The 72,089-nt window shown below is 42.8% G+C and overlaps 1 protein-coding gene across 1 annotated transcript; it reads left to right on the plus strand.

The window, feature by feature from the left end:
* Positions 1 to 6,369: 6,369 nt before the first annotated feature.
* Positions 6,370 to 50,972, plus strand: LOC117365453 (thioredoxin-like). The gene is made up of 5 exons (XM_033955954.1): positions 6,370 to 6,565; positions 28,293 to 28,397; positions 37,336 to 37,395; positions 45,750 to 45,815; positions 50,304 to 50,972. The coding sequence occupies exons 1-5, from the start codon at positions 6,542 to 6,544 to the stop codon at positions 50,367 to 50,369; spliced, it is 321 nt and encodes a 106-aa protein (XP_033811845.1). The 5' UTR covers positions 6,370 to 6,541; the 3' UTR covers positions 50,370 to 50,972.
* The last annotated feature ends 21,117 nt before the right edge of the window (positions 50,973 to 72,089 follow it).

The raw sequence follows: 72,089 nt of genomic DNA on the forward strand, positions 1-72,089 counted from the left end.
TATTCTTTACTCAGAGAGTGGTAGAAATCTGGAACACTCTTCCGGAGGCTGTTATAGGGGAAAACACCCTCCAGGGATTCAAGACAAAATTAGACAAGTTCCTGCTGAACCAGAACATACGCAGATAAGGCTAGACTCAATTAGGGCACTTGTCTTTGGCCTAAGGGCCGCCATGGGAGCGGACTGCTGGGCACAATGGACCACTGGTCTGACCCAGCAGCAGCAATTCTTATGTTCTAATGGGAAGAGAAGGAAGTTTGAGATTGCAGGTCTCTCATCCTCTCTTCCCTCACCAAGGTCTAACTTTGCTCCCCCCTTTCTTCCCTCCAATACTCTGCATCTCTCTGCCCTCCCTCTGAATCCTACGACCCCCCCCCCCCCAGGCCCACTGAGGTACCTGGTGGTACAGCAGGGGTCTTCATGGCAGGAGCGTGGCCCTCTCACTGCTGTCTCCACGTGGCTGCCTTCTAAAATGTCTGCCGTGACCTTTTGCAGCTGCTCGCAGTATTTCCTGTAGTTAATCTTTATATGTTGGTGGTTACTGATTCTCCTCTTCCATTGTTCATCTCTAATCTCTGAGATTATCTTTTGTTAACTGGTCCGAGTCCCTTCGGGGAATGATCTGATATATAAGATCAAGGATTAGATTAGATTAGGTCGTGGCAGCCATTTTAGAAGGCAGCCATGAGAAGGCAGGAGCGAGAGGGCCATGCTCCTGACATGAAGACCCCCGCTGGACCAGAAGCTACTTCGGTAGGCCTGGGTGAGGGACTTGTAGGGTTGGGAGGGAAATTAAAGGGTTGGGGCCTGGAGAGCAGTAGCCACATGGCAGAAGAACGACATGTGGCTTGCAAGCTGCAGGTTGCTGACACCTGTCCTAGGGAAAACTAAGTTATAATTATCATTAAAACATCCATTATCTGAATTTAAAGCCCATTTTAGAGTTCTGAACTGAGCCTTAGTACTGGGCTATCAACCTCAGGACCATTCTTGCGATGATCAGTGGAACAAGATCTATTAAAATCAGGCAAAATTCATATACAGTTGCCATAGAAAAGCTTATGATGCCAGAATCCTAGCACTGGTTTTTGCTGAAAGAAAAGTAGAAAGTGGATCCCACTGCAAGCTTTCTCTATCCCTTGGAAAAAAAATGGCAAGCCATACTATATTCTGCAAGTTTATGGTATTTTATGGGACATGCATAGCAGATGCCACTGTAAGAACAGCTTGCAACATAACACTCAAGAAAGGATCTTGAAGTGTTGCTACAATAATACCAGGTATGAAATTGCTGTTTGCATAGAATGGACCAGGGATTCAGGGAAAGATATTTTTCTAGGGCTAACTATATCTCACACTTACTCTGTGACTACCTATCCTCCCCCTACCCATATAAACAAGGGGTTTGGGGATATGAAGGACTATTATGGTGGAGCAAACTGTTGGGAGATAAAGAAAAGGGCTATCTATTACTGAAAGCTGGAATAAACTGCCAGCACAGGAGAACAGAAGATGTAAGCTGTAATCTGATAAAATTCAGTGGGTAAATAAGTAGGTGATTGCTGCACCCATGTCAGAGAGGACAACAGGGGTGTAGCATGCAAATTGGCAACATTCACTGCTGTGAGAAGAAGTACATGTCACTATTGTTTACACACATCATAACCTTCAGCAAAGAAGGGTAATATGTATTGAAAGAAACATATAGAGCCAGATGCACTAAAGCAGTGGTCTCAAACTCAAACCCTTAGTGGGGCCACATTTTGGATTTGTAGGTACTTGGAGGGCCTCAGAAAAAATAGTTAATGTCTTATTAAAGAAATAACTTTGCATGAGGTAAAACTCTTTATAGTTTATAAATCTTTCCTTTAACAGTTAAAGGAAAGATTTATAAACTATAAAGAGTTTTATCTTATGAGAAATTGTCATTAACTATTTTTTCTGCAGCCCTCCGAGTACCCTATATTTTCTGCAGACTTAACATTTTAAAGTTTAATAACATCTTTTCTTTCTCAAAACTGACACATTCCAATCACTATATTGAAAATAAAATCATTTTCTCTACCTTTGTTGTCTGGTGACTTTATTTTTCTGTGCATTTAACTATATTTCCAGGGCCTTCTTGTCCTTTGACTGTTTTTCTCTCCGTCTTCACTTTCTGCCTTGCATCCATCTTTGGCATTAACTTAATATTCAATTTTTATGCTTTCTTTTCAAAATCTACGTTTCCATGTCTTATCTTCCCTTCTATCTCTCTCTTCTTCCATCCCTATTTCCATGGTCTGATATCTCTTTCTTTCCTTTCTCTCCCTCCCTCCTTCCTTCCCCCTGGTCTGGCATCTGTCTCCTTCCCTCCCCCAACTTTTTATTTCTTTCACCCTGACCCCTTCTTTCTCTCTCCATGCCTCCTTTCTATATGTCTGTCTTTCTCCATGCCCCCTTTCTTTTTTTCTTTCTTTCTCCATGTCCTTCCTTTCTTTCTGTCTTTCTCTCTCCATGCCCCTTTCTGTCTGTGTCCCGTTTCCCTTCTTTCTGTCTCCCTATCCCCCCCTTTCTTTCTTTCTCTCTCCCCTCTCCCAAGCCACCGCCGCAATGGAAAACAGGCCAGCACCGAGGTCTTAGCTCTCCCTGCTTATCTTCCCCAGTGCGGGGCTGACCAATTCTCGCCACCCGACGTCAATTCTAACGTCGGGGAGGAAGTTCCGGGCCAGCCAGGCAGTGATTGACTAGCCCGGAACGTCCTTCCCGACGTTAGAATTGACGCCCCCTTGGAATTTAGGTGAACAGCATAGAAAATCCTCTGGAAGATAGGTTTCAAAAATGGCAGTTTGTAGTTAGAATTTTTGAATTGTCTTAAGTGCCTTTTTTGGATGTTTATCTGTTTTGAAAATGAGCCCTAAAGCCACTTAGGAGCTAAGATCAAATTAAATAAATGTATTCTACCCCATAAGTGGGTAGACCTGCCACATAGCCAGTTTCAACCTTGTGTCTTCTAATAATCAGGAAATGTTATGATATAGCTCGGCCAATTTTTGATCTATAAATATTCCCAAATATCATAGTACATCCTGTTCCCATGTAAGAGGAAACAATCTTACCCAGGATGTACGAACACAAGGAAACAGTAGGAGTGTGTTAGGTTTAGCAATATTTAAAGTAAAACCTGAAATGTACCATAATGAGTAATCAAGTTCCGCCAATTTCCTAAAGACTCGTGAAGATTTGTTAAAAGTACAGTGTCTGCCAGTGCCTTAATTTGATGGCCTAGGAGTTGTACTTCCGGAATTTCAGGAGTCACATTCAGAATGTTAAGTAAGGACTTCAAAGAAAGAATAAAAAGAAGTGGGGATAGTAGGCACCTTTCCTTGTCCCTCAATGGATATAAAAAGGAGTCTTCTCCCCATTCATGACAATAAGCAGGAAACTATCCGCACATGCCAAACCCCTCCAAAACTTCAAATAAAAATGCCCAATTAAATTTATCAAAAGCTTTTTCAGCATCTAAACTGGTCGTCAATGAGGTCACATCCAGGGTTTGACAGTGCAACACAGCTAAGACCGCTTTCTAAATATTTGACATGAATTGCCAGGTTTTCACAAATCCCACACGGGAGTCCCCCACTGACATCAGTAAGTTGCCAACTGAGTTTATCTCAAACAAAATTTGGATGTTGATATTAATTACACAAATGGGCTGATTTTGATTCTGTACGTTTTCTATCTTTACTCTCTTGTTAATTTGATAGTTTATATGTGTGACAACAAATGAAAAGTACTGATATGTTTAGGGCTACCAGACGTCTAGATTTCCCGGGGCATGTCCTCCTTTTTAGGACATGTCTGGGAGTCCGGATGGCTTTTCAAAACCTGGCATTTGTTCAGGTTTTGAAACGTTTCTGATGTCAGGACGGCATCCACAAATGTGCGGAAGCAATGCAGTGACCACGCGTGATGTCATCACATCACATCGGCACATGCGCTGATGTCATCTCGACACATGAATAGATTAAGGGGGTAGGGCTGGGAGCGGGATGTGGGCAGAACTGGGAAGCCATGGGTCTGGATTTTCCTTTGGGAAAATCTGGTAACTTTAGATATGTTTATATGTATTTTTGTAGGGCCTGATATTCAAAGCAATTTAAGTAAATAGGACAGGGGTAGGGAACTCGGTCCTCGAGAGCCGTATTCCAGTCGGGTTTTCAGGATTTCCCCAATGAATATGCATGAGATCTATTTGCATGCACTGCTTTCATTGAATATTCATTGGGGAAATCCTGAAAACCTGACTGGAATACGGCTCTCGAGGACCAGAGTTCCCTACCCCTGATATAGGAGAATAAGCTCTTGTTATTGTCTACTGCAACTTATTTGTTGTCATGACTAGGCTGTCTTCAAACAATTGTGAATGTGAATTTGTAACCCGTTCTGAGCTTCTGGAAGAACGTAATAGAAATTTAAATAAATAAATAGCATGACTATGAGACTATCGTGAATGCAAAAAGGATTACATGTTGTTTAACAGTGGACACGACTCTGCTGCTGTGCTTAGAAGAAACAGCAGTTGCTGGTTTGTGTTACACTTCTTTTGATTGAATGACACAGGGACAAATTTTTCTCATCCCTATGGGATATATCTATCCCTGTTCTATTCCCACGAGGTTTTGTCCCTGCCCCTGCCCCATTGCTGCAAGCTCTGCCCTCATGTGCTCAAGCCTCAAACGCTTTAAAATCACAAGTGTTTGAGGCTTTTGCGGTTAAGGTGGAGCTTGCATAAATGGGACAGGGAAATTGAGATCCTGCGGGGATGGGGACAGATTTGTCTCCATGTCATCTAGATAGAGATCCTCATTGAATCCTGTTGGTTGTTGATTTGCAAAATACAGTCCAATAGAAAATGTCTTACTTCTTTTCTCCCTTTGTATATAGCTATTGAGTGGAATAATTCCAAATGCAACAGCCCAGTGCTATTTCAGCTCCAATTTAATTTTTCTAGTTTATTATTCAGTTTGATCATCTAGCCCAGGGGTAGGGAACTCCGGTCCTCGAGAGCCGTATTCCAGTCGGGTTTTCAGGATTCCCCCAATGAATATGCATCGCTTATTCTATTCCTTCAAATTTTGAATGTAATTCTTGTTTTAGTTTAGATGTAATCCGCCTTGAACCGCAAGGTAATGGCAGAATGGAAATCACTAATGTAATATAATGTAATCTATTTGCATGCACTGCTTTCAATGCATATTCATTGGGGAAATCCTGAAAACCCAACAGGAATACGGCTCTCGAGGACCGGAGTTCCCTACCCCTGATCTAGACTCTGGTGCCATCATCTTCAAAATGGCTGCACTCTGCCTCAAGCAGTGTATCCTGGGATACATTGGGTAAGGCCAGTTTACCATATAAGGATGTACTGTGAGCGGGAATCACTCCTGCCTTTAGGTATGGGGGTTTCTAGTGTGCTTGAAATGGGGATTGCAGTAGAGGTGCCACTAGACACCTGAGAGATTTATTTTCCGGTCCGGAGCTTATAGGTTGAGATGGGGGAAAAGGAGAGAACTCGTTAGATCCCCAGGGTTTTTTGTGTTTACTGATATTGAGGGAGGGGTGCAGACTGGGGAGAGGGAGGAAGGCTGGCTAATCCAAAAAGTAATCCAGAGCAGGGTATTGGGGTTGAAGTGAGAGAGGGGGCACCGCTAGACACTTCTACAGCTACCCTGGCCCTGGCACCAATTCTCTCATGCATGACACAAGAAAACCATCCCCTGCATGGCTGTGTGTTAGTTAACCAGTGTATTAACATACATTTGAATGTGTTCTATGGTAAGGGTTTCCATGCGAGTTAACACCTACACTGAAACGCTTTCTGCATTGTTATGTGGTAAAACTTTGCTAAACCTACCTAACTGTGCCGGAAGTGTTCTGTATCGGCTCCAAAATGCCTCTACTGAAGCTACTGACAGCTCCGGAGAGACCTGCTGGAAAACAGGGTAAGAGGTGGGCGTTCCTGGCTGGGTATTATAAGGAGTGCTCGTTTTAATACTTATGAGCTCTTTGTAATTCATTTGCATAGGTTTCTCAGTGGCTGCCACAAGGGTTTTTTTTTTTTTTGTGCATCAGAGGCTGAGTTACCTTGCAATAAAGCGGGCTGCAACCAGTCTTACTTGCACAACAAACTTTTGAGCAACGGGAAGACTGTTTTAGGTGTATCAACATTTAGCTAAAAGTAAGGGGAGAAACTCTTAGAAGGAACTTGCTGCACTTCCTAGTTGCTACATCTCTTCCTTGAAAGAAAATCGTGCGCAGGTAGTAAAATCCCCTTGTGGTTGCTGAATCATTCCAATTGCAAAGAAACTGCTCTTGAGTGGGAATAGGGAGGGCTGGGCGTGTAGCAGAGTGGGAGGACTGGGTGTGAATGTGATGAGCCTGATTCTTGCTTATATCAGGGTGGCAGGGCTGATCGGAGCTAGAAGGAGCTCTTGCATTGCCTCACTGTGATCCTCAAGGAGTCTTCGCCCTTGTTAACTTAAGGAAACAAACTTTCGAGATGGTGAAGGAAATCCAGTCAAAGGTAAGGATTCTTTCTCTGGAAAGGTTGTTGAGATTTAGTTTCATTCATTTGCCTGATCCCTAAGTGCATACTTCAGAGTGTACAAGGATGAAAGAAGAATTCAGTCTCCCAAACCAGGTTTGTTAATAATGTTTATTTCAAATTGTTACATCATTCTTCTTCATAACTAGTTATCAAAGCGATTTACAATCTGATCAATGTAAAAAGAAGAACGCCACTTAATTATTTCAGGAATGCAGCTAGTCACTGGTTACTAATTTCCTTGCTTAAAAAACAATCTGTGCTTATCTTATCATGTATATCAGCAGCCAGAGATTGTCAAATATTTCAGAACTGGAAACAAAAAAGTAACATCATGGGGGGAATGTCGCCAAAGACCTGCTTTGCCTGAATGTAACTTGCCTTGAGCTACAGTTAGTTGAAAAGAAGGTATGAGCTAAATGCAGAATCCATTCATTCCCTCCAGCCTTGGTTAAGGAGCACCAGATGTTATAATTCAAGTGACAGAAAACTGGAATCTCTTGTATTAACTTGTTTCTGGCAGAGTTTCTGTTTTCCTTGAGACTCCAACCCAATTCATTTCTTCAGTGTCAAGATTTTAAGAGAAAGAAGAGCTAAAAACATTTAGTTAGAGGAGAGCCAAGCCAAATCCTGTAAAGCAGATACTACAACCTATTCAAATGTTAGACTATGGCAATAAGATTACCGTGTTAGCTTGAAAGTGCAAAAATGAAGGTTATTACAAAATGAAAAAGATTAGGGAAAAAGATATACCATAAGAACATAAGAACCAGAGGTCCATCTCGCCCAGCGGTCCGCTCTCACGGCGGCCCATCAGGCCCACTGCCTGAACAGTGGTCTCTGACTAATTTTACAATTTACCTCTAATCCTATCCCTATAACCTTACCTCTACTCTTATACCCTTATATTTTTTGACAATGTGAATTTATCAATCACCTCAGGAGAGTTTTCATTTTCATTTTTAGGATCGAATGGAATATATGTATCGTATATGTGTGTGCATATGTGCTCTATCTGTTTAAATGTGTGTAGAGTGATAAAGTATCTATTATCTATCTCTATCTATTTCTCAAACATGCACACACACTCTGAACACAAGTAAATTTTTTCTTTATTATTATTTTTTTAATAAACATCACATGATTACATAATATTCAACATATAAATAGCCTTCCTGGGTTGGACTAATCTAGCCCAGAACCCAACAGTGGCCAATCCAGGTCACAAGTATAGCAAGTATAGCTGTTGAACAAACTTGAAGGGCTGAAGTTAGGACCCAAAGTGGTGAACTGGGTCGGAAACTGGCTGTCGGACAGACGCCAGAGGGTGGTGGTTAATGGAAGTCGCTCGAAGGAAGGAAAGGTGTCTAGTGGAGTCCCTCAGGGTTCGGTGCTGGGGCCAATCCTGTTCAATATGTATGTAAGTGACATTGCTGAAGGGTTAGAAGGAAAAGTGTGCCTTTTTGCAGATGATACCAAGATTTGTAACAGAGTAGACACCGAAGAGGGAGTGGAAAATATGAAAAAGGATCTGCAAAAGTTAGAGGAATGGTCTAATGCCTGGCAACTAAAATTCAATGCAAAGAAATGCAGAGTAATGCATTTGGGGATTAATAATAGGAAGGAACCGTATATGCTGGGAGGAGAGAAGCTGATATGCACGGATGGGGAGAGGGACCTTGGGGTGATAGTGTCCGAAGATCTAAAGGCGAAAAAACAGTGTGACAAGGCAGTGGCTGCTGCCAGAAGGATTCTGGGCTGTATAAAGAGAGGCATAGTCAGTAGAAGGAAGAAGGTGTACAGGTCATTGGTGAGGCCCCACTTGGAGTATTGTGTTCAGTTTTGGAGACCGTATCTGGCGAAAGACGTAAGAAGACTTGAGGCGGTCCAGAGGAGGGCGACGAAAATGATAGGAGGCTTGTGCCAGAAGACGTATGAGGAGAGACTGGAAGCCCTGAATATGTATACCCTAGAGGAAAGGAGAGACAGGGGAGATATGATTCAGACGTTCAAATACTTAAAGGGTATTAACGTAGAACAAAATCTTTTCCAGAGAAAGGAAAATGGTAAAACCAGAGGACATAATTTGAGGTTGAGGGGTGGTAGATTCAGGGGCAATGTTAGGAAATTCTACTTTACGGAGAGGGTGGTGGATGCCTGGAATGCGCTCCCGAGAGAGGTGGTGGAGAGTAAAACTGTGACTGAGTTCAAAGAAGCGTGGGATGAACACAGAAGATTTAGAATCAGAAAATAATATTAAAGATTGAACTAGGCCAGTTACTGGGCAGACTTGTACGGTCTGCGTCTATGTATGGCCGTTTGGAGGAGGATGGGCAGGGGAGGGCTTCAATGGCTGGGAGGGTGTAGATGGGCTGGAGTAAGTCTTAACAGAGATTTTGGCAGTTGGAACCCAAGCACAGTACCGGGTAAAGCTTTGGATTCTCGCCCAGAAATAGCTAAGAAGAAAAAAAAAAAAATTAAATTGAATCAGGTTGGGCAGACTGGATGGACCATTCGGGTCTTTATCTGCCGTCATCTACTATGTTACTATGTTACTAAGATTCCCTGCTATCCATGTCTGTCTTAATAGCAGACTGGATTTTTCCTCTAGGGACTTGTCTAAACCTTTTTTAAATGCTAACTGCTGTTACTTATAATTCTATATTTAAATCTTTTTATTAAAGCATATTTGGGACAATATTATGTACATTTGTTATTTATAAATCACAAATAGAGCCTTTCAATCTGGTTTTAGTACAACTTTCCTATAGATTCATTCCATTGCCTATATTTTTACATCATCTGGGAAGATAATTGGATTGTCTTTTAGACATGAGTGTAGAAGAGAACCAACACTGTGTAGTAGATGAGCAGGAAAATAAGTGTCTATTAATTGTTTGAAATGCTCCTTGATGCCAGCAACAATGGATGAATCTGTTGCAGTAAAGCATGAGCAACTGGACACACGATGGAAGGACTGCAGATGAAAGGAGTCTGATCAGCAGACAAAACTCTTGTTGCACATCAAAAATAAACAAGACGTAAATGATGTCAAAGTGCTTTATTTAAATCCAAAAGCAACTTCTGGGTTTTTTTGTAATCATTGAAATCAGTTGCCCATTATCTAAGATGTGTTAAGTTTTTACATATTGATACTAGCATTTTATAAATGCCGTTCACCTAGTTTAAGTCTAGTCCTAAGTTTTTAAAGAATGACAAGGGGACAAAGTTTATCCTGCCTCACCCTACAGACTCTGTCCCTGTCCCTGTGTCATGCTCTACATTCAGAGCTTAACTATTGGTTGAGTGAAAAAAAATTATATTTATTTTAAAAAGTATTATCATGTAACTTGTAGTGCAACAGACACTCCATTCCTGAACCTCTTCTCATGAGAACTCTTGTAAGGAGCTTCATTTGCATTGTTTTGCTCCAGTTCCCCATCTTTGTGTGCTGTCCTTCGATTCCTCAGTTGTCTTCCTACATGCGAGACAGTAGGAACTTGTTTTTATTTCTGTTCATGTTTTTCATTTTTAAATTCAGTCTTTTTGCTAACTGCAAGGCTTTTCGGTGCTGCAGAGGATCCCTTTTGTGAGATGGCTCTGGCTACAGGAGAGCACAGACTCTGAGGTTGAGAGTCTGCTTCCAAGGGGCAGACTACCTGGCAGTGCATCCATTGGACAGGCTGCACTACCAGTTTGAGGGCTCAGGGACTATTCTCTTGGGAGCACAGCTCGCCCCAGGTTTGTCCACAATGAGCTTGAACTCCATGGTAGGTTTTGTCCAGAATCAAGGCCAACTTCTTTCCCCCACCCCCATTTGGCTTGCACAGATCTGATGGGCATTGAGCTCTCAACCTGGTACGTTGGGTCTGAGAGGCAGTCAGAAAACATAAGCAGTCCAGATCCCAAGCTCCTTGAGGTAGAGGTTCTCCTTCTAAACTGTTTGCAGCTTCCACACTTGCAGCTCCCAGCACACAGCATGGAACAGTGAGTTACAGGCTGACAACCTGGTAAACCAAATCAGGGTGGGGGGGTCCTTTAAAATTGGATTTTCTTCACTTCTGTGGTTAGAGTTAGGTTCCCTCACCTCTAAAATCACTATTTTTTTATTTTCCAGTATAGCTACCTGAGACATTTTTGGTGCTAAAATTGCCTTGGCAGCCATCTTAGATTTCCCAATTTGAAAACAAAAATCTCTTGTCTCCAAAGCACCTTGATTTTCCTTAAAAATAGGTGTGATTAACTTAGGCCAGGATACCTTGGATTCATGCCAAATTTGTGGTGGATGGCCATTTGAGAGCATCCATGTTCCATGTGCCCCACAACATGGGGGTGGGATGCTAGTTTAGCCTCCTCTGGTCCCTTAGGGGATGTCAGTGCCCATTCGGTTCAAGGAACAGGAAAAAAGTCAAGGAACAGAGCAAGTGGGTCTGCGGTGAAACTCAGCTGTGATGTGGCTGGAAACTCCCAGAAAAGGCCAGACAGCATCTGCAGGGACCATCCTGGTCAAGTTCCCCCCTGAATTAATTAATATGATGTTTGAAACTTACATGATTAACCAGAATTGCATGGAACCCTCAGGAATTGTGGCCCTGATCTCATCAGGGGTTCCCAAGAGCGCAGTTCCCTAGCAGCAGTGCTATGCACAAGTCAGGGAAGTTCAATTGGAGGACAATGGGAATGAAAATGACTATTTCTATGCCTTTAGTGCCCCTGTGAGGGTCCTCTCTAGCAGGAGGTGAGGCTTCATCTCTGGGGGAGCCAGATCTGGTGGAGGCCTCTGATCTTGGTGAGTACCCAACTGTGTGCAGATTGTTTAAGCCATCAGCAATTTTGGGGGTGATCATAGAATCCCTCCAGGAATTAAAGCTAAAGGCTTCTCCATCTTCTGCCACACAGTGCTCACATATCAGCAGCACTAAGGCACAGACCTCCTATTTTCCCTCTCATCAACACATTACTAAAATGCTTACATATCTTTGGGAGGTACTGGAGAGGCCACTTCGGGTGGCCAAAGCTCTATCCAAAGGTTGCTGAATTTAATCAGCTTTTTATTCCTCTGAAAGCTTTTATTCCTATTTAATCAGCTTTTTATTCCTCTGGTGCAGATTATAAAATGTTCCTCCCTTCCCAGTGAAGGCGGCGTGGTATTGAAGGATACCCCAGGACTCCAGTTTCTAATGTCTGGAGTGGATTATGTGGCTGATGCTCTGTATGACCTTTTCCGTGTTGTGAGCAAGATGTCAGCTTGTTCTATTTCTGCCAGCAGGATTCTATGGATCAGGCAGTGGGTGGGGGATTCCTCCTCTTTGAGTAAACTCCCATTTAAGGGACATTTACTCTTTGGGAAAGGCTTGGGTGATATGGCCATATGATAGGATCATAAGCAGAAATCCTTACCGGACAGCAGAACTTGAGCCCCTAGGGGACCAGGTCACGGTAATTTCCAGATGATACTGCCAGTTCTTGGGAGGATCTTCGGGCCAGAAATCATTTCAAAACTTGAGGCAAAGATTGAAAGGGGAGGGGGAGGTCAGGCACCCTTAGTCTTCAGGATCCCCCTCCTTCACAACTCTAAAGAAGAAGTTATAACTGCAAGCTGTCAGCCAAGCCTCCACGCATCCTATTGGGGGGCGAGGGCGGAGATCACCACAGATCACTGGGTGCTAGGCATTATATGGGAGGGGTACAAGCTAGAATTCTTTCATCCCCTCTTGGACCTTTTTCTAGACTCTCCGTAGGGAAGCTGGAAAAAGCAGCCAGAGTCAGAGAAACAGTGCAAAGATTGCTAGATCTGGAAACCATAGAGCCTCTACCAAAGGAAGGCTTGGGCTCTGGCAGATATTCAATATACTTAATTGCACCCAAGAGAGGCTGGCACCCAAGATTTGGTCTGATGACATCAGCTAACAACAAGAAAGCGGTTCGATTCTTCAATTGAAGACACAAGCTGGGAAGAAAAGGCCTGGACACCCTGTTCCACCCCTAGCCATAGGCAGGTCTTCTATATGTCTTCCCTCCGTGGTCCATGAGAGGCCAACTTCTGCGCAGGATCATGGAGCACCAGGAGATGGTGATTGTAGTAATACCAGACTGGCCAAGATGACTGAGGTTTGCAGACCTGGTTCATCTGCAAAGGAATCATAGTCTCAAACTTCCCTGTGATCTCTGGCGACTCGCACAGGGTCCAATTGCCCTGCAGGATCCAGAATGCTTTAGTCTTACGGCAATGTCTCTTGAGTCCATGCTGCTAGCACGTAAAGGTTATACAGATGGAGTGTTCTCCAACATTCTAAGATGCAGAAAAAGTCGACTGTAGCAGCATACGTGAATGCCTGGAAATGTTTCTAAACTTAGTATGCTCAGAGAAACGAAGACCCGAGCTTGGCTCTGATTTCAGTGATAGTCACTTTCCTCCAGGAAGGTCTAGAAAAAAGCCTAGCGGTTAGCCTTCTTCAGCCTATATTGGAAGTGAAAAATGTATGCCTGCATCCATGAAGGTGTATTTGACAAGAAGCGTTGTTTCCTCATGGGTGGAATCTTCAGCGGTGTCCCCAGAAGAAACCTGTAGAGCCACCACTTAGTCTTCTCTGCATAGGTTCACAAAGTTTTGCAGAGTAGACATGGCATTTGGATTTTTGGTTCTGACGGCAGGCTCATCCATCCCTCCCTATGCTTGAGGGACTGCTCTGTTGCATCCTATCTGTACAGAAATGGAGAGTGTTGCACCAGAAGGAAAGATCAGGTTTGTACCTTGTTAATCTTCTTTCTGATAGACACTCTATTCCTGAAGCCCAGCTGTGAGTTTGCCTGCTTACTGCTTCAATAGAGCCTGGCAATTTGGACATCTTGTTTCTTTCTTTGTCCAGACTTGACAAGAAAAGAGACCACAAGTGCCACGTTGAAGAATCTAGGGGGTATCTGTAAAATCTTCCACACTCTTAGTGCAGGTTGCGGTCACCTTTTTATGAGTAGAACAGACATGTTTCTCGGGGAATGTCCCCATATCCCTCCCTACTCTATTTCCTCTCCAGGGCTGGCCATCTGCTTTGATATGAACTGAGGAGTTGAAGGACAGCCTAGGTAGGGTTAGCAGATGTCCGGGAAAACCTAAACATGTCCTCTTTTAGAAGACTGTCTGGGTCCTGGGTCCCAGAAGTTTGTCCAGGTTTTGAAAGACCCACCTCGTTTGGAGGGTCTCTTAGCATGCACAGATGATGCCATATGCATCAGTGTATGCTCTGAGACTCTCCAGACGTGGCAGAAGAGATGAGGCTGTCTGGGGGCAGGGCGGGGGGTTGGAGGCAGAACATGTCAGGGCTGGTGGTGGAATGGGGATGGGGTATCCATGATTTTATAGCTTTAGATATGGTAACATGAAGCTCAGGGGGATGGGGAGGCAAAGCATAAGAATGCAAATGAAGCTCTCTACAAGAGTTCTTGCGAGAAGAGGTTGAGTACCCATCTGTTCAGGAATGGAGTGTCTGTCTACCAGAAAGAAGATTAACAAGGTAAGAACCTAATCTTTTCTTCATGGAGTGTCCCCTAGTCTTTGTACATTTTGAAAGAAGAAACAGTTGATTCACATTTACTTGTTCTACTCCGCACAGGATTTCATAGACCTCTTTCCAAGCTAAAAGCCCTAACCTCTTTTAACCTTTCCAATTAGGAGAGGCGTTCCATCCCCTTAATCATATTGTTCGTATTCCTATGAACCTTTTCTAATTCCACTATATCTTTTTTTGCCATATCGAGACCAGCATTGCACACAGTATTCAAATGTGAGGTCATACCATGGAGCTATACAAAGACTTTTTTTATTCTTCATCTTATTTTTTTCATTTTTGTAATAATTCCTAGTGTTTTGGTTTTATACTATTTTTTAATTTTTTTTTTTAAATCATTGAATTCAGTTGAAATCATTGTAAAGCTGCCAGTGCGGTGGAGGAGAGAGGGTGGTTAAATTATAGATTCTTCTATTATTTTGGCTTCCACCACCACACACTTCGCATTAGCTTTCAATGTGTTGTCCAAGATGACCTCTAGATCTTTTTTCTTGGGTAATGACTCCTGCAAGACAGATTGGCACTTGCTTCCCACTAAAGCAAACTGCATATAAGCTGCTTTTACTATATTACTTGACCTAAGAGCTAGTTCCAGGATTTTGGAGCATGCTGATCCAGTCCTGGTTTGTATGCATGTGTGCACTTGCAGCCTTGTTTTTGAATATAACAGAAAAATTGAAACTATAATATCTATGCCTGCGCTGGGATAAAGCCAGGACTAAGTCAACCTGTCCTGAAAATCTGAAGCACACTGACAACCTTACTTGTTCAGCCAGTTTCAGTAAGCCATTCATAGGAGCTATCTTGCCATGTGACAAAACCTCAGGGGATAGAAACAAACACAGTCCCACTAGACTATTTATTTTGACAACCTTGTTGCTCAATGTCTTGCCTGGCCATCCCTATGACAGTGAGGTATACTGAGTGACCCATATAGCATGGAAAGAAGGATAAAAAACTAAGTCATAAAGCTGCCAAGGAAACAGAAAGGTAATTGCAAGTAATCTCTATATCTTTAGAGCCCAACCCAATCCTCTAAAATGATTTTCTCCTACAATGAATCCCTTTCTTTCAATACAACAGTTTTGTATCTTTTATTATTTGCTGGTTTGGAATTTTCTCACGCATTTACAATAATAACGCCCAGTAAATTGTATTTAGATATAATAGGTATTTTCCTGTCCTTTCGGAGCTCACAGTCACAATCTAATTTTGTCCCTGAGCCAATGAAGGGTTAAGTATAGGGTTGCCAGATTTCCTCTTTAAAACAAACAAAAAAAAAGAACACCTGGCCCCACCCCCCATTCTGCCTCCAGCTCTGCCCTATTTTCTCTCAGCTGAACCTTCTGTAGCCTTCCTTGAGGTCTGGAGGGACTCTGCATGTGTGGACATTGAGGCGATGATGTCACGCACCTGCGACATCATCGTGTCAACTTCCGCACATGTGCAGAGGGCCTACAGGCATAGTCCAGAGCTCAGGGACTTCCAAAACCCAAAACACAGGTAAAGCTTCACAAAACACAAGAGGACTCTTGTTACAGGATTCAGGAAGCTTTATTGAACTGAAAAAGAAACCAACATCGGCCTATGTTTCTGCTACATGGCCTTCAGCACAGCAGGAAACTGAGCAATCCTTAAGTGTATCAAACTCATTGAAGTGGGTCCTTACAGACAACTCATAAAACTGGTTTTGAGGTCCTGCAGTGACAGACTTCCTGGTGACACCAGTTTATCTCACAGTTTTAATTCAGAATTTAATTGGCTGTTTTGTATGTTCTGTATCAAAGTTGGCTGTGATTCTTGGGTTCTTCTGTGTTGATAAAGTGAAAATGCAGCAAACTGGGAAGTGTATATCTGCAGATCACAGAAACTGGAACAGTTGAAAGAGATGTCAGATTAAATCAGCGGTATTATGAAAGGCTACCAGTGCTGTGGAGGAGGAGGTTGGGGAGAGGGTGGTTGCATTTTGGTTAGAAACATATGGCAGGATGGTTTATCTGTGAAATATTGCATCATTATAGCCTGGATGATTCAAGAACCAGACTATCGCTTAATACCCTATATGGGCAGCACAGTGTCACCATCATCACAGCAGCCATCTTTTGAATTTGTCTGGTCTTGCGTGTGCCCATGATCACTCCCTGCCCATCCCATGGAACAGCAGACTCCAGCTCAAACCAGCTGCAGCCCGGTCCAGGCCACAAAACTGCCATTCAAAGCAGTGCCAGCATGAAGTTATTTGTGTGTAGTGATTTTATTTAGATGATGGAAATAAAGCGCTCAATTCAGTCTGTCCTTGGATCACTTTAAAGGTACTGTATTACTAGACATCCCCCCTTTCCTCCTTTCTGCAACAGCTTCTGATGGGGCGCTGTAGCTGTGGCATTGCCAGAGGGCAGGGAAATTCCAGGAAGAGGTGAGAGTATGTTGGGGGTTGGGACAGAGCACTTGAAGAACAGGATCTGCTCTCATTTTTGTAGAAGTGTAGTTACATGTGAGAAGAGATTTCTTTTTTGAAAAGGGAATGACAAGGAGAGAAAGCAGCAAGCTATGATAGTGCTAACAGACATACACTGTGCTGCAGGAGCGTAACCAGACTTCTATTTTTGAGTAGACCTAGGGTTGGACTAAGCGCATGGCCCACCCATTTCCTTGCTATCCCCTTTCCTCCCTGAAATAGTATAAATTAATATAGGGTTACAAGATGTCTGAGAAAACCCGGACATGTCCTATTTTTAGCAGATTGTCCAGGTGCCTGGGCGGACTTTCCAAAACCTGGCAGTTTGTCCAGGTTTTGGAAAGCCCCAACGAGCTCTGGCTGCATTTGGATGGCCTCTGAGCATGTGTGGATGATGTTGCACACATCTGCGCATGCTCGAGGCCCTCTAGACGCGGCCTGTGAAGTTGGGGAAGAAGAGATGAGGCTTTCTGGAGGTGGAGGTGGGGATGGGGTGGAATGGGATAGGGCCATGTGTCCAAGTTTTTGTGCCTCAAAATATGGTAACTCTAAATTAATGTAATATGACAACTTAAATATTAAATATTAAATAACTGCAATAACTATCTCAAAAACATAATCACAGTGTATAAATACAGTGGTACCTCAGAATCTGAACGCCCCAGAGCTCATTTTGCCCTGGAATTCAAACGCCGGTTTGGAATCTGAACGTATGCCCTGGACAATGAGGAAAAAAAGACTGGAAAATTTAACGTGCTAACCTCTTTGCATTCTTGACCAAGTTTAGAATACACCCTGTGTAGCCTCTGGAATAGGGGCACTAACTCAGTGTCCTAACAGAAACTTTAACAGAGACACAAAGTCACATTTCACTTGCATTCGGGGACCGGTCCCGTTCCCTCCCCTCTGATCCCTGACATCTCTTCCACCCTTCCCAGCCCGGCGTTATCTCCCCCCACTTCCGCGATCCGGTACCGCTCACTTAAACTCCTTCTTCCATCCTATCTTCATGCTCTTGTCTGAAGTCGGCCGCCACCGGCGCCCCATCCCCCTCTGACACGACTTCTTCCTCGGCAGCGTTCACCTCTGCCGGAAACAGGAAATGCGTCAGAGGGGGCGGTAACTAGCAAAGGGAAGAAGTTGCATCAGGTGCGTGCATATGCAGGAGGCAAGTTGTGTGGCGTGGCGCGGGAGACAAGTTAGAGGGTGGGAAGTTTATGAGTGAAAGATGCTGGCTGGTGGCTGGAGCTTTGGACTTATTCGTTATCAAGGTTCACTTTGCCTTTCTTTTACTGTACTGTATTTGAGAGTGTTCTGAATTACAAAAAAATCCAGTGTATTTGTGTTAAAATTATTTGAAAATCTGAGTTTGTGGAACCAAGGAACAGATTAATCCAGTTTTTATTATTTTCAGAGGGAAAAACTGTCTTGGAACTCGAACGGGGTTCTGGAACAGATTAAGTTCGGATTCCAAGGTATTATTGTATTTATAAAAAATTGTGTGCAGTGCTCAGACTTGCAACCTAATAGTGCTCAACATGAAGCAAACGAGATATAGGCTGCCCGATAGGACCATCACAGCACGCACTGTCCGACCCCCATTGAACTTTTGCATAAACTGTTGTCAATTAGAAAACAAAAAACGCGGGACTGTCTTTTCCAGAGTTGAGCAACAGGGTTTGGATATTGCTCAACTAAAAGAAAAAAGTAGAGAAACAGGAAGCAAAGCTCTCTGAAATGAAACAAACAGAATTTGGATTGCAAAAAGAAAGAACTTGTACGGCTAGGAAAATGGAGAGCTTTGAAAATCAGCTAAGGAAAAATAATTTGAGACTTTTGAGTTTTCCTAAATCTCCTGTGATCTCTCCTATCGAGATGGTTAGAAAATATTTTAAAGAAATATTGTGTATTCCGCCTGATAATTTACCTCCTATAGTTACAGTCAATTACCTACAGCTATAAAGCCCCTGTTGAGATTCAAGGAGATAAAGGGGTGGATATGGATTTAACAATCTTCTTGGAGAGCTCATTGGAGATGGTAACTGAAAGGAGAACCCTGTTAGTTACATTAGCTTTGGAAAGTGGCATTTAAATGATCAGTTTTAGGGGGCATAAATTCATATATTTCCCGATATGGCTCAAAAATCCCAGAGGCGGAGAAAGGAACTCTTGGCATTAAGGCCTTAGGAAGAACTTTTTTGTTTAAAATTTCCAGTAAAATGTTTCATCACTTATCAAACTAAGAATTTTCTTTTTTTTTAACCTAAACAGCTGTTAAGAGTTTATTGAATCAAGAGAAGGAGGAGCATCTGTAATTAATGATGTATAACTTGCCTTACCGGCTTTAGGTAATGCAGAATATTGCCGCTTTCTTTATTGTTATAATTTTATTTGAGTTTTATTTTCCTGTTGATTTTCTCAAGAAAAAAAAAGAAAACAAAAAACGCAAAAAACTTGTATGTGAGGCTGGATCAATGAAAGTCATAATAATCGGGCAAGCCGAAGCTCAATGTGAAAAGAAAAACTCCTAAAGCTGTGAAACAAAAGTCAATCCCTCAATTCGAGTTTCGCAGTATCTCGTTTCCTTAGGAGGGGAAACCTAAAAACAAAATACAATTTAAACAAACCACTCATCAACAATGCATTCACTCTAGGTTTCTAAAATACATTCTCTTAAATTCAGTAATTTTAAATACCTTATTGCAGCTTCTATCACAAAGATACTGGATCAAAATGGTCCGTCTTTCACACACCCAGAGGGCGGCTACAGCTGAAAATTTAAATCTACAACCAAGCAGAAATGTCAAGCTCAGCAAAACGAACATTGGAGAAAAAAATGGCACACATCCACTACAGCTGGAACCAGTCGATCTCATTATTTAAACCCATAGGAGTCAAAGTATGCCAGTTAAAAATAAAGTGCTGTTCTTTTTCTTTTTAAAAAAAATTCTTTATTTATAAATTTTAACAATTTTGACAATCTTAACTGTCAAAAATGAAAAAACTTTTTGTTGACAAACATTTATCAATGAAATATAACATAATTTCACAAAAGAAAAAGGAAAATGTTTTCACAAGAAGAAGTAGGTAGTCGACAATATATGGAGACGGAGTTAAACATTTGCTGAAATTTAAGTCCAGAAAACATAATAAAGAAAACTAAAGATGAGAATAGGTGGCTCTCGAATTTTCCTAATTGAGTTAGATAACTTCAACAGCAAACTCATGTTATGGTAATCGGTTACCCCAATGGCATACTTAGGGGGAAAAGGGGGGGGCAGACCACCCCAGGTGCATGCCATAGGGGGGTGCACAGTGGTCCGGGTATGGAACGTCTTGCCCTACTGTTGAGAAAGACCTGCACCTCAGTGCAGCTGCCGGTGCACCCCCTCCGATATACTTGCTTTGGAGCAGAGTCAGCAGCCGCGCTGAGATGCAGGAAGGTCCAGCGATGAGTATGTCTGCCGGTTCTGCTCTGGAAGAAGTAAGTTACGTCAGAGGGGGTGGACCCGGCAGACGCAGGGAGTTGCAATGACTATGTCTTCCGGGTCCACCCCCTCCGACTTCCGGGTCCACCCCCTCCAACGTAACTTACTTCTTCCGGAGCAGAGCCAGCAGACGTACTCATCGCGGGACCTTGCTGCATGAAGGGAGCAGGACTTCAAGAGTGGTGGAGGGAGAAAAAAGAGGGAAGGGTGGTACTGATGGAATTGGTGTGCAGGGAAAGGGAAGAGAGACATAAGGGGAAAGGATACTGGATGGAATTGGATTGGAGGGAAAGAAAGGGGGTAGATGCTAATTGAAGAGGGGTGGATGGAGAGAGAAAGGGCAAGCATTGGATGGTAGTGGGGAGGGTAGAGGGGGAGCCTATGCTAGATAGAAATGCGGATGGGAGAGATAAGGGAGCAAATTCAGGAAGGAAATGGGAGGAGAGAAAGAGGGGAGCAAATGCTGGATGGAAGTGGACAGAGAGAGAAGAAGGAACTAGATGGAAGGGGTAGAAAAAGGGCACATGATGGAAAGAGGGGATAAATAAAAGGAGGGCACATGAAGGGAGGGAAAGGATTGAATTAGTGAAATACTGGAGGGGGTGAGGGAAAGAGGTGGCGAGCTGTAGGTAAACAGTAAAAAAGGAAATTGAAGAGAGGGTAGTAAGAATGTAATCTAGACGGATGCAGAAAATTAATTGAAAAGGAAAATGAGGGAAAAAAGGGAAAGGGATTGCAGAGGAGAGATGTGGGAGGGGGAAGGAGAGGAGAGAGATGCCAGACCAATGGGGGTGAAAGGAGAGATGGAAGGGGGAGGCATACAGTTTCTGGAAGGGGCATAGAAGGAGAGACGATGCCAAGTAGGGGCAGAGAGATGGCATACAGTGGATGGAAGGAAGAGAGTAACAAGAAGATGAGGAAAGCAGAAACCAGAGAAGACAAAGGTTGAACAAAAATTTTCTATTATTTATTGCTTTAGGAGACATGTGTCACTGTTTCTGTGGTGTTGCATTGTATGCAGAGTCCAGCTTCTTGCTGGTTCAATTTAACCTTTGTCTATGTATTTCTATCTTATCCCCCCTATTACAAAACTGTGGAGCGTTTTTTAGCGCCAGCTGTGATGGTAGCAGCTCTGATGCTCAGAATTCTACCACCATGGCTAAAAACCACACTACAGCTTTGTAAAAGGGGGAGGGGTTAGTTTGTGATTACATATTCCATACTAAGCGAGGGTGTCTTCTGTGTTCTGTGTGTTCAAAAGCCATGGTTTTCTGTTAGGATTGACTGCAGGATTGATCTGTACTAGTCTGGCTTGTTTAGTTTTACAATGGGTGTACTGATGTACTGCTCACTGCAGTATATAAGATGCTGCCTTTTCCTAGGTATACTCTTGTGTGACGTTTGGATTGTTACTAAAAATCATGTTTTTCATACAAATGGGTGTGTGGGTGTGTATCAAAAAATGATGGGCCCCGGGTGCCACATATGCTAGGTATGCCACTGGGTTACCCTTTAGCGGAAATAAATTTTGATAGGTGCTATGGTTCATAGAAAACATATCTGTTTTCCTTAAAGGTCAAAACACATTTACAAGGGTATCTCAGAACAAATGTTGCACCCAACTGGAGTATCTGAGGTCTCAAAATGAGGAACTGTTTCCTTCTCTTCTGGGTTGGACGAGATACATCTGGATACATTCTTATTACATTTGATAAAAAGGGAACATCTTTATATTTGAAAAACAGGTTAAGCATCCATTCCCTATTGGCATCTAAAGCAAATTGTACCAACAGTGTTGCTGACACCTGAGTCTCAGTATCCGATTTCTCCAGGAAATTAGATAAGTCCAACTATCAGCAGACAAATTCTGTTGGATAGGACTTTGTGGCTTTATTCTTCTAGGTAAATAATACATTTTAGAGAGAGGTGGATATAAGGCTTCTGGCACTTTCAAAATTCTGTTCAAATATATTTAAACATAACTATTGCTGTTATTGAAGTTTGTTTAGGAAAGTTAATAATCCACAAATTTGATCTCCTAGTAAAATTTTCCAGCATTTCCTGTTTAATGTGCAAACTTGCATTATCTTTAACCCAGGTCAAAGCTTGTGTCTCCAAAGTTTTAACTCTAACTTCTATTCCATCTAATTTATTTTCCAAAGTCAATGTCCTTGTCTTTAATTCATGGCTTTCTGAAAGTACCGTTGTGCACATTGTAGAAAGTTGCTCCATTTGATTATCCAGAGAGATTTGTAAGTTAGATGTAGCTTCCCAAATCGTTTCCATATTGAAGAGCTTTGGCCTCTGTAAGGGATCAACCTCAGTTCTAAGGCCCATAGTATAATTCATAGTACCTGTTGACCCAGCTACAATTTTTGAGATAACCTGGGTATGCTGAAGTTCCCCCGCCGACTGCATCGTTGACTCACAGTGCTCCTGCTTCCATCCAGGGCCAGCACTCGCTCCCTGCTGGGTCAGCAAGGAGACATCCTGCGTCGGGTTAGCATCCAGCCACTCCTCCGACATTCCAGGGTGCGCCGGCAGGCTCTGCTCATCCGGGGACAGTGTGGCCGCCTCGAAAGAGAGCTCGCGTGCTTCAGCCTGCACGCTCTCCCCAGCCGAGGAATTCTCTTCCGGCAGTTGTGCTCGGGAGCCACGCTCCACAAAAGCATCCATTGGGCCAGTCTGGACTGCAACGGGATCCTCCGGGAAAATCTGGGTTTTTAACTTTCTCTTCACCATAGAAAGGTAGGAAAAAGGAATCCAAACTGACTATGGCAGTGCCTCCATGGAGTCTCAAACCACCATCTTGGTTGAACTTTGTCCCCTCTCTCTCACGAGGGGAATTCTCCAACGCTGCTCTTTTTCTAATAAATATTGAGTAATATCCCTGGAAAAATGAGCAGCATGAAACAAAACTGTGTATTTCAAATCATCCAGCCCATGTCCCGCCTCCTTCAAATGAGGCACCAACAGGGCTGAGCTAGGCCACATCGAATACTGCTGAGATGTTCTGCAATTCTTAATTTAATAACACGCTTTGTATGGCCAATGTACTTTTGACTGCAGGAACACACTATACAATACACTACAGTATTTGATCTACAATCAGTGCTAGTTTTCAAGATGAACCTTTTTCCATTAGACCCGGGAATATCCATTACATACCTGCAGTAAACGCACCAGCCACACAGCTGATGATTACGAGTATGATCAGTATCAAATCTATTAAAGCGATAACATCTCGCCCAGATTGCGGCCACGAGTGAACGCAAACTTAGGAATATCAAGCATGTTAGAATGAACTTGCAAAAGAGACCAATGCTTTCTTATTATCTGGCACACTTTTTGACTATCAGGGGAATAGGGTGAAATACAAACTTAGGGATTCTCCCTGTTACCAGAAAGAGTGAGTAACCAATCCCTATGACAATTTTTAGCATGCCTTCGTGCCTTTTTTTTTTTTTTTTTTTTTTACTGTGTTGTGAGGATAACCCCTTTCAATGGATTTCTGATACAATACTGTAGCTTGCTTATGAAACTCATGATCCTCCGAACAAATTCTTCTAAGATGTAAAACTTGGCCCACTGGTATACCATCACGGAGGGGTTTTGGATGGAAACTAGAATACTGTAACAATGTATTTCTATTGGATGGTTTGTGATATAGAGTGGTTTTTAGCTCTCCATTATTGTTACTAATTAAAATATCCAAAAAGGATATTACCTGAAAGGAGATATGATACGAGATTTACAAAATCATGAGTGAGGTACAACAGGTAAATAGGGAACAGTAGTCTATACCTTCGAACTGTACAAGGAGTAGGGGACACTAAGCGATAGCAGATTTAAAACAAATTGGAGAAAGTATCTTTCAATAAGCAATTAAATTGTCAGACTGTTGCCAGAGGGTCAAATGTAGTTGAGTTAAAAAAAAAGGGGTGTGACAGATTCCTAGAAGAGAAGTCTACAAATATTAGCCAAGTAGAATTCATAATGTGTACCATCATCGCTGGTTGGGAAATTGAAGAACTGAATCTATTCTTTGGGGTCTGCAGATGAACTGTGAGTGAGTGAGTGGTGGATGAATGATTTTTATTTATGTAACTGGCCCCCTTCTGGACCGTTAAAGATAAGTGCTGCTATGTTGATTCCCACAAAGTTATTTTGCTTGAATGCATAATGTTGTTTTTGTAATTAGAGATTTTCATTATATATAAAAATGTAGTGGAAGGTTTTTGGTTAATGATCAATAGTGAGTGGCAAGATTAAATATATATTTGATTGCCACAAACGTTTCCAGACTTAGGAATCTTTTTTTTCCCACTACTTTGAAAAAACATGGAAAAAGCAGCATCTCATATGGGAAATCCTAGCAGATCATCACATAGGTGTCTTAAGGAACCAGATGGGTGGGCTGTAGCAGAGTTTCTCAACTTCTTCAAGCCAAGTACCCCTTAAGTCTATCAAATATCAACCGAATTATCCTGCCCAAGCTTTGCCCTTGACCCCACCCCGATAATAATAGTACTAATTGTAATGCAATTTCCTCCATTAATTTTTCTTATACACGCAATATAACCTTATTAATACATACTGGTAACCACAAAATTAAAAAAAAACTGACAAATTTCAATCACTAAATTGAAAATAAAATTATTTTTCCTACCTTTGTTGTCTGGTGATTTCATGAGTCTCTGGTTGCAGTTCCTTCTGACTGTGCATCCAATATTTCTTTCTGCCTCCTGCATGTTTCCTCTCCTCTGGACCTCATTCCCTTCCTCAACCAAAATCTCTCTCTGTCCCTCCATGAGTCCAACTTTCTTCCTCTTTTCTCTACCCCTATGGGCAACATGTCTCCCTCTCTCTCTTACTGTTCATCTCTCATTCCCTCCCTTGCTGCAAAGGGTGTGGGGAAAGAGAGAGAAAGATCTAGGGTGCATCTCTGCCACCCTCTCAACAGCCACATCCAACATTTCTCCCTCTCTCATCCCCCGGATCATGTGCAGCATTTTTCACCATTGCCCACTAACCCTATGCCCATTTCTCCTTCTATCATCCCTCTCCAGCACCAAGCCACATCTCTATGTCCAACATTCCTTCCCCTTACATCCCTTTCAATCTGTCCCTCTGTTCTCTTTCCACCACCATATCCAACATTTCTCCCTCTCATCCTTCTCTTCCCCTTGTATCTCTTCCTCAATCTTCTCTCTCTATGCCCAACAGTTTTCCTCTTTCTTCCTTTCCCCACGTGCACCATCTCTTTCCCTCTCACTCACACACTCATGCCCAACAATTCTCCTGTTAGCGCTTCCTCCCTCCCTCCCTTCTGCATCCCGAGTTTGTGCCCCCTTCCTTTCTTCTGTGTCCTGAGTTTGTGCCACCCTCCCTGTACATTAGATAGATTGTGAGCCCGCCGGGACAGATAGGGAAAATGCTTGAGTACCTGATTGTAAAACCGCTTAGATAACCTTGATAGGCGGTATATAAAATCCTAATAAACTTGAAACTTGTCTTTGTCCCAAATTCCCTCCCCTCCTTTCTCCCTTTGTCCCACAATCATGTCCCCTCTCTCTCTTACTTGCTACAATGCCTCGCTCCCTTCAGGGTCATCCTGCTTGGCTGTTCCTTCCTGCTTTCAGCCACACAGGGACACGTCGCGGGCAGCAGCTCTTACACGCTGCACGTGGATGTCCCACATGCCTTCCCTCTGATGTCAGAGAGAAGGCTTCCAGGTCAGCCACATGCAGCATGCAAAAGCCACTGACCGCATGTCAAAGCAGCTCCTGATTGGTGAGGCCTGACTTTAGTAAAGAATGAGGCAGTCAGAGCATACCGCGAGTGATTTCCTTCACTCGCTGGTGCTCCGGCTGCCCTCTCCTGCCTCTCCAGTTACCCTCTCCTGTCTCCCCTGCCTAAAAAACGTATTAGCTGTTTTTTGACATTCGCAGGGTTTCCTGGAACGGAACCCCCGCAAATGTCGGGGGGAGTACTGTACTTCTTCACATAAAGGGTGGTGGATACATGGAATTGCCTTCCAGCAGTGGTGCTAGAGATGAAGGCTGTACCTGAATTCAAGAAAGGATGGGAGAAACACAGAGAATCTCTAAAGGAGAGGAAGGGATAACAGAGATTAGTAGTTGGTATAGCTGGGCAGACCAGTGAGGCCTTATGCTCTTTATCTGCCATCGTTTTCTGTGATTCTGTGTAAACACTACTAGCTAATAAATCATGATACCCCTGCAAGCACATATTTGTCTTCAAGCCTTCACATGCCGGATTATCTCTGAAGTCACATACAAAGGGGTTCTTTCTCAGTCCCCATTACAAACAAATAGTAGTATAAAAAAAAAGTGCTACTTTTCAATGCCGTTTCTTTACTACCACAGTAAAAGGCATGTCTGCTCTTGATGCAACAAATTAATGGTACGTAATTGCATCAGAATTTAAGAAAGGAATCTTGTCAAAAGGAGTGCTCGGATGGGAGTAAATAAGGTGAGGTAAGCTTGCTCCTGCACATTTTCATTACCGTACTTGAGCATCTCTTTATTTTGGTGAAAGGTGTGTATCAGTGTATCAATAGAGCCTGGAGCACAATACCTAGCTGTTCCTTTAGAAACATAGAAGGGCATAATCAAAACATAAGTCTGTTTGATTTGGGCATATGGTGCTAGACGCCCACAGTCGGCAGTGGGAAAATGCTCATTTTTGAAAAATACGTCTACAATATATATATATATATATATATATATTTTGAAAATCCTCTATCTGGACATCCAGGCCATTGGGCCACCCAGATCGCCAGGACATTTATCTTTATACCACATTTTCGACCAAAATATTGTCCAAGTCCCAAATGCCCAGAATAAGACCATTTGGACATGGAAGGGGCCAATCTTGTAATGGACTGGTCACCCAGACATGGCAACAGAGCAGTGGGACACCTTACAGGGCACTGCTGTGAACTTCACAAAAAGAGTGCCAGATAAACATCTCACCAGAACTCCCTTATAGGTTATGATGAGCTCCCCCCGAAACCCACAATACCCACCTGTCTACAACCCCAATAGCCCTGTATGACAGTAGAGTAGGGTTTGGAGGGGGGGGGGGGATTGGTGGGTGCACATGGTCCGAAGGGCAAACACAAGCAGGAAATTTAACGAAACTGCAGTGATGTGTCAAACAGCAAACAAAAAAGAAAACTGCAGAGATGATGTACAAGATGCCAAGTCTTTAATCAATAAACAGTTTGTATCCAAAATATGGTCCAATTGGGTTAAAACCGGGACCCGACATGGTCCGTGTTTCAAAAAACACTCCTTCCTCAGGGGCCCTAAGGGTATTAAAACCACATACCGGGGAACCATACGGTATACAACTGGATGGAAAAAAAAACAATTTGGTAGACTGAAAAACGAGTCAGGTTAGGTCCTTCACAGTGCGATATAGAAAGCGAAAGTATAACAACACATACCTATTTTAAAAAAGGTTTGGATAATTTCCTTAAAAGAGAAGGCCATGGGCCATAGATGATTGAGCGGGATAGGAGCGTTGCCCAAATGCTCCTGACTAATCAGCACCTGGCTTCAACATGGCTCCTCTGACCTCTTATCAGCAGTTTCATTGAACCACCGCTCGGGATGAACGTGCATTAGGATAAAAACTTGTAGTGTAACTATGACAAATTGTAACCTGTTAACTGTATATTGTGTATGTTGACCTGTAACCCGTCCTGGGCTCTTTGGGAAGGACGGGATAGAAAACAAATTAAATAAATAAATAAGGCTACAAATCCAAAGTCTGCAGTTGCTCTGTGAATTGTTAGAATTTCATGTATCCCCCACATGGCCTGTTCCAGTTTAACTCTGGATGTGAAGACCTCATCCTCCTACTCCCACCAACCAAATATAAGCTAAATTGATTTATTTATTCCACATAAATATAGTACCGAGTCTCTTGAGTAGTGAGAAAAAGGAAGGTGGAATGATAAGTATTAACATTCTGGACACTTTTCATTATGCAAATTTCTATGCAGGCTGGATTAATTCAAGTGATTAATCAAATTGTGTAAGCACATTTTTATAAAATCTTTTGCTGTTCTGAGTATCATCCTAAAGATTACAGGCAAATCATATGTAAAGGAAAGCAGTACGATTGATTGTTAGGAGACTTGTTTTTGTATTTCTATTTTGCAGGATGAATTTGACCAAATCCTCAAGGACCAGAGTGAGAAACTAATAATCGTAGATTTCACAGCTGCATGGTGTGGACCATGCAAATTGATTGCTCCATATTTTGATGTAAGTTGGAAATGATTTGGAGAAAAAAATGTGACAATTGACTCTAAAGCTTTTAGGCCACTTCTTGTAGAAACTGCAGAGAAATGAACTAAAAACAAGCCAAAATGTGTAATCTATTTCATAATCTACTCCCCAGGAAAGACAAATCTTACATTTCAGTTTCTAGCTTCAGAGAAAGGCCAATATTTTAACTCTTTAATTGGCAGATGATGAAATGGCTGCTTTACTGAAGGAATTTTTTTTAAAAAACCAACAAATTTTTAGATTGAATCAGGTTGGGCAGACTAGATGGACCATTTGGGTCTTTATCTGCCGTCATCTACTATGTTATGTTGTGTTAAATGTCGAACGAGTGCAACAGTGCCAAGTAAACAGGCATTTGTAGATGCAGATTTCCCATAAGACGTTGAAAAATAGTACAATATAGCCACTAAGTTCAAAATTTTTTTTGCAAGACCTTCAGAAGTGCCTCTCATGAGCTACCAACTTTTGCTTCATAAGAATCTGTGAACTCAAGTCGTCATCAGATTTGCTTTATATTTTTCGTAATACTTCTTGCATTTAAATCAACTGCGACTTATAATAAACCCAATTAACGTCCCATATATTTCATAAGTGCTTTAGATATTGAAATTTACAAGTTCAATTGTGAGGGAAGGGGGGGAGGAATTTTATAGTTATGTATTGTATAAGTATTGATTATTTGATAGGTAATGGGGGGAAGGGTGGGAGTTAAGTATTTATCACTGTTACCATTGATGATTATTAAGTGATATAGATATTGTTAATTTGTTTGGACATTTTATCACACTTATTGTAAATTTGAAAATGAATAAAAAAGAAAAAAAAAAAAGAAACTTACTGCCTCTTTTACAAAGCCACGTGGCAACAGCCCGAAGCCCTTTAAATCTCTATGGCAGGGGTGTCCAATGTCAGTCCTCGAGGGCCACAATCCAGTCGGGTTTTCAGGATTTCCCCAATGAATATGCATGAGATCTATTTGCATGCACTGCTTTCAATGCATATTCATTGGGGAAATCCTGAAAACCCGACTGGATTGCGGCCCTCGAGGACCGACATTGGACACCCCTGCTCTATGGGCTTCGGGGCCGTTAGCGCGGCTTTGTAAAACAGGCCGTTAACTTTTATCATTCTTGCTTTTAGCCCTATGGCTTCTTCAAGTAAGTCCCCGTCCCCCCGGTCAATTTCACTCCGCATCATCCCAACTCAGTTTTCTTATGTCAAAAGAGCCATAGAAACACATGTTGCTTCTGAGCAACAATGCCAAATAAAGGGTTAAATCAATACAGGGTGTGGGCATGTACCCAGCAGTCCTCGTGTGACTGATTAGAAGCTAATGTAACTCCTCTTCCCCATACACATAGGGCTTCTTCTATTAAACTGCGCTAGCAGTTTGTAGCGCGGTGAGCCGTGCTGCTCCTGATGCTCATAGAGTTCCTATGAGCATCGGGAGCAGCGCGGCTCTCTGTGCTAAAAACTGCTAGCGCAGTTTAATAGAAGAGGGGGTTAGTTTTGAAATGTAGTTACAACTAAGGACCAAATTCTATATATGACGCCTAAAAAATTGGTGCCGAAAAGGTTGGTATTTAGCCTCCAGATTTAGGTATGATTTATAGAATCACCCATAGCACCCATCCGTGTGACTAACATTTAGGCATAGGTGTGTATGACAATAAAAACCAAGCCTAAATGCCTGGGCCTTAGTTGTGTGAGGATCTAAAACAGTGCACCCAGTGCATAGTAAAGGCGGGGTGAGGAGGCAGACAGCCCCGGGTGCCATCTTGGTGGGGGCGTTGTCATCTCTCTGCCCCTCAATGCCACGCTCTTGCCCTGGAGAAACCGCTCGCACTGGCGAAGATTATAAGAGGTATGGGGGTGGGGAGGGATGGCGCAAGTGTGGCATGGAAGGAGAGTGGGGGTGGAGTTGGCGCAGAAGGAGGGGGTAGAGAGGAGGGATCAGGAGGCAACCATGCCCCCCAGGCGTCTCCTAACCTTGTTACACCACTGAGTGCGCCGAACTTTTAGGAAGGCTTACAGCCCACCTATGCTCTTCCCATAGCCACGTCCCTTTTAGAGATCCACGCACTAGAGTTTATGAGCATCACTTTATAGAATAAGCTTAGAAAGTTTGTGTGCATATATTCTAATTAGTGTCAACAATTTCTGGTTGATTGTTTAACAAGCCTATCAGCGCTGATAATTGCCAATTAAGTTGCATGTGCAAATTGGCAATGCATACGGAAAATCGGGTAACCCTACCTGGAGGCATCTCAGCCAATCAGGTTATCGGGATATCCACAATGAATACTCATGAGAGAGATTTGCATGCAGTGGAAGCAATGCGGCCCCATTCCCTTCTGCAGCACACCAACTTGCTTCAAGGGGCAATGGGAGTAAAGGGAGCATGAGGAATCCCTTATGCAGCTGTCTATACCAATACGTTGCCAGCTGACCTTTTAGCAGTAGTCTCATGGTACTATCACTAGAGGTCAGGTTTCTACTGCAAGATTACCGTATTTTCACGCATATAACGCGCGCGTTATATGCGTTTTTACCTACCGCGCATACCCCTCGCGCGTTATACGCGTGAGCACGGTATACAAAATTTTTTTTACATAGTTCCCACCCCGCCCGATGCCCGATTCACCCCCCCCAGCAGGACCGCTCGCACCCCCACCCCGAACGACCGCTCGCACGCGCTCCCACCCGCACCCGCATCCACGATCGGAGCAAGAGGGAGCCCAAGCCCTCTTGCCCGACCGACTCCCCAACTCCCCGACAATATCGGGCCAGGAGGGAGCCCAAACCCTCCTGGCCACGGCGACCCCCCCCCCCCCCCCCCGCACTACATTACGGGCAGGAGGGATCCCAGGCCCTCCTGCCCTCGACGCAAACCCCCCCCCCTCCAACGACCGCCCCCCCCCCAAGAACCTCCGACCGCCCCCCCCAGCTGACCCGCGACCCCCCTGGCCGACCCCCACGACACCCCCACCCCCCTTCCCCGTACCTTTGGTAGTTGGCCGGACAGACGGGAGCCAAACCCGCCTGTCCGGCAGGCAGCCAACGACGGAATGAGGCCGGATTGGCCCATCCGTCCCAAAGCTCCGCCTACTGGTGGGGCCTAAGGCGCGTGGGCCAATCAGAATAGGCCCTGGAGCCTTAGGTCCCACCTGGGGGCGTGGCCTGAGGCACATGGGCCCAACCCGACCATGTGCCTCAGGCCACGCCCCCAGGTGGGACCTAAGGCTCCAGGGCCTATTCTGATTGGCCCACGCGCCTTAGGCCCCACCAGTAGGCGGAGCTTTGGGACGGATGGGCCAATCCGGCCTCATTCCGTCGTTGGCTGCCTGCCGGACAGGCGGGTTTGGCTCCCGTCTGTCCGGCCAACTACCAAAGGTACGGGGAAGGGGGGTGGGGGTGTCGCGGGTCGGCTGGGGGGGCGGTCGGAGGTTATTGGGGGGGGCGGTCGTTGGAGGGAGGGGGGTTTGCATCGAGGGCAGGAGGGCCTGGGATCCCTCCTGCCCGTAATGTAGTGCGGGGTGGGGGTAGGGGGTCACCGTGGCCAGGAGGGTTTGGGCTCCCTTCTGGCCCGATATTGTCGGGGAGTCGGCGGTCCTTCGGGGTGGGGGTGCGAGTGGTCCTGCCGGGGGGGGGATGTATCGGACGTCGGGGGTGGGGCATCAGGCTTTCAGGATGGGGACAGACCTTCAAGGGGGACAGGCAGACCTTCAAGGGGGGACAGGACTTTCAAGGAGAGTCGGGGTGGCCAGAGGAGAGTCGGGGCGGGCGAAAGGACAGTCGGGCTGCATGCGCGGTATACCCGTGAGCGCGGTATACAAAAGTTTTTGTACATAAAATCGTGGTTTCTGCGCGCTATACCCATGTGCGCGTTTTACACGGGTGCGCGTTATCTGCGTGAAAATACGGTACTTCACCTGCCATTGTTTTGATATAGTCAGCTGCTGGGGCAGGAATGAGTGGGGATTGTTCCTGCCCCCAGACCCCTTGGGTTGAGGAAGGGTAAGTGGGCCACTCTTCAAATTCACTTTTGAATAAAGTGGGGCTGTAGGGAAGGGGGATAATTAAAATGTTTTAGCCCCTTGTTGGGGTAGGGGAGAGGGCACTAGACCCACTTGGAGGTCCTCTTGGGTAGGGAATTTAGGTCCTGTGACCCTGTAACTGACCGGAAGGCTTGGCGGTGGTTGACTGTGTCTCTTTCCCTGAAGAGTAATGTGAGAGTGTGTGGGGTGAGGGTTTTCAGGCTCTCTGAGCCTGGAGATACTGTAGCCTTAAGAGGCAAGCTGCTGGACTCGCTTCTGGCACGTTTTATTTATTTAATTCATTTTTAATCCCGTTCTCCCCAAAGAGCTTAGAACGGATTACAGGTAAAACATACATATTATGTAGTTAACAGGTTACAATTAGCCATAGTTACAGTGCAAAGTTTATCATGATAAGTTTTTATCCTAATGCAACAGTTACCAGGATCTAGTACCAATATACATTTCTTTGTAATCCATCGGTCATGGGCAGGGAGGTTAGGTGAAAAAGTATGTTTTTATTGCTGTCATAAAGTTGAGCAGTCCTTTAAGGGATCTGATCTGTTTGAGGTAGAAATCCTTCCTCATTTTCCAGCTGGAGTGAGAGCTGATGTAGGCACAGCACATGGCAGGTCTGTCTAAGTACAGTCTGTTACTGCCTATGGGAGACAGTGGGTGGGTCAAAATTTGGCCATTTTGAGGGGTTCTGGGGCTGTCCCAAGGGTCCCCTATCTCTAAAATCTTAATTTGAGCTTTTTTAATAAATAAAAAAATTAAAAATTTTTATTTTAGCTCCATGGGCTGTTTTTTTGGTGCAGAATGCTACTGCTTTGACATCTATCTTTAATTTTCTGATTTAATTTTAAAAGCCTCTCTCTGTCTCAAAACACTCAGGGCTCCTTTTACTAAGCCACGTTAGGGCATTAGCACTCGGAATAGCGTGTGCTAAATTGCCGCATTGAGCTGGCATTAGTTCTAGCTGCGTAGCTTAGAAAAAGGAGCCCTTATATTTTGCGTAAAATTATGTAGGATGTACTTCTTGTGTTTTAAACCTCCGTATCTTGCCAGATTTGTGCTGGAAGAGCACTTCAAAAGTATCCTTGTGCCACTTGCTGTGGGGCGCATAAGAGGGCAGGAGCTCTGGGCTTAGCCTCTCTCCAGTCCCTCTATGGGCTCGGAGTCACAGAAAGCTCGAGAAATGGGGTACAAAGCTCTTAGGGAGCCTGCTTTTAGCAACTCGGTGTCAATTGCGAAGTGCATCTGTGTGGACACTTCAGACTCAAAGAGGAGAAATGAGGTAAACCTACAGAGGTCCCCTTGAGCATCCAGGTCAGATCTTTGACCCTGAATTTGTGACCTTGATGTATGCAGTATACCAAAAAAATATAAACGGTTGTTTGAGATGGAAAGGATTAGTGAATCAGGGTGTAACACAGGGGTGCCCAACGCGTCGATCGCGATCGACCAGTAGCTCAGGAAGGCAACGCGAGTCGATCGCGGAGCCTATCCCGGGCTCTGTGATAGACTCGTGTTGCCGTCCTGATCTACGGGCCGATCAGCCTTCCTCTCCAGTTTTCTTTCTCCCTAGGGCCTTTTAGCTGGGCGATCCGCCCAGCTGTCATCTGCCGCTGCTGAACAAAAAACCGGGTCCTGCCTTCGCGGAAACAGAAAGTAGGCAGGACCCGGCAGGAAGAAGAACAAATGCTTGTCTCCCGCATTAGCCCGTAGCGAACGCTTGCTTCAGGGCTCTCAACATGTGCGTGCCGGCTTCTCTTCTCTTCCCTCCGAAACCGGAAGTTATGTCCGGGGGGGGGGAGGGGAGAAGGGAAGCCGGCGCGCACATGTTGAGAGCCCTGAAGCAAGCGTTCGCTACGGGCTAATGCGGGAGACAAGCATTTGTTCTTCTTCCTGCCGGGTCCTGCCTACTTTCTGTTTCCGCGAAGGCAGGACCCGGCAGCATTTCCCCTAATAGGTCGATCGCGATCTTGGGCTGATCAGCCTTCCTCTTCCCGATGGCAGAATTGACGTCAGGGAGAGGAATGCTGGTTGGCCGAAGCAGGGAGAGCTTGGGGCCTGTTATTGGTGGCGTTTGGGTCCTGGTCCCCGATGGCAGTGGCAGTGGCTTGGGGGAGGGCAGGGAGAAAGAAAGAAAAAGGGCAGGCAGGGAGACAGAAGGAAAGAAGAGAAACAGAAAAAAATGAAAGGGAGGCAGAGAGAAAGAAAGGGCAGGGAAGAGGAAGGAAAAGTTGGGGGGAAGAAATGAGGTCTGGAGGAGAAGAAGCATACAGGCTAAAAGAAGGGAAGAAAGATTGTATGCACAGTCAGAAGAAGAAAGTGCAACCAGAGACTCATGAAATCACCAGACAAGGTAGGGAAAATGATTTTATTTTAAATTTTGTGATCAAAATGTGTCTGAATTTATATCTGCTGTCTATATTTTACACTATGGTCCCCTTTTACTAAACCACAATAGAGATTTTTAGCGCAGGAAGCCTAGGAGTGTCGAGAGCAGCGCTGGGCATTCAGCGCAGCTCCCTGCACTAAAAACTGCTAACGTGGTTTAGTAAAAAGGGAGGGGGTGGGTATTTGTCTACTTTTGTATGGTTGTTACTGAGGTGACAGTGCATAGAGTCATCTGCTTTGACCTCTTTGAAAACCCTGGAATAGGAATGATGATTAACATTTTCTATGCGTACAGTGTGCGTTGTGTTTTTTTTAAATTTTATTGTTGGTAGATCATTGTGACTTGGTCATTTAAAAAGTAGCTCGCAAGCCCAAAAAGTGTGGGCACCCCTGGTGTAACAGATCTGCTTACCAATACAAGAAATAATGGACTCGGGGTTAATGGCTGCACTTGGAGGGACCTGGAAGCAATGTCCTGTGGTTCTGGGTGTCTTCCATGGGGATTGTTTTGGCTGCTGTAGAGATATCAACTGATGATGCCTAACGGATCTTGCTATATCCTGTATCATCAGCTGAATATTTCTTGAGTAATTATGCTGCTGGCAATTTCTGTTGTGAAAATTGTAAGCTCGAGATTGTACCTAAAGAGAAGTAAGTATACAGAGTTTGTGACTGTAACCTATGAGAGAATTTACTGGGGAAGAACTTTGGAATTTGGGGATAGAAATGGTGGGTGTTACGTAAATGGGCTTGTAAAAGGAGAGAATATGTTAGATTGTGAAGACCAGCAGTAAGTTTCCTCAGTGAAAGCAGGTTGGACATTTGCTCTTGGGCCAGGGATTATGTTTTATGTTATATATATAGCTAATCCTTTGAACTGTGTGTTGCAGCTCCAAGAGGCTTCAGTTTTAGGAACAAGAGGAGACTTCTTTCTTCCTTTTTGGGGTCCTGAGGGGCAGAAAGAAGATCATTCTTCAAGGCCCTTGTTCTCTGGATGTTAACCCCACACTTCCAGTGTCTCTCATCCTTTTTTTCCAAGGCATTCGGTCACCTCCAAAAATCCAGTGTCCGTGCCAGAAAATTATATAGTATAATGTTTTGCATTTTTGTGCACTAATGAGCTACTTTGCATGATTTTACATTGTAGCAGCTCATTTAATGCCAAATTTACAAAAGCACTATGCTCCATCATCTGGGAGGGGTGGGGGCGAGGAAGGCTCACTTTTTTGATAGAGACAGATGTGCATGTGTAACACATGCACATTTGCTCCAATTAAAAAATAAAAAAGGTTTCCTGCCTTGAACAGCTGCTTCAGGGCTTCCCCTGCAGCTCAGCTGTTTAGGATTCTCTGCACATGTGTTGAATCAGTTTTCCAATGATTGGCAGGGCAGGATTAGGGCAGATATCTGACTCAACTCATATGCATAGGAAACCTTTTGAGCATGGATCGCTGTTTGGAAATTGGCCAAAAAAATCAGCCAATCAGAGTAGAGAATGACACGGTGGCGGTTTACCCACGGCCACCGCATTTTAGCCGCGGGTCACCCGCCGAAAACGGGGAAGAAAACTAGCAGTCGCTGCGGCGACGGGGACAAGGCCATTCACCGCCCGCAGGGCGGTGAATGGGTCTTGTCCCCGCAGTGAGGCATGAAGGATCGCGCGGTCCCCGCAGCTCACACCCGCCTGCCCAATCGATTCTAGTGTTTAGCCAGCTCTCTCCCTTCTCCTCACCTTAGTTTGTAGATTTTCTTTTTCGGCGACCCGCATGCTATCAGAGAGCCACGCACCCGCCGCTGCTCAGTTTCGATCTTCTGCTCTGACGCAACCGGAAACAGGAAGTTGCAGCAGAGCAGAAGATTGAACACTGAGCAGCCGCGCGTGTGCGGCTCTTTGGGAAAGCGTGCAGGTCCTGCCCATTGGATTGTCATTTAAAGTACAGGTTTGTGTGGGGGTGGTGTCAGGGGTTTGGGGGTATCAGCGGTGTAGGGGGTAGTGTGTTGGGGGCTTGGGGGTATCGGGGTAGGGTGTCAGGGTGAGGTGTCAGGGATGGGTGAAAGACACCTCATGTGCGGCTGCGCTATTGATTGTCTCTGCCCCTTTGTACCATGTCTGTGCATAAATGAAAGATTTTCTGTTCTTGCTACTGTTAATCTGGTACCCTGCAGGAGCTATAAATTCATAAGATATATATGTGCGTTAGTCGGAGGATAGAAAGAGTAAGGATTCTGAAGCTGCATGAAAGGGAAGACTCCTGCTGCTGGCTTGTCTTGTTTCTTGGTTTTTCTATTTCATCTATAATCCAGAGGTGGTCAGATGCCAAGCTTTCTCTGTGATGGCGAAAAGGAAACCGAGCTTTAGATAAAATGCCTTCTGAACAATTAGTTCTTTGTTGTGACCAATTTCAACTGTATTATTCTGTTCTAGACAAGCTAACATCTCAAAATTGATTAATCACATTTTTTTTTTCCTTTAGCACTTGTGTGAGAAGTATCCAGATATTTTGTTCCTGAAAGTTGATGTAGACGAAGTGGACGTAAGTTATCAGTTACTAAGAGGATAATTTTATAACATGATGCCTGGTCCATGAAGGCCCCGTCTTAGTGGTGGCGCCAGCTCTCTCCACCCCCCACCCCCACACACTACACTCATGCCTTCCCTTCCCTGCCCCTCATACCTCTTTGATTCCTCACCAGCCTGGCTCCCTCTGAAATCAATTCTGGGTCGCAGGGCCAAGAAATGACATCATAGGGAAATATTTAAAGAGGTGTGGGGGTGGGAAGGGATGACGTGAGAATGGCGTGTGGGTCATGGAAGGGAGTGGGAGGCAGAGAGGAGAGCATGGGGGGAAGGTTTGCCTCCTACCCTTGCTACGCTACTGTCTGGGGGTTTACTTTTGGTGGAGCAGAGTGAAAACTAATGCTCCATCTAAGAATTGGCCAGGTACATGCAAATTTTTTCTCATGTGAGCAACAAGTTCTAAAAACCAACAATTTTTCAGATTTGCAAGTATTTTTGTGAGCGACTGTGCAAAATCTGTGAGTGACGTTCCTAGAACATATGAGCGATTGCTCATATGCTCAGCTTAGAGGGAACATAGGTGGAGACACAAAGTACACGCATACCCCTGTATTAAAAAAAGGATCAGAGCTTGGCTTGCTAGAAAATAGACGTGTGATTCAGTTGCTTTCTCTCTCCCTGCTTGTCATCTATATCTAGTCCGAATCAAAATCAATTTTTTCATTGATTTCCTGTGGAAAAATATTTGGGATATGACTTGAACTGAACTGAACATGTCTTCAAGTAGGTAGGTTTGTGCAGAAGCAGTAGTACTGTTGGGATCTGCTAAACGGTTGAAGCATGATCCTCTTACACTGTCAAAAATTCCCCTGCCTAAAGATTCTGCTAAACTGATTGAGCAGGTAAGCTTTGATTTAACCGCGATAAAAGAATTGTTAAAAGAGACAACAGTCCAACTCAGTGTAGTCATGGATGAACTTTGTAATTTGGCACAGCAGATGTCCAGCTGTAATGTTCGTATGGAGCAGTTGGAAACTCAAATGTCAGGGGCTGAAGATATACTTTTACAGTGTAAGGCAGATCACGAAAACATAGCCCAGCTAACCCGGGAGCTTGAAGAGTTGAGCAATAGGAGTAGACAGAATAATATCTGTATTTTGGGTTTGCCAGAAGGTTTGGAGGGTGCTAATCGAATTGATTTTATAATGTATTTAATACTGGAAGTTCTTTCACTACAATTTGAACACCCTCTTGAAATAGAAAGAGCTCATCATCTTCCCTCGAGAGCTCCACATAATCAGCTGGGTCCAAACCCAGTAATATTAAAGTTGCTGAGGTTTCAGCAAGTCCTGGAAATTTTATCAGCTGCAAAAAGGGCAAAACATATAAAATGGAAAGAATCACGTCTCATATTTCTCCCGGATTTCGCTAAGCAAACCGCCATGCTAAGGAAAAACTTTTTACAGCTGAGGCTGAAGTTAAGAGAAATTGGGGTGAAGTACAGGCTAATGTATCCTGCTATAATGAAAGTAACTTTTAATAATAGGACAAGTCATTATCAGGATCCTGTTAAATTGGAAGAATTTATAAATAATGAGCGAAGTAGGATGAATTAAAATCGTTCCTGGAATGTTAATAGTTAATATCGATGACAGTTGGTAGGGGCGGTTGATTCTATCAGACTCTTCAGATTGTATAATAAGTTCAATTTCTTTTCAATTATTTAAAATGGTTACAACTAGCTCATCTAGGTATAAAATTAATACAGCTTCATTTTAAGGATGGACTTGGCAGTAGCAGAAGTGAAATGATTGGCTTAGTATGCTGTGTTAACGTCTGGAACCTGACATCACCTCAAGATAAAGGAGTCAGTTTATAAATCCTAACGTTTGTCAGTGCTGTGGATTATAATATGGCTGACTGTAGCATTACATCTGTTGAGCTGTTTCAGCGAGGGTTGGTGATTTGATCTCAGTAAATAAGGGAGCTGATATGGAAGGAAGTTGCATTGAATTGCATGAGGTGGTTCACTGTGGGGAAAAGTGATTACAGCGAGAATTAGGTACAGAGTGTTACCCGGATAAAAAATGACAGTGCCACTTCCGGTATGGACAAGGAAGATAAACAGCAGTGAATGCATCGTTTTCAATTTTCAACTTCTCAGGTCGAGGATTTCATATGCTGAGTGAAAGAAGACAGTTCCTAAATTCAATAACTGCAGGGTTTAACTATGGAAGAAAACAGCAGTAAGATGATTGAACAAACTCATCAAGGGTTCGTGGTTTAATCTCAGCGAGTAAAGGAGTTGATATGGACAGAAATGACATTGAATTGCTTGCAGTGGTTCACTCTAGGGAAATGTGTTTTGCAGCGATAATTGGAAACACTGTGTTAACCAGGATAAAGAATAACAGTGTCGCTTCTGGTATGGACAAGGAAGAAAGCAGCAGTGAATGCATCGTTCTCAATATTTTAACTTCCCTGGGCGAGGATTTCTTATGCTGAATAAAAGAGAAGCCAGTTCCTAAATTCAATAATTGCAGGGCTTAACTATGGAAGAAAGCAGCAGTGAGGTGATTGAGCAAGCTCATTTTTGGAATTACATGATTCTTAGGGAGAGTCAGTTGGAGATTTTTGTTAGATTCTATATTATTCTGGTAATAATCTGAGAAGAGGGTGATTTTATGGGTGTTCTAATGAATTTTCTAATGAAATATTATTATCATTATTTTTTCCATATTTATTCCGTATTTATTTAATTCTGCATATTATAAGATTAGCCAAGGTGTATTGGTAATAGCAGGTTGTTTTCCCTTTGGTAGGGATTTTCTAATAGGATATATTGCTCTATGAAAAAGCTAACCTTATTTATATTAAATTACATTTTTATAATATTATATTTTTAAAAGGGTAAGATTTCCCTATTTTCTTCATGATATCTATGAATTTTTGGGATATTTAGTTGTAAATTAAGGATAAGTGGGAAAAGTTTGAGGGGAAGGTATAGTTTATGTTAGGTTTTCCTTGACTCTAACGGCCTCTTTTACAAAGCTGCGCAGCAACAGCCCCGAAGTCCTTTAAATCTCTATGGGCTTTGGGGCCTTTAGCGCAGCACAGCCGCAAGCGCAGCTTTGTAAAAGAGGCCGTAAATTAATTACTTGGAGGGGCATAATCGAAAGGGACGTCTAAGTCCGTTTACGTCCATCTCGCAAATTGTCCAAAGTTAAAAAGAGCCTAAAGACACATTTTCAAAAGACGTCCAACTCTTTGTTACTTTCGAAAATCGTGTAATTATACATCATGCCGATCTGATCGTCCAAGCCGCTAAATCGTCCATCTTTATACCACATTTCCGTCCAACTTTCTGTCCAAGTCCAAAACGCCTAGAACAAGCCCTGTTGGACGTGGGAAGGGTCTGCAAAGTGATGGATTGAACACCCAGACATGCCACCTAAATAGTGGGGTACCTTATAGGGCACTGCTGTGAACTTCACAAAAAGGGTGCCATGGCTTTTCCTCCCTACAGCTCCCTTATAGGTCATGGTAAGCCCCTAAACCACCTCCAGAATCCCCTAGACCCACTTATCTACCACCCCAATAGCCCTTATGGCTGCAGAAGCCACTTATATGCCAGTAAAAAAGGGTTTTGGGGTGTATAGAGCAGTGCACATGTTTAAGTATCAATGCAGTGATTACAGGGGCTTATGGGCATGGGTCCTCCTCTCTATGGGTCCCTAACCCACCCCCAAGACAACTTAAGCTGCTGAACGACTAGGCTTTCCTATGCCAGGCGATGATGGTCTGGAGGCTGAAATTTAAAGTTGTGAATAAAATTTTTATGGGGGTGGGGGGGTTGGTGATCACTGGGGTAGTGTGTGCGGGTCTGTGTTATGTGTTTGCAGTGTTTATCTAGTGAGTTTAGGTGGGTTTTTGTGACTTAGACCATGTTTTACATGGTCTAAGTCACAACGTCCAAGTTCCGTTGATCCTGGGCTGTATAACTTTCGGTTATACATGCTGTATGACTAAGTCTAAGCCAGCCCATGTCCCGCCCAACTCCCACTCTCGACACGCCTCCCGAAACGCCCCGTTTAGCTGTGGATGTTGAGCGGCACTATGAAGGCCTAGGTCGTTTAGAAATACGTCCAAAACCCGTTTTTATTTTTGGTGCTTGGACGTTTTTGAGAAATGTTCGTCCAAGTGCTGACTTAGGCCGGTTTTTAGATGTTTTTTCTCTTTCGATTATGAGCCCCTTGGTGTTTAAAAAAAATTTTTTTTCAATACAAATTTGAGTGTAAGGGCCAGGTATATTTTTGGAGATATTTGTTTTATAGGGTCACTATATTAGAAATGACTATAGATGGTTTTAATATTAATATTACTTATAAATCTAAGTTGATATGGATAGCATAATTTTTGCGGTTAGATACTAGGGAAATGATTTATAGTTAATGGTCTTTTCCTCTTCTTAGATTTATTATTCATACTTATATTCATAATAGGGATAGCAGAGTTTAGCTTCTTTATGGCATAGTCATGTTTTAACAGTGACATATTACTGAAGGAGGGTTTATAATTGTTTATGAATTCAGTATTAATTATTTATTTAGGAATTAATAATAAGTTTTAATTGATTAATTGGAGTTTTTTTAGTATATATTTAATATATATTGGATGTTGATTACATGACATATAATTGTAAAATGTATAGAGGCTTCATATGAAAATGTTCATTATCAATTGATTGATTTATTATTGATTGTGACTTACTGGAATATTTTAATGTTTTTGAATGGATTTTGTTTCAGGAATGGCATGGGAGGGGGAGGGTTGGGTTACGGGTCTATTAATTCGATCTAAGTTCGCATGTTATTAGGGGGGTAGGGAGGGTTTTGAGGGTGTTAGGGTTCCTGGATGTGTGGGGGTTTTATATTAGTTATTTTGAACAGGGCAAACTAGTGTATTTCATTGGTATGATATTCTTTATTTATGAAATTACTTTAAAAAATTATTCTATAAATGTTAATGGTCTCGACCATCCTGTTAAGAGGAAAATAAGCATCAGTAATGAGATGTACAGTGTCAGCATCTATGAGACAAACTTGTTTTTTTCTCTTACATAGAATTTTCTGGACCTCTATTCGTTTACAAAAGTTAAATAGTTCTAAGTCTAATAAATGCTGGCATTGTCACCTTGATATAGGGACACTAGATAATTTGTTATTCTATTGTCCCTTAATACTTAGATTTTGGAGATCCATATGGGGTCAAATCAATATGAAATTGGAAGTTTCACTGTCATTATCATATGATGTAGTGTTGTTTGGAACATTATTAATGCCCAAGAGTCCAATCAATGCAAATAAGAATAGATTACTGCTCATCATGACATGAATTGCTATGCAGCTAATTGCGAAAAACTGGAAAAATTGGGATAACATAAATTATAATTTTTGGTGGTAAACCTTATGCCAATTTTATAAGTTTGAATGCACGAATTCGTTACAATTGGGACATTATAACAAATTCAAAGAAATTTGGGATCCATTAGCAAAATTTTGTTTGACTTGATCATTAGTATTACCCTTTGATTTCTGTATGAGTGTCATACATATCCAGGAAGAGTGGGGCGGGGGAGGGGGGGTGATATGTACTTATTATATCATTTGATTGTAATGAGTGCTGTTTATTGTATCAATTCTTTTGTTAACCTGTTGCACTTTGTGTTGGCTTTTAAAACGAATAAAGAATTATAACCTGAAAAAAGGGATGTTTAACAGACTAAGAATGTTATAATGCCTCTGATCGCTCCATGGTGCGAGCTAATGTGGAGTATTGTATTCAGTTCAGGTCGCCTTATCTTAAGAAAGATATAACGGAACTAGAAAAAGTTCAAAAAAGAGCAACCAAGATGATAAAGCGAATGGAATTCCTCTTGTATGAGTTAAAACTAAAGAGGTTAGGGCTCTTCAGCTTGAAAAAGAGAAGGCTGAGGGGAGATATGATTAAAGTCTACAAAATTCTGAGTGGTGTAGGATGGGTACAAGTGGATCGATTTTTCACTCTGCCAAAAATTACAAAGACTAGGGGACACTTGATGAATAGGAGGAAATATTTTTTTCACGCAGAGAATAGTTAAGTTTTGGAATGTGTTGCCAGAAGTTGTGGTAAGAGCGGATAGCATAGCTGATTTTAAGAATGGTTTGGATGATTTCCTGGAGGAAAAGTCCATAGTCTGTTATTGAGAAAGACATGGGGGAAGCCATTGCTTGCCCTGGATTGGTAGCATGGAATGTTGCTACTTCTTGGGTTTTAGCCAGGTACTAGAAACCTTGATTGGCCACCGTGAGAACAGGCTACTAGGCTTGATGGACCATTGGTCTGACCCAGGAAGGCTATTCTTATGTTGTGTGCGCAATCTGTGCACATTGATGATTTGTACATGCAACTTAATTGTTAAATAAGCCAATCCACACCAATAATTGCCAATTAGCAAGCAATTGTTGACACTATTTAGAATTTACATGTAAATTCTAGTGCGTGAACCTCAAAAGGTGGCATGGCAAGGGTAAGGGCATGAGCGTGTCATGGGCATTCCTAAAAGTTAGGTGAACTGTTATAGAATATGCCCAACCTGTGTACAACATAGGCATAGGCGTATAGCCTAAATAGGTGGCTATGTGGCTTCTCAGTCTAGATGATCTGTTATAAATGACACTCTGTGTCTTTCTGCCTACATATTACACATGTGTAACCCAAGCCAATTTTGTAAGAGACTAAGCACATGTAAAGGCCATTTTATCAACAAGAAAGAAGCAGGTATAACACAAAATCAGGGTCTTAGGCTCCTTCCCATTGTATTCCTGGATACACCGGGAAGGGGAAGGCCTGCCATTCTGATGAGGCGGGCCTGCCAGCCAGAAGTAGGCACCCCTCTGGCCGGCCTTGCTTTTAAAGGTCTGGGGTGTCTGGGTGGGCTTTGGGGGTGGTGGGTTGGGGTTTCAGGGAGGGGTGCTGGCAGGAGGGAGTGGGCTGACTTGCATTGGGGTTCGGGGGGCTCCCTGCCATGGATGCTCAGCTAATAGCGGCAGGGAGTTTTCCTTGCCACAGTTAGTTTAGCAGCCACGTCTAATTGAAATGTAGGCCAGCATTTCAATGGCCTACATTTCAGGTGCCTATTGCAGCCCTAGGGAGACACCTAGGTCAACTTTTCTCTTTTAGATGAACAGCATAAATAAGTTATGCACTTAAAATTAACACTGTTATCTGTTTAAACAGGCTGACCTACAATCCGCTTAAAGCTACAATATATGGATAAATTACCGTATTTTCACGCATATAACGCGCGCGTTATACACGATTTTACAAACCGTGCATAACTGTGTGCGTTATACGTGTGAGCGCGTTTTACAACTTTTTTTTTTCAATCCGATCGGCATCCCCCCCTGCGAACCGGCATCCTCCCCCCGCTCGCATCACCCCCCCTCCCCCGCGATCCTACATCCCCCCCAGCACCGCAAAACATCTCTTACCTGATTGGGCACTGGCACCAGCACCAATGCACAGGACGTGCCAGTGCCAGTGCCCGAAGATCCTCCCTCATTGGTTTGGGCTGGGCTGGGTGGTGCGGTGCGGGAGAGATCCTCCTTCTTCCTGCGCTGGGCTGGACTAGGCTTTGAGCATTTGCTCAAAGATTATCTCGGAGATTATCTCGGAGAGAGCGAGACCAGAAGGCTTTGAGCATGCGCAAATGCTCAAAGCCTAGTCCAGCCCGGCGCAGGAAGAAGGAGGATCTCTCCCGCACCGCACCGCCCAGCCCAGCCCAGCCCAAACCAACGAGGGAGGATCTTCGGGCACGGGCACTGGCACGTCCTGTGCATTGGTGCTGGTGCCGGTGCCCAATCGGGTAAGAGATGTTTTGCGGTGCTGGGGGGGATGTAGGATCGCGGGGGGGGGGGGTGATGCGAGCGGGGGGGAGGGAGGATGCCGGTTCGCAGGGGGGATGCCGATCGGATTGAAAAAAAAAAGTTGTAAAACGCGGGTAAGCGAGCGGGGGGGAGGATACCGGTTCGGAGTAGGCAGGAGGTGATTTTAGCATGCGCGGTATACGCGTGTGCGCGCTATATTAAATTTTTTTTACATAAATTTGTTTTCCCCGCGCGCTATACCTGTGTACGCGTTTTACACGGGTGCGCGGTATATGGGTGAAAATACGGTACTTTGATATCTTTCAAGTGGTAGCTCCTTTAACTCTTTACAAATCACAGCTCCATGTAATTCTAAATTGCTGTAGAAGAGCATGATGGCTCTAGGAAAAGCTTGCACAACACTGCATTGTTTTCTTTTTCTTACTTATGTGTCTCTTTGTAGGACTTGGCTTCTTCCTGTGGAATCCGAGCAATGCCGACATTCGTTTTCTACAAAAAGGGCAAAAAGGTATGAGCACAAATAATTGATTAATAATGATAAATATAGAATTACTTTTCATCTGTCATTTATTTAACCAGGTGCCTATAGGTGTACGAGTGATATCAAATTTCTAAGGAGTAATTTGTGTGCCTATTGTCAGCATAACTATGGGCATACAATTATGCATGTAGGTGTAACTTGTATCCAAATTATTTTATAAGATAACACACATACGGTAAGTGCTGAATCTGCCCATCACTCACATCCAGGATCATCTATGCCAAGCCTGCAGAAAAGTACATATGAGGGTAATGCTATTAAGGCGGAGTATTTGGGGCCTACATAAGAATTGCCATACGGGGACAGACTGATGGTCCATCAAGTCCAGTATTCTGTTTCCAACAGTAGTCAACCCAGGACCCAAGTGCCTATCTAGTAAAACAGATTCTATGCTGCTTTTCCTAGGAATAAGCAGTGGATTTCCCCCTAGTCTCTATAATGGCCTATGAACTTCTCTTTTAGGAAATTATCCAACCTTTTTTTAAACCCTGCTATACTAACTGATTTCACCACATTCTGCAGCAACGAATTCCAGAGCTTAATTACACATTGTATGAAGAAATATTTTCTCTAGTTTGTTTTAAATCTAATACTTAGGGCTCCTTTTATCAAGGTGCGCTACGGGGGTTAGCGCGTCGGACATTTCATCACGCGCTAACCCCCGCGGCACACCAAAAAACTAACGCCTCGTCAATGGAGGCATTAGCGACTAGTGCGGCAGGCGGTTGAACGCGCGGTATTCCGTGTGTTAACCGCCTACCGCAGCTTGATAAAAAGAGCCCTTAATAGCTTCATCACATACTCCCTAGTCCTTTTTTTTTTAAGTTCAGTAAGTTTTATTGAAGTTTTATAAATAACAAAAACATGAAGAAATGTATAGTATGCAAGTAATACATAAATGTTCATGTAGGAGAGATGCAATTATATGGATGAAGGCACAATTTCATGAACAGAATGTACAACATATCCCATTAATCTAAAGGGATGGGGAATGAAAGTAAAAAGGGAGAAATAAACATGTCTTGATACATCATAGAGGAAAAGAAAGGTAACAACTGTATACTGTGCATTAACGAGAAACATTATGTTGTGTTGCATCGCTATCACAGAATAAAGAAACTAGATGGTTAATTCATATCATATCCATAGTCTAGGCAGAATGATGTCAAAAGGAAACCAATAAACTAAACTAGTTTGTTAGTTTCTGAGGACAAGCCAACATGTTGAATTAGCGGTCCCCAAAACCTATCAAAGTTATGCAACCGGCCAGACCTTTCAGCTGCAATTCTTTCATATTTAACTGTCAAACATACAGTGTTCCACCAGTTATCATAGCTTACATTATCTAGATTTTTCCAATTGGTGAGTATGGTTTTGATAGCAATGAGAATAAGTATATGGATTAGACAATCAGATTCTCTAGAAAAAAGGTCAGGACAAACAATACTTCCCATAATAATAGATTGATAGGTATGCGGTAAGGATATCTGAAGCAGGCTATTAATATCAGCAAGTACTCTAGTCCAGAAGGTATGAAGCAACGGACATTCAAATAACATATGTCTAAGCGTGCCCTGTGAAGAATCACAGGACCAACATTTATCCGATGTATTATGCTGGAAACGAGCCAATCTGCTTGGGGTCCAATAAGCCCTATGCATTAAGAATAAGGAAGTTTGGAGAAAGGCCGCAGCTTTACATATGTTATGTGTACGAGACCACAGATATTCCCAGTTATTGTCACTCAAAGTAATTTGTAGATCGTGTGCCCATTTATGTTCTGTTTCGTGTGGACGTTGCACTTTGTGGAGGCGAATGAACTGAAACCATTTAGAGGCTTCTTTTTTACAGCTCGCCATTGATTGATCCCTAGTCCTAGTATTTTTGGAAAGAGTAAACAAGCGATTCACACCTATCCTTTCCATTCCACTCATTATTTTATAGACCTCTATCATATGACCCCTGAGCCGTGTCTTCTCCAAGCTGAAGAGCCCTAGCCGCTTTAGCCTTTCCTCATAGGGAAGTCGTACTGTCCCTTTTATCATTTTTGTCGCCCATCTCTGTACCTTTTCTAATTCCGCTATATCTTTTTTGAGATATGGCGACCAGAACTGCACACAGCATCTATTTTTCTTACCGAATGCTAGTGTAAAAGGTCAAAAATATGCTTGTTCTCTAGGTGTCAGCACTTACTCTAGCTATACAGCTGGCATATAGTTTCATAAGCTATATACTATACCAGTGTTTCTCAACTCGGTCCTGGAGTATCCCCTTGCCATTCAGGTTTTCAGGATATCTACAATGAATATGCATAAACTTGATTTGCAAATACAACAATAAACTCACTCCATTCACAAAGTCAGCTGTGTAACCAAACCACTGTTTAACCAGCGAAAGAAAAAGCCTCAGAACAATGGAGAGGTGAACCCATCCATACATTAAAGGCAAAATAACTTTCACTAATAGTTAAGTGAAGCAAGGTAAAAGCCTGGAAAAATACCAATCACTAATAGGGCCTCAAGCAGGCTATCCTTAAAACATGAAAAAAAGCTTTTTTTTTGTAAAGATAAGCAAGTAGACAAATCTGAACAAAAGTGGAGATTAAACCTCCTACTCGCTATTCAACGGCATCCTCCACTACGGGTTGACACAGGAAAGGCAGTGCTGCAGCATGGCGTTAACAACCGCACGGGGGACCAATTGAAATCAACAAACATCCAAAAGGACTGCCCTGTGGAAAACTGGCCAATCAAGGCATAGAGAACAGGTTCATTCCTAATATAGAGTGAAAAAACTGGTGAATGAAACGTCTTAATTTAAAGGGCTCGATAGGCAGACTTAAAGGGCAACCTGCAACAACGTGTAATACAACCCCCTAATAAAAGTAGAACCAATCAATGCTGGCATTAAGTCTGTTTGGGTGGTCGGCATGGAGTGTGAAAATCCAAAGTTGCTCTTTTCGTTGTAAAAGAAGCCGCCTGCCACCACCCCTCACATTTTTTAGGGATGTGATCCAGAACCGAGCAGCGCAGTTGGAAAAAAAATCATGATTGTGCAAACTGCAGTGTTGTTCCAGGGTGGCACTAATAACACCCCTCTTAAGAGCGCTCTTGTGTTCATTCAAATGTAAACGCAGTGGGCGTGAAGTCTGGCCCACAAAGACCAACTTGCAAGGACACAGGATGCAGTAGACAACATAATCAGATTCACAAGTAGTGGTAAATTTTAAATTATACAATTGCGGCAGGAAGATTTCCTTGCTGCGATCAGTTTAGCTGCCACGTCTAATTGAAATGTGGGCCTATCGCAGCCCTAGGGCGACGCCTAGGGCCACTTAAGCTGGCCTAAGGCCACTTCTGGGTAAAACCACGCCCACGCCCAGCCTTGGACGAGTTTAAGGGCTCCTTTTACTAAGCTGCGGTAGCGATTGTAGCACGCGCTGAAGATTAGCGTGCGCTAACCCCCGCGCTACGTGGAAAATACTAACGCCAGCTCTAAGCAGGCGTTAGCGTCTAGCGTGTGGGGCATTGTAGCGCGTGCTAAAACCGATAGCGCAGCTTAATAAAAGGAGCCCTAAGTGTCTCTATGCGTCTCCTTCAACTGTAGACAGATGTCTACAGTGTAGGCAGCCTGCCTCGGGTTGTTTTTTGGGTTTTTTTTTTTAGAAAACATGCGGCCCTTAATTCTCCATTATCCCAGGTACAAAAAAACTCAGATTCTGAGCCCACTAGGGAAAGAGAAAGTACCTGAATATAAGGTGTGCATCTACTGCTAGTACTATTAATGATTTCTATAGTGCTACCAGACTTAAGCAGCGCTGTACAGAGTCAGGAAGGAGACAGTCCATGCTCAATGGAGCTTACAATTAAATGGACAAGACAGACAAACAGGATGCCATGGATACAGTTGGAGAATGGTTAATCTGCTAGCTAGGGCAGTGGGGAGTAGGGTTATGGATTGAAAGTTACATCAAAAAAGTGGGTTTTCAGTGTGCTTTTAAACAAGGAAAGGGGCTTGGCGAACAAACTCAGGTAGCTTATTCTAGGCATAAGGGGCTAGATGAAAGTAGTGCTATAGAAATAATTAGTATTAGTAATAATACTTCCAAACTCCCCAGAAGGAATTTATATACTGAGTCATTATATACGTACATAGTCTCATCTGCAGATATTACCATGCAACAGATGGCAGGCTATATCCTATTATATAAATTCTTGCTAATTTTTTTAGCCTATGTGTTGTCCAGGCTGTCTTGTCTTTGGCATTTTTTTATATAATTTACTGTCAAATATAAGAACCCAAATATTTATCTCCCCATTACTCTGCAGTACTCTGTAGAGAATCCAGTCTCCTCCAGAACCCAATAGCTATTTGAATCCTGCCATACGTGGACAAGTGTACAAACCAAAATCGGGTTTAAGGTGATTTCTTTCTTTCTTTCTTTCTTGTTTTTAGGTAGCTGAAGTGAAGGGGGCTGACAAAGAACAGCTGAAGACCAAGATTGAGAAGCTAAAATCTTGAAATGACTAGATTTCATAGAACGATGTAAATAACTTATCTATTACTTATCTATCACCGATTACTTATAACAGTGTCTCGCAAACCTCTGGAAGCCATGACAAACTAAATCCTGTGCCGCGGTTGGAGGGCATCCGGAATTGCACAGATGTCGATGTGATGATATCATGCGCATGTGTGATGTCATCATGGTGACATCCATGCATGTGCGAAGGACCTCCAGATGGGGTCCTGAGCCACCATTGGGGCGGGGGAGGGGGGAGGGGGTGCTGCAAGAGGAGAGGCGTGTAGAGCAGGAGAGCTGCTAGCACCAGCTGACTGCCTGCAGAACATACCTCTCGCCGTGAGAGGCACATCCTCTAAGCAGTCAGCCGGCACCTCTCCTCCTTGCCGGCGTCTCGCGGCATACCCAGAATCTCACCATGGCACACTAGTGTGCTGCGGCACACAGTTTGCAATGCACTGGTTTATAACTCAGATTATGTGTTTAAATTGTGAATTTTAGAACTTAGTATTCATGAATACAATAAAGTTGTATGTATAAAATATAGCCGTTTTGATTTCTGTATGTTTAAAGGAAGTCAGTTTTATGAAATAAAGGCCTGACAAACATATTAAAGAGGTAATGATATGGGTCAAAATGGGATTGGCCGAGGAAAAATCTGACAAATCACTACTGGTAGAAACGAAAAAATTTTCTAATCCGCAAGTTTTCCAGATCAGGTGTTTAGTTTCTAAGGCTCCCCTCCTTCCCTCATCGTAAAACAAAATTCTTTCTCTCTCTTTCTCACAACTCATTTTGGGGCACTTCTTCTAAAGTGCATTCGGCACTCAACACACAATTGACACATGGAAACAGGCCACTGCAGGGATTAGGAAGTGGTTTGTCTGTTTCCACATGTTAAACCACATATTGAATTTTTCTGCTAGTGGGCATGGAAGCAGTAACTGGCTAGTGTGTTAACTTAGCTCTGCATTGGTTGGTTAGCATGCAGTGACATGGGACCAATTACCGCCTCAAAAATAGAAGGCGGGAAGTTCTGCGGCATTAACTGGGAACAGATAAGAATGTTAATGCAGTACCTTAAAAAAAATATATTGGAAATGCCCCTTTAGTTTTCGGTTTGCTACATGTTAAAATCATGCATTATAGCACGTTAAGTTGAAAACCTAATTCTTTTTTAGTGGAAGGGCTCCTTTGTTTTCTACAGTTAAATTAATTAACGTAAAACAAATTTTATTTTTTTGCAATACAAACAAAAATCAACAATGACAAAGATAAACCAAGTAGAAACCAGTATTACAAAAAGACCTAAAATAACCTCCCTCAACACCCTCCCATCCACCCTCTGACAGTTAAATTAATTAAATACTGCAGTTAAGCATATAAAAATGCAAAGACTGCTATGGTTCTGCATTGTGAAAAAACCAGAGACCTGGTGGCTCTTCCAAACTACTAGACTCTGACTTGTGAATACCCCCACCATTTCCCTAGTCCAACCAATGAACCAGGTGAAGAAAAGAGGTGGTTCAGTGAGGATTCTGCATTTACCTAAAGGTGTAAGTTTGAATGGGTTGGAAACAGGAGGGAGAACAGATTGGAGAAGCAATAGACACAAAAGGGGATCCTTATTCTGAGAAGTAGGAGAGGAAGTCAGGATCTAGAAAAATAGAGAGATGGACAGTGATGCTTCAGTTTACGGTAAACAAACTCGGAGAGGACAGCAACAGGAGTCTCAGAAGAGTTGAGATTCCTGAAGAAGCTGTGCTTGAAGAGTAGAAAACCTAGGAACATATCCTGGCCTGGATTTTCTGGCCCATGTCCATCTATACCCCATTCGACTGGGTGACCGTGGACTTCGTGGGTCCATTAGATAGAACAACAGGAGGCAACAAGTACATTTAAGTCATTTTGGATTATGCCACAAACTACCCAGAGGCCATTGCTCTGAGTAATATGGAGATTACCACTGTGGCCAGTCCTCTATGAGAAGACTTCTCCTATATAGAGATCTCTATTAAGATGCTGACTGATCAAGGCCCACTTTTATATCCTGAGTCATGAAAGAAGTGGGTGCTCTGCTAAAAATTAAGACCTTGCAGACATCAGTATATCATCCACAAGCTCTCTGGTGGAACACTTTAATAAGACTCTCAAGCAAATGCTGAGGAGGCATGTGCCGAAGGATGGGAAAAACTGGGACACCCTGCTCCCATATATACTGCTTGCTGTCCAAGAGGTGCCCATAATAGATCCCAGAAGCTCATAGACATGCAGTAGCAAAAGAAATAGCTGAGATGCTAGATTTGGGAGTTATTTAAGAATTTTCCAGTAATTGGTTGTCATCCACTGTGCTGGTACCTAAACCAGATGGAAGCCTCATGGTCTGCATTGACTTCTGTAAAGTGAATGCTCTCTCCAAACTGGAGGCTTGCTAAAGGTTGATGAACTCATTGAGAGGCTGGAGAAAGCCCAGTTCATTTTGACCCTAGACCTGACCAAAAGATATTGGCAGGTGCCCCTCACTCCTGTTGCCAAGGAGACGATAGCTTTTTCAATGCCCCAAGGTCTATTCCAGTTCAGGGTATTATCCTTTGGCCTGCTTAGGGCTCCAGCTACCTTCCAATGCCTTGTCAATTTGTCTGATTAAGCCACATGGTGACTATGCAGCTGCTTACTTGGACTACATTGTCATCTGCAGTAAAGACTGGAGAATACATCTCATCCAGGTAGAAGTAGTACTGAATAGTTAATAGATTGCTGAACTGACAGTGAATCCTAAAAAAGTGCTTTCTGGAAGGACAAGAGGTCTAATATCTGGAGTACTCAATCAGAAGAGGACAAATGAGATCCCAGGTCTGGAAGTAATTACACAGGTGCCAGTACCCCAGACCAAGAAGCAGGTATAAGCCTTCCTGGTAGAGAATGACATGGGGACAAAGTATGTCCTCATCCCTGCCTCACCCCCCTCCCTGTGAGCTGTGTCTTTGTACCCGCCCTGTCCTCATCTTCACAAGCTGCAATCACATGATTTTATATTTAAATCTTTTTATTAAAGTATAAAACAGGACAATATTCTGTACAACTGTTGTTTATAAATCACAGAGTCTTCTATTTCAATCTGTCCTTGGTACAACCTTCCCAAAGATTCAGTTGCTGTGTTTTTACATCATCTGGGAAGGCAGCTGGATTGTCTTTCAGATATGGATGTAGGAGAGAACTAACACTATGCAGTCAATGAAAAGGAAAATATATGTCTATTAAATGTTGGAAACATTCCTTGATGCCAGCAACAATGAATTAATCTGTTGCAGTAATAGTAAGATACTTGAGCAACTGGGCATGTGATGGAAAGACTTTGCAGATGTAGGAGTCTGATCAGCAGGCAAAACTCTTGCCACATTAAAGGCAGAAAAGATGCAAATGATGTCATTTAACAGTGTTTCATTTAAATTCAAAAGCAGCTTCTGCATTTTTTTAAATCATTGAATTCTGTTGCCAGTTGTCTAAGATGTGTTAAGTTTTCACATACTGATACTAGCATTTTATATAGTCACTAGTGTTTAAGCCCTTTACATTAACGGGTGCTAGAATATATGTTTGTCTGTCATTCTTTCTGTGTCTCTCCCTGCCCCTGTCTCTTTCTTCATTTCTTTGTGTCTCTCTCCCTCCCGCTGTCTATCTTTCTATCCATCTCCCTCCCACTGTCTGTCTTTCTTTCTGTCTGTCTCTTTCCCTGGACCCCTTTGTCTGTCTGTCTTTCTGTCTCTCTCCCTGCCCGCTGTCTTTCTGTGTGTCTGTCTTTCATTCTCGTGCGCTGCCTGCCTGGCTTTCTGTCTCTCTCCATGGCCCCCTTCTGTCTCCCCCCCAAAGCAAACCAAGATTGCTCCCTGGCCCCCCTTTCCCTCTCCCCCTTCCCTGTGTAGCAGCAGCAGCAGCATTCCCCCCCTTCCCTGTGCACCCAACCCTTGCCTGCTCCCCCTTTCCTGCAGTAGCCCTACCGTGTTTAACTTCAAAGAAAAGCGCTGCACCACGCTGTTGCTGGCCTCGGCGTCTTCTGTCCACTGTGGCCAGCCCTAGCAGAAACAGGAAATTGTCAGAGGGGGGGCCACAGTGGAGAGCAGACGACGAGGCCAGCGGCAGCACGGCACAGTGCTTTTCTATGAAGTTAAATGCTGCAGGTGGGTGAGCAGGCGAGAGGGAGGAGGGGGAGAAGTAGATGCTGGCAGGGGGCGCATGTGCCCCCCATACCAAATCAGCAGCGGCAGTGGTTTATCTGGCGGTGAGTGAAGGTAGGAAGAGGGAGTCGCCGGTGTGTTCCCTGCCTTCGTGTTCAAAAATAGAATTCGGCACGGACCTAGAGACCACGGTCGCAGGGAACACGCTGTCCTAAGTGCGCATGCGCACTTAGGGTTTTATTATAGAGGATGTGAAAAAATTAGGACACCCCATGAAATATTCAGTTCTTTCTTAAGAAATGTTCACATATCGATGTCAAATCTTTTTTAAAATTTATCTCTGGAAAAGAAAGTGATGCAATTGCAGGTAAACAACAAAAATTTTCCTTGATTTACTCATGAAACAAAAGATATCCACAAAAATGTATATTCTAACTGATGACTAAATTAGGACACCCTACACCTTAATAGCTAGTGTTACCCCCTTTGGCTGAAATAGTTGCAGTGAGACACTTCTTGTAACCATCTACCAATCTCTGACATCGGTCTGAGGAAAGTTTGGCCCACTCCTCAATGCAGAATTCTTTCAGCTGTGAGATGTTTGAGGGGTTTCTTGCATGTACAGCCTGCGTCAAATCGCCTCACAGCATCTCAATGGGATTAAGATCAGGGCTTTGACTCGGCCATTCCAGGACTGTACATTTCTTAGTTTACTGGTATGTTTTGGGTAATTGTTGTGTTGCAGGGTCCAGTTCCACTTCAGCTTTAATTTTCTTAAAGATGGTCTCACATGTTCCTCAAGCACCCTGTGATACATGGTAGAATTCATGGTGGATTCTATGATGGTGAGCTGGCCAGGTCCTGCTGCAGCAAAGCATCCCCAAACCATGACACTTCCACCTCCATGCTTCACAGTTGGTATGTGGTTCTTTTCCTGAAATGATATATTTGGTGTACGCCAAACATGTCCTCTTATCTGGTATCCAAATATGGGATTAAGTGACTTGCCCAGGGTCACAAGGAGCAGCATGGGATTTAAACCCATAACCTCAGGGTGCTGAGGCTGTAACCCCTACAGGGCTTTATCTGCCATTATCTGCTATGTTACTATTAAACAAAGAAACATGAGGACAGATAAAGGCCAAATAGCCCATCTAGTCTGCCCATCCTCAGTAACCATTATCTCTTTCTCTCCCTGAGAAATCCCACATGCCTGTCCTAGGCGCTCTTGAATTCAGACACAGTCTCTGTTTCTACCACCTCTTCCAGGAGACTGTTCCACGCATCTACCACCCTTTCCGTAAAAAAGTATTTTCGCAGATTACTCCGGACCCTTTCGCCTCTTAATTTCATCCTATGCCCTCTCATTGAAGAGTTTCCTTTCAAATGAAAGAGACTCGACTCAAGACATTTATATTAGGTATAGGTATTTAAATGTCTCTATCATATCTCCCCTCTCCCGCCTTTCCTCCAAAGTATACAGATTGAGATCTTTAAGTCTGTCCCCATGCGCCTTATCACGAAGACCACACACCATCTTAGCAGCCTTCCGCTGGACCAACTCCATCCTTTTTATATCTTTTTGAAGGTGCGGCCTCCAGAATTGTACACAATTTTTAAATGAGGTCTCACCAGAGTCTTATACAGAGGCATCAATACCTCCTGTTTCCTACTGGCCATACCTCTCCCTATGCAACCTAGCATCCTTCTAGCTTTTGCCGTCACCTTTTCAACCTGTTTGGCCAGCTTAAGATCATCACATACAATCACACCCAAGTCCTGCTCTTCCGTCGTGCACATAAGTTCTTCACCCTCTAAACTGTACCGTTCCCTCTGGTTTTTGCAGCCCAAATGCATGACCTTGTATTTCTTAGCATTAAATTTTAGCTACCAAATTTCAGACCACTCTTCAAGCTTTGCCAGGTCTTTCTTCATGTTATTCACACCATCCGACATTGCAGATTTTGGTATCATCCGCAAAGAGGCAAATCTTACCCGACAACCCTTCAGCAATATCGTTTATAAAAATGTTAAAAAGAACAGGCCCAAGAACAGAACCTTGAGGCACACCACTGGTAACATCCCTTTCCTCAGAGCATCTCCATTGATCACTACCCTATGTCACCTTCCACTCAACCAGTTCCTTACCCAGCCCATCACTTTGGGACCCATCCTGAGGGCACTCAGTTTATTTATCAGACGTCTGTGTGGAACACTGTTAAAGGTTTTGCTAAAATCTAAATACACCACATCTAGCGCACATCCTCTATCCAATTCTCTGGTCACCCAGTCATAGAAATTGATCAGATTTGTCTGACAAGACCTACCTCTAGTGAATCCATGTTGCCTCCAGTCCTGTAATTCACAGGATTCCAGAAACTTGACCATTCTTATGCATTTTTATCATTATTGTACTATTTAGTGCCACATCTATCCCATTTTTTTGTTTTGCTCACACTTTTTGATTCTGGGGTCTCCTTGCAGATTGAGTTCTCTTCCAAGATATTGGGAATTCTCACAGATTCCTCTCTTACTTTTAAGAATCAAATAAACTCTCTTGTCAAGAAGTACTTTTTAGCTTTCAAATGTTGAGGAAGGTCAGAGCTCTTTTTCACCAACACTTTTCTGTCCTGGTCCAATCTATCAAATTATCCCGGTTAGATTATTGTAATGCTATTTATCTTGGCGTAACAAAGACCTGCCTCCAAAGACTACAATTGATACAAAATACCGCCGCAAAATTAATCTTTGGCAAAAGTAGATTTGACCATGTGTCTCCTTTGCTTCTAAACCTTCATTGGCTTCCGGTCCATCTCAGGATTCACTTTAAATGTGCATGTATTACTTTTAAAATTCTATGTCTTATTTATTCCTCTTGTCCCTTTATTATGGAATGCCTATAGATTCTCCTATGCAAGAGGAACCCAACAACTCAAACTCTCCCTTCCTTCAGCAAAAGGAATTAAAGGAATCAAGAATTTCAGTCAATCCTTGGTCTTCAAATTATCTCAACTATGGAACGAGCTTCCACTTATCCTAAGGGGTCCTGGTCCTTTCAACTTTTTCGAAAATCATTAAAAACTATTTTATTTGCTGATCACTTCGGAAATCAACCATACTAATATTTTATGTCTGTTATTTTCTTTTTCCATGTATTATTTTTAGTTTCTGTTAACCGAGTCGAGCTTCACTTTGGTTGAAGACCCGGTATACGAAGCTAAGTTTTAATTTAGTTTTTGTGGTTGTAGGAGTACCTCTTTTTTGATTACTTGCCACTTACGTGCTAAGTTCTGCCAAAATAAATGGAAACTGATAAAAGCTAATGATGAAAAACTCCTCAGGGTAAGGAGTGAATAGCGACACTTTTTGTAAGAACTGCTAGTCTGTAACGAGCTACAAAGTCATGACATTCTTTCACTTTCCAAAATACCTGGAGGCAAGGGTGCTGGTGAAAATCAAAAGCTATAACTTCTTTGGGAAAAGTTCAGAAAAAATAAGTCTGGCAATTGCCATCTTTTTTTCCTGCATCACCTGTGATGGACCAACATATTAACTACAAAAGATATGAACCAGGGCAACAAAATTACCGAGACACCCTGGGCTAGATTCTGTACATGGCATGCATACATAGGCATCAGAATGATGCATGATCAGCTAGTACCATTGGCATAGTAAAGGTAAGAGGCGCCCGGGGTAGTGACACCTCCCCTGTGCCCTCCTCTCCACACCATTCTTTTCGTGACACCCCCTGATCTTTCTCACCCCCATTCCACACTTGTGCTCGTACCTCTAAATCTTCACCAACATGAGTGGCTTTGGCAGCATGCTCATTGCACCAGTGCTGAATTCCCTCTGATGTCACTTCCTGGCCTCATGACCCGGAATTAATTCAGAGGGGAACTAGGCTGGCACAAGCAACAGGCAGAAGTTGTTCGCGCTAGCGAAGATAATACAGAGGTACGGGGTGGTACAAGCATGGCGGGGCGGAGAGGTGCAATCGCCCTCACTGACTCGGCGCCCCGATGGTCCGTACCCCCCCTGCACCCTCCTTACTATACCACTGGCTAGTGCCTTTACAGAATACTAGCATAGTAGGCATTTTGGCCTAGAAAGATTCTACTTATAACAGTGCTTGAAGTTACCGTGTTTCCCCGATGATAAGGCAGGGCCATCAAATAAGACAGCCCCCCCTTTTTAGAAAAAAATGTAAAATAAGGCACCCCCCCCCGCAAATAAGCCACCCACCGATACCTGCGCTTACCCGAATCGGGTGGTACGGTGGGTGACTCCGTGTGGTCCCTCCGTCTACCGTATTTGGCTCCATGGCTGCGTGCCGCGCCTCGTCATGAAGTGAAGAGGAGGAAGTGACAGGACTGCAGCGCGCGCACGTGACTCCGCGCAAGGAAACACAGGCAGCTTCCCTCATCCCTCCCTAACGGAGACTGCAGGAGTTTGTTCAGGGCCAGAACATCCAAAAGTGAGACACGCAGACAGGTTTCTTTTGCTGTGAGCAATACCACTTACTGTATATAAAGCCTGTTTAAAATGCATATGGTATATAAACAATGGTTTCACATTGTCAAGTCCCCTCTGATGCTGCACTACAGAATAATCTCTTTACTGTGTTTCCCTGATGGAGAACATTGGGGACATTAAATGGTACAATATATGGTATGATGGATAAAGCTGGCCATACACGGTACGATTTTTCGGCCGACCGATTCTTCAGCCGACCGTTTTCTTCCTCCAACGAACGCATTGCGAACGTACCTATCGCGAACGTAATAAAATTCTGTTTTTTTTCAACAATAACTGTGTACTGTAGTCTTCTTCATGGGTAAATAAGGCATCCCCCCGAAAATAAGCCCTAGAGCATATTTTGGCCTTCCAAAAAAAATAAGACAGTGTCTTACCATCGGGGAAACAGGGTAGGTGCCTAGATTGATGTGCCCAGCTGATCTAGACACCTAACTTAATTTTTTAATTAGCTTAATTGGTGCCATTAACAAGCAATAATGATCTCATAAGTGACAAAAATTAAAATTAATTGGGTGGTAAGCGCCTAACTTGGTATGCCCTTATTGTTTGTGGGTAGGTGCCTACCAGAAAGTGAGCATGGGTAGGGGCAGATCGTGGATGGATCTTAAGAACCTATAAATTGCCATGATGGTCCATCAAGCCCAGCATCCTGTTTCTGACAGTGGCCAACCCAGGTCTCAAGTATCTAGATAGATCCCATGTAGTAAAACAGATTTTATGCTGTTTATCCTAGGAATAAGCAGTGGATTTCTCTAAGTCATCTCAATAATGGCCTATGAACTTCTTTTAGGAAATTATCCAAACCTTTTTTTTAAACCTTGCTAAGCTAACTGATTTCACCACATTCATGTTGTGTGAAGAAATATTTTCTCCAGTCTGTTCTAAATGTACTACTTAGTAGCTTCATCACATGCTCCCTAGTCCTAGTATTTTTGGAAAGAGTAAACAAGCAATTTGTATCTACCCTATTCACTTCACTCAATATTTTCTAAACCTCTATCATATGACCCTTGAGCCGTCTCTTCTCCAAGCTGCAGAACCCTAGCCACTTTAGTCCTTCCTCATAAGGAAGTCATCCCATCCCTTTTATCATGCCTTCCCTGTACCTTTTCTTTTCTTTTTTTAATAAATCTTTATTTATTTTTAAAACTCACAAGTGTAACATAAAATAAAATCATATTATACTTTAACATCACTTAATATATCATCAAATTTGAACTCTCACCAAATATTCCCCCTCCCTTATACCCAACAATTATTCCTAAGCAAAAGAAATCATGAAATATTCCCACTCCTTACCCCACCCTGGACGTACAAAAGGGAAAATATTAATATGTATTCTATGCAGTAATTTCAATCTTTACAGTACCTTTACCCTGTACCTTTTCTAATTCCACTACATCTTTTTTTGAGATACGGCAACCAGAATTGCATACAGTATTCGAGGTTTAAGTAAATCTGACCAGATGACACACCCAATGCGATGGTTCGTGAGAAACCACAAGATGGAGCTCCTCTATCACCAGAACCTCACGCTCATCTTATGAAAGCCTTTCGGCAACTGCTGTGACAGTACATGAGGCAGGGCTGTGTGACTTCATTAGGCTGGACTTGGTGTCAGATGGCAACCAATCAACCTTAACAGAAGGATTCACCCAGCTCCTCCCCCAGGGCAGACAGCAAGATGCCGGTCAGTTCTGGAAAGCAAAGGAAAAATCTCCATCTTAGTAAGGAAGCTCAGAATGTACAACTATAGAAAAAGCAGGAGAGTTGGCCAGTCGGGAAGAAGTAGAACTGTCAGAGTTTATCTCCTCTTTTGTTTACGCTATTATTACAATTTGGAACAATTTATCTGTTCGAATAAGAACTGAAGTTAATTACTTAAGGTTTCGTAAAAAATTGAAAACATTTTTATATGATAGTGTAATTTTTATTGTATGGTAATATTTTAAGTACTGATTGTCTCTGTATTTTCCTGTAGTTTTTACAGCTTTGAATATAAATCGCCTTGAACCTTTTTGATATAGTGTGATTCATAAGTTGTGTATTAGATTAGATTAGTTGTAAATCTGCCAACTCCTTCTGCACTTCAGCGAAATCCTGTCACAGTGTAGAAACAGCCGAACACTGAGGCACAGATGCACTAAAGCCAGCGATCATCGCTAAACCTGTTTTAACAGCTTTAGCGACGATTGCATTTGCTGATCCGATGAAGAAACCGGCTCACTGCCTGGTTTTCTGCACGATCGCTCATTTCCCGATCTGACCATACAAATAAGCTGATTAATATTAAAATGCTATGTAAACCAGTAGAGCGATTGATGCTCTAACATGGCTTCCCGATGCACTAAAAAAAGCGATCGCTTTTAGTAATCCAAAAAAAACAACTGGTCAAGACCAATTGCTTACCTGTCTAAGTTTTTTAAAAATGCACAATATCCGCCCCATTAGAAAAAAAAGCACCTCCACCTTCTCCCCCCCCCCCCCCCCCCCCCCGCTGATGATGGCCCTCCCTGATGAACCAGCACCGGGAACTGACCCCTTCCCTGGTGCCAGCAAAATCAGCAGGAGGAATGCCCACTTCCTCCTGCCATTCCGATACCACCTTCCCCATGCAAAAAAAAAATGGCAGAAGAGATGCCCACTTCTTCCTGTCATGGTGACTCCCCCCTGGCAGCGAAACGGCAGGAGGGATGCCCACTCCCTCCTGCCACCGAAGGCCTACTATGCCCCCAAACATCCCCTACCCTTCGCCCTCAAAAAAAGGCAGGAGAGATGCCCACTCCCTCCTTCCACCAGAGGTCCCCCAAAACCCTATCCCTACCTTCCAAACACCCTCGTACCTTTTCAGAGAAGTTGGAGCAAGCGCAAAGCTCAGTCTGTCTCACTCGTAGGCCTGCCAGTCCAAAATGATGGGCCTTTCCCTCCCCGTCCATCACGTGGACGGGGGGGTGGGGGGGCTACGGCCCTGATTGGCTCAGACACCGTCTTATCACAATAATCTTCTTTCCAGTAGAAAGGAACATGAGTCTTTTTTTTTTTTATTTTTTATAATTCTTTATTGATTTTCAATTCGAGTACACAGTGCAAAATTTTTTACAAACAAGAAATACAGTGAACAGCACCTACATTCAATCAAATAATAATACAAAATATATTCCCCCCCTCCCTCCCACCCTCCCTGGATGTGTGTGAAAATCAAGTAGGAACTGAAGGCTTATACAATTAATCAGATTTAACAAATTCCATTAACGGATCCCATGTTGCTTTAAATATTTTATTATGTCCCAATATTTCTGTATTCATTTTTTCATATCTGTAACATTGACGCAAAGTTTCCCATCAAATGGAAAAGTTTAGCCTGTCCCAGTTTTTCCAATTCCTAGTGACCATTTGCATGGTAACCCCTGTCATAATTATAAGAAGTCTGCTTTTACACCTGTCTAATGGATTTTTAACTTTCAGCAATGTCCCACATATGACCACATCATAGGACAATGGAATCAATGTTTCCAGTATCATATTAATTTGGCCCCATATCGATTTCCAAAAATTGAGTTTCAAAGGACAATAAAACAACAAATGATCCAGTGTCCCTACTTCAAGGTGACAATGCCAGCATCTATTAGACTTAGAACTGTCCAACTTTTGTAAACGAACAGGGGTCCAAAAAATTCTATGTAACAAAAAGAACCAAGTTTGTCTCATAGATGCTGACGCTGTTCATCTCATCCTCCAAGTCCAAATCCGTGGCCATTGAGTAGCAGAAATCTGCTGCTCCAAATGTCTTTTAGGCTCATTTTAATCTTCTTTCCAGTAGAAAGGAACATGAGTCTTGATGGCCCGCCTTGTCAAACTTAGCCTGCTTTCTGTCTCAGACATATATCTAATCTAATCTTCCATTTGTGAGTCACACGTACCAGATGCTTGTTTGTGAGCTACCAAGAGAGTATGAAGATACTTACTGTTCTTTGGTTCAACAATGACAAAGAACTAACTGAGTTTATGTGATGCATAAATGTTAGTGCTGGTTGCACTCAGGTAGGTGGCCTCTTTGGTTTCACTTTGTTTAGGCTATATGTCTATTGTTTTAATTAAATATTATTATGGCAGAGCAGAAAAGACCTGATTTGTCGAGGAGATCCCTGTGCCCTCCTTGTTATTTCTCCTTCTTAGATACTATCCATTGCTTTGGTACAAACTGAAGGACTGAGCACTGCCCAGTAGTGCTGCCCGATTTCCGATTCAAATCGATTCACCATTTCACTTTGGGTGAATCGATTCGAATCGATTTGTTTTAAAAAAAAATCTGCCTGGCCAATTCGGAAGTGCTATAGCCAGGCGGGAGGTGTTGCCACAGGATGAGCCTAGCACGCCCTCCTGGTCGCCCGAAGATAAGCTGCTGGTCAGCCTGTGGGCCAACAGCAACCTGGTGCTGCAGGGCTGTTCTTCCATCTGGCTGTGACTAGTTTTGGAGTACCTGTACACTGCCAAAGTGACCCTATCACTGGACACTGTGGAGGAGGTCCTGTCTGTGAGCAAGTTCCTGCACATCCCGCAGGTGACCCGCTTCTGCGTGCATTTCCTCAACTAACAGATCTCGGTGCAGAACCACAAGCAGGTGTGTAAGATCACCGCCCTGCGTGGCCTGGAGGAGACCAAGAAGCTGGCCAACAAGTACCTGGTGAAGGACATGCTGCTGCTCAACTTCAATGAGCCGCGTGCCCTGCTCGACTCACTGCCGCCGCCCGTCAAGTCCGAGTTAGCTCTTCCATATGTCCGTGTTCTGGCTGGAGCGCGAGATGCACATGCAGCACGCGCCGGACCTTATGAAGCGCCTCTGCTTTGCCCTCATGCCGGCGCCCGAGCTCGTGGAGCATGTCTAGCCAGTCGACTTCATGTGCTCCAACCCCATCTTTCAAAAGCTGCTGCTTGACGTCATGTACTATCATCTCATGCCCTTCAGGCACCACTGCCACCAGAGCCTGGCTAGCAGGTAAGGGGAGGGGAGGGGGTGGGTTTACATCCAGAATGTGCCTATGTGTACGGTATGTGCACAGTGCAGTGCTATGTGTATAGAATCAGCACTGCCCTCGTGTGTACATGTGTGTGCAGTCTGTGTATAATATATGTGCATACAGACTGCATACAGTCACTCTCATGAGTATATAGTTTGGGGTCATGTTTGTATTATCACCACTGTTGTCTGGTATGTACAGTACATGCACACTACAGATCTGTGTGTTCCTGTATGGTACATGCATGTGTGTGTATGCAATCAGTACTGACCCAGGTGTATAATGTGTTAAGTGTAGAAAAGATACATCAGTGCTATACCATAGGTCTTCAGTGAGTAGGGGCCAATGTTTACATTTGTTCTGCCACCCCCAACACACACATTCACACATAGGTATCAACTCTGACACCCCCTGCCTGCCTCCCAAATGGTCTAATAATCCCAGTTTGACAGCAGTACAGTCAGCTGGCAGTGCAGTGAGCCTAGTGCTGCTCTGACCTGCTGGTGCCTAGTTCACAGTTCCCATGTGATTACAATATGTCAGATTTGAAATGTGTATCCTGCCAGAGCTGGTGTAAGACCGCGAATGTGAGCTAGGATTTAACAGAGAGGAAAAATTGTTTTTGTTTGTTTATTATGTTTACACCACAGTGCCAGTGTGGGTAGGAGAGGGCAAAGGGGGTGAAGAGGCTATAAAATAAACCCACTAGGATGTTTGAAAAAAACACCCAATTGGGCAGGAAAATCGAATCGAATTGAATCGAAAAACCAGTTCAATAGGCTGAATCGAATTGAATCGAATCAAATTTTTTTTTCCTGAATTGGGCAGCACTACTGCCCAGTGACACAAGGATGGAACAAATGATCTCTGTACAATTGTTCTCAATATATCATATGATTAATCTAATGCTATTTAACCATATGCTCAGAGATGTGTCGCTCTGCTAAGGTCAAAAGACCTTATAGCATGACCCACCACCCAATCATTGCATATGTAATAAATTCTAAATACATATCTCTGATTTAAACGTACTTGGTATTCTGTAAAGATAAGTAAAACTGAAAACTTATCTTTTCAGTTTTACAGTACATTGGTGTCTTCTATCCCACCAATACCTTTCAGTTCTAGGCAGTTTACAACAACAGTTGGCCTGGGCATTTCCAGGGAGAATACATGGTTAATATAAGTGGAGGGTCGATCAGGTTTAGTTAGATTATTTGACAAATTTCTTGAATAGAAAAGTTTTAAGTTCTTTCCTGAATGTTTTGTAGTTGGCCATCATAGTCAGCAGATTGGAGAGGTGGCGGTCTAGTTTCGCTGCTCTGGTGACTAAAAGTCCATCGTATATTTTTTTGCTTTGTATACCTTTGATTGGGGGGTGGGTAAAGTGTGCATGAGTTCTCCTTGGCCTGGATGTGTTTTTCCTGATTAGGCGGTTGCTCAGATAGCTTGGTCCGTTTCCAGTTAGGGCTTTGAATAGGGTGCAATAGAATTTGTATTGTGTGCGTGCTTGTACTGAATATCTTTGCAGTTTTACTTGTCCTTACTGAATACCAAGTATGTTTAATTAATTCATTCAATTTTCTATACTGTTCTCCCAGGGGAGCTCAGAACGGTTTACATGCATTTATTCAGGTACTCAAGTAGTTTTCCCTTACTGAATACCAAGTACGTTTAAATCAGAGATATGCATTTAGAATTTATTACATATGCAATGCTTGGGAGGTGGGTCTTGTTTTTACCATCTCTTCTGGGAGACTATTCCATTCATCTACCACACTTTCTGTAAAAAGAGTATTTCCTTAGGTTACTCCTGAGCCTACCACCTCTCTCAGTCTGGAGTTTCCTTTTAATTGAAAGAGACTTGCCTCATGCATATTTATGCTACATAGGTATTTAAACATCTCTATCATATTTCCCCTTTCCCACCTTTCCTCTAAAGTATACATATTAAGATCTTTGAGTCTATCCTCGTATGCATTAAGACATAGACCACTGACCATTTTAGTAGCCTTCCTCTGGACTGACTCTATCCTGTTTATATCTTTTTGGAAGGTGTGGGCTCCAGAATTGTATACAATATTCTAAATGAGGTTTCATCAGAGTTTTATACAGGGGCATCAATACCTCCTTTTTCCTACTGGCCATTCCTCTCCCTATGCACCCAAGCATCCTTGTAGTGTTTGCTGTCACCTTTACAACCTGTTTGGCCACCTTAAGATCATCACATACTATCACACCCAAGTCCTGCTCCTCTATCATGCACAAATGTTCTTGACCCCCTAAACTGTACTTTTCCCTCTGGATTTTGTAGCCCAAATACATAACCTTCCATTTCTTAGTAGCCAAATTTCAGACCATTCTTCAAGCTTCACTAGGTCCTTCCTTATGTTATCCACATCACCGAGGGTGTCTACTCTATTGCAGATTTTGGTATCATCCACAAATAGGCAAATCTTACCAGACAGCTCTTCAGCAATATTGCTTACAAAAATGATTTTAAAAAACAGGCCCAAGAACAGAACCTTGAGTCACAACACTGGTAACATCCCTTTCCTCAGAGTGTTCTTCATTGACCACTACCCTTTGTCACCTTTCACTCAACCAGTTCCTGACCCAGTCCGTCACTTTGGGGCTCATCCTGAGGGCACTCATGCTACCTTGTTGATAAACAGGAAAACAGGTTTACAGGAGAGAGAAAGAGGGAGGTTTAAGAAGCATCAGAAAGAGAAAGACAGAGAGAAAGTGATTATGAAAAAGCATTCAGAATATCTTTCACTGGGTAGCTGTCTTCTCACTATGATGTAAAAGGGAGCTTCAGAAGGCAAAAGAAAATATTTTCCTTTCTGCCAGAGCCAAGCTAAGAGAAGGTTTTGTGTATTCTTCTCCATCCTTTTTCTTGGGGAGGGGGTCTTTTTTTGGGCAGTGAGGCCTGAGCTTGCTAAGCAATAAACTCCAGCTCCTACCTAAATACCAGGATCACCTTTACTTGGTCCAGGTAAACTTATGTACATTGTGAGCAGTACATGTGTATATTCATTGCTCATATCAAGGGGGTACTCTTATGAAAGTCTGTTTCTAATCAGAGACACTGACTTCTCATTGAAATACCTTCTAGCTGTGAGAAATAAGGACTCATACTTGGAAACAGGATACTGGGCTGGATGGACTATTGGTATGACCCAATATGGATATAATGTTCTTATCTTATTGAAGGGGGGAGTAAGAATTTCTGTAGTTTGTGACCATGAATCTTCCCCCCCAAAAAACCCCAAAATTCAAATTAGTGACCAATTTTCCTCAGCATTTCTTCAGCTGAGACTCCAGTTTGTAAATTTTAAGAAAAGTACATTTTTCATACTAGAGATTTTCCATCATTTCCATCATTAACCTTCAGTTCCAATGAGTCTAGAAATTTCCCTTGATCTGTAATCATAGTAGCATGTTCAGTAAGAGTTCCAGAAACTTCTTTAACTTGGTTCTCCATTAAATTTGCCAATAAGAACTTCACCCAAATTGTCTATAGCAGACCAAAAGATTTCCAATGTAACATCTGCTTCAACCAAAGCAGTCAGAATTCTATCTGACAATGTGATGGTGGTGGCCTCTGTATGCAAGTAAAGGAAAACCAGAAGTCTTCAAGCTGTAGAAGAGATGAATATATTAATGAACCACATGAAGAAGAATCTAGAAAATGTTTCCACAGTGCATGTAACAGGGGTTCAGAACATTCAATGTGAAACATGCAGATTTATATATTCCATCAGTTAAGCAAAGTGTCCAGAGCAAGCATGTTCTCCTGTATAGGACCACAAGTATGGAACGAGATTCCGACATATATACGTGAGCAAGGATATCTGTATAATTTAAAGAAATTATTGAAGTATGGGCATTGAGTTTTTATGGGACTGTAAGCGCTGGTTGCTGGAATGTTCTTATTATCTGTGTTTAGTTCATACTGTATGTAAAGATGTTATAACTGTGTATATTTCTGCTGTGACCCACTTTGTATAAAGCAGGATAGAAATAAATAAACTATAAACTATTCAAGCAGATTTCCTCAGCAGGAATTCTTTAGATTCAGGAAAACGGAGTCTAACAGAAGATGCTTTCTTGGAAGTACTGAATCACTGAGAATTTCCAGTTCTGGGCATGAGGGCAATATTCCAGAATGCAAAGGTTCTAGCATTTTTCAGTTGTAGAAAAGCTCCAGATTCAGCAGGAATAGATATCTTAATTCAACTTTGTTCTTAGTTGGGACTCTTGTATGCATTTCGTCCATAGTTTTGGACTGGCATGATTCTTCAGTGCACAGAGAATCTTGTGAGACTGGTATTTAATAGCTCTAAATTGGCCAAGGAGATTGTGGTATGGGAATCTGATGAGATTAAAAGTACAAGAGCCTATGATATTTTCCATCAAAGTTATCCTGTTGGTGCAAGTACCAGTTAGCATTCAAGATACATCTCCATTTTATCCACTTCAATGGCTTATATCAGAATGTGGAGAATATTTGAAGGTTGGCATAAAAAAAAAATGTTGTACCTCTTAGGCCTTAATTCTATAAAATCTGCCTAAAGTTAGACGCTGAAAGTGGCGTAGTAAAGGGTGGGTGGGGGGGAACTACCTCAGGCGCCATCTTGAAGACGGTGCTGGCATCTCTCCATCCCTACATAACACGCTCATGCCCTCCCTTCCCCACCCCTGTACCTTTTAAAAATCTTTGCCGATGCGATCAACTACTCTAGCCTGTTGCTTGCGTCTGCCTGGCTCCATCTCAAATCACTTCCTTGTTGCGGGGCCAGGAAGTGACATCAGAGGGAAAGCCAACACGAACACCAGGCTATATCTGAATTCAAGAAAGTGTGGGACTGGCACAGGGGATTTCTGAGGGAGAGGAGGAAATAGTAGGTGCTCTGGATGGGCCATTTGGCCTTTATCTGCCATCATGTCTCTATGTTTCTTTGATTTAAATGAGTCTTTTTTAAAAATCTGTTTCATTCATTAATAATTTACCTGCATCATTTTTAATAGAGTGTATTCTTTCAGATTTACCTTTAAGATAAGATGTGAGAACCACCACTTCTATTATTTTCTAAATAGTATTGAGCATTTTGTAAGAGCAGCGGTGAGCTGGCAAGCCTCTATGTTGTTTCAATTCAGTCATTCTCATGTGAAGTAAGACGGAATAAGAGCATTATTGTTAGCAAAATATTCCTTAATCACATTTTTGATCAAGCGAACAAAGTCAGATCAGTCTAAAAGCCTATCATTAAATCTCCATCTGTTTTTAGCCAAAGAAGCAATGTCGCCTGAAATTTGTAGAGTGATTAAAGCACGATCGGATATAACAATATCGCTTGTATCAGATTTGAACACTTCAGAAAAGAAGCTGCTACTAACAAGAAGTCAGTTCTTTAATATGAAGAGTGAGGTGATGAATAAAAAGCAAACTCAGCTGTTGGAAAGACTAATTTCTATGGAGCAGAAAGATTAAAATGTGTAATTAAATGATTTAATTTCGGCCTGCTTCATTTTTGTGATGAGCTACTGTTGGAAAATCTGTCTATAACTGGGTTAAGAACAAAAGTAAAATCACCTCCAATTATACAAGGAGTGTCACTAATCACTGAAATTTGGTCAACCAGTTCTAAAACAAATTCAGCGTGATCTCCATTTGGTGCATATACTGTATATTAAAGATAGACAAAGAGGATTCACCCAGTTTCTTATGGCTAGCGTGTAGTTTTTAGGCTAGCTTGGGGGTTAGCGCATGATGAAAAGTCACGTGCACTGAAGCCGCTACAGCGGCTTCGTAAAAGGAGCCCTAAAACATGCCCCCCTCTTCTACTAAACCGCATCGGGAGCAGTACAGGCCATTCAGCACGACTCCCCGCGTTAAAACCGCTAGCGCGGTTTAGTAGAAGAGGCCCATGGTCTAGTTGTCCTTTGTATTATCCTGCTGTGTATAAATAAGGTGGTGTTATAACTTTCATAAGAAACTGAGTGAATCCTCTTTGTCTACCTTTAATATACAGTATATGCACCAAATGGTGATCACGCTGAATTTGTTTTAGGACTGGTTGACCAAATTTCAGCGATTAGTGACACTCCTTGTATAATTGGAGGTGATTTTACTTTTGTTCTTGACCCAGTTATAGACAGATTTTCCAACAGTAGCTCATCACAAAAATGAAGCAGGCCGAAATTAAATCATTTAATTTACAGTATATGCACCAAGTGGAGATCGCGCTGCTCAAGAGGAGGCGGTAGCGACTATTATACGCGTTAAACCGCTACCGCGCCTTTGTAAAAGGAGCCCTTAATTTTAAGTGACTCAGTTTAATTTTAAGTGTGTCTTTTGATAAAAACTACATCAGAGAAAATGGACTTACTGGTATATAACTCAAGATTTGCTTACATTTTATAGTATTATTAAAACCTTTAACATTAAGAACATACTTGCCTCGTCCAATTTCTTTTCTTTCTTTTAATCTAATCTAATCTAAGTACAGGGGTGCCTTTTGTGGTTTGAATACATAAAAATTAGTAGGTATTACATACATGTAATCTATCTTAATTTCTTTCAGTTTTACTTTTAAGATAATGTAATGTAATGTAATTTATTTCTTATATACCGCTACATCCGTTAGGTTCTAAGCGGTTTACAGAAAATATACATTAAGATTAGAAATAAGAAAGGTACTTGAAAAATTCCCTTACTGTCCCGAAGGCTCACAATCTAACTAAAGTACCTGGAGGGTAATAGAGAAGTGAAAAGAGAGTTAGAGGAAAAATAAAAATAAAATAAACATGAAGATGACCGCTTCTATTATTTTCTAAATAGTATTGAGCATTTTGTAAGATCAGCGGTGAGCTGGCAATCTTCTATTTTGTTTTGATTCAACCATTCTCTTCTTGTGAAGTAAAATGGAATAAGAGCTTTATTGTTAGCAAAATATTCCTTAATCACATTTTTGATCAAGGGAACAAAGCCAGGTTGGTCTAAAAGCCCCTCATTAAATCTCCATCTGCTTGCCCTGGATCGGTGAAATAATCATTCTTAATAATGTTCAAAATATACTGTTTAAAACTGCATACAACTGTTAGTGAATTTTATGCTCAGAGTCATGGAGGCAATAACAGGGGAGAACCCCCAACACTACTACCTCACCGCCCAATCATCGCATATTCAAGAACTTGTTGCAAAATTGCGGTTTTTTAGATTGTTAGCATTTGGTGCCACTAAGGCTAAACTATTTGCTCTTATACGTTGTGTAATTTAAGTCTGAATGGCAAACTTATCTTATAGCTTGCAGGTTCCAACGAAGTTTTACAAACGTTTTCTAAATGAGGGTGATGTAGACTCTGAAATATAGAATTAAAAGGATTAAAACTTTATTTATGCAACTAATTTTTAAAAACATCTCTTTACTACTTAAAATACTTCTTAGCTATATAGGATAGCACTCACCAGAAGTTAAACACGTCTTACCAAATCAATTTTAAACTTCCTCCTATCGTGTCAACAGCTGTAAGAATGCTGTGAAGGTATGTAAAAGCCACATACATCACCACACGGTCACACATAGGGCTAACTTACTAGGCAAGGGACGTAATGACGTGAAAGCAAACGTTGCTGTAGGGTCTTGTGTACTGGATTTGCTTGTTGCCATGTTATTTCTCAATCTGTAGATTAAAAAAAATATCAAAAAAGTTAAGAAGCATATGGTGAAATGACAGTTAAATCAGAAGTCCTTAGGACAGGCTTGGCCAACCCAAGACCCTTGGGCCAGAACTCAGCCTGCATTCTCTTGGCCTGCAGAAGCTCTCTGAAGTCCTCTGATAGGATCCCTGCTTGTCTAACCGAGAGCTTGAGCCACCGTAGTGATGGGAATTTAGGGTGTTCCCTGGTATCAGGTCTTGTGAGACTTAATATCACAAGATTAACCTTAACTTCTAGTGCAGCATGCTCAACCTTATGGTG

Source organism: Geotrypetes seraphini, chromosome 1 (genome assembly GCF_902459505.1).
Source record: "Geotrypetes seraphini chromosome 1, aGeoSer1.1, whole genome shotgun sequence".
NCBI classification, from domain to species: Eukaryota; Metazoa; Chordata; class Amphibia; order Gymnophiona; family Dermophiidae; genus Geotrypetes; species Geotrypetes seraphini.

Bases quoted from the DNA above. Each gene is read 5' to 3' on its own strand.
- LOC117365453 (XM_033955954.1), top strand. From the start codon at position 6,542: ATGGTGAAGGAAATCCAGTCAAAG. The intron at 28,398-37,335 runs GTAAGTTGGAAA...TTTTTCCTTTAG, and splicing joins TGATTGCTCCATATTTTGAT to CACTTGTGTGAGAAGTATCC. The intron at 45,816-50,303 runs GTATGAGCACAA...TCTTGTTTTTAG, and splicing joins TCTACAAAAAGGGCAAAAAG to GTAGCTGAAGTGAAGGGGGC.